This window comes from Bidens hawaiensis, unplaced genomic scaffold, assembly GCF_021521415.1.
Source record: "Bidens hawaiensis isolate Kalapana, Puna unplaced genomic scaffold, B.hawaiensis_p1.1 tig00008249_1, whole genome shotgun sequence".
NCBI lineage: Eukaryota > Viridiplantae > Streptophyta > Magnoliopsida > Asterales > Asteraceae > Bidens > Bidens hawaiensis.
In genome coordinates, this window is record NW_027491586.1 from 2,427 (window position 1) to 74,515 (window position 72,089).

General features: G+C 38.1%; 2 protein-coding genes across 5 annotated transcripts; both read right to left on the bottom strand.

Moving 5' to 3' along the window:
* Positions 1–680: 680 nt before the first annotated feature.
* Positions 681–3,010, bottom strand: LOC143637360 (putative protein phosphatase 2C 76). The gene is made up of 7 exons (XM_077104765.1): positions 2,946–3,010; positions 2,699–2,896; positions 2,302–2,429; positions 1,437–1,535; positions 1,197–1,355; positions 1,022–1,108; positions 681–921 (listed from the first exon to the last, which is right to left on the bottom strand). The coding sequence occupies exons 1-7, from the start codon at positions 3,008–3,010 to the stop codon at positions 797–799; spliced, it is 861 nt and encodes a 286-aa protein (XP_076960880.1). The 3' UTR covers positions 681–796.
* A 22,517-nt stretch (positions 3,011–25,527) lies between these two features.
* On the bottom strand, positions 25,528–29,463 carry LOC143637357 (spermine synthase-like). Of its 4 annotated transcripts, none has more exons than XM_077104761.1 (11): positions 29,432–29,463; positions 28,489–28,697; positions 28,280–28,324; positions 27,380–27,456; positions 27,173–27,295; positions 26,983–27,087; positions 26,823–26,895; positions 26,665–26,736; positions 25,949–26,144; positions 25,737–25,866; positions 25,528–25,656 (listed from the first exon to the last, which is right to left on the bottom strand). In XM_077104761.1, the coding sequence occupies exons 2-11, from the start codon at positions 28,664–28,666 to the stop codon at positions 25,597–25,599; spliced, it is 1,059 nt and encodes a 352-aa protein (XP_076960876.1). In that variant the 5' UTR covers positions 28,667–28,697; positions 29,432–29,463; the 3' UTR covers positions 25,528–25,596. The 4 variants fall into 4 exon arrangements, with proteins under 4 accessions (XP_076960876.1, XP_076960878.1, XP_076960877.1 ...); XM_077104763.1 differs by lacking the exon at positions 29,432–29,463 and adding an exon at positions 28,829–28,867; XM_077104762.1 differs by lacking the exon at positions 29,432–29,463 and adding an exon at positions 28,824–28,850.
* Between the last annotated feature and the right edge of the window lie 42,626 nt (positions 29,464–72,089).

Consider the following 72,089-nt stretch of genomic DNA (forward strand, 5'->3'; position numbering starts at 1 on the left):
TCCATATATATATATATATGAGTGTTATATATCCATATCTGACTATTAATTTACGAGTGTAAATATACATATCTGTAATCTATTTCTCTCCCTTAATGTTACTTTTATATTGCTCTCCCTTTATGCTACTTTTATCTAATGATAACCCATCAAATAACGGTGATTGGGAAATAAATAACTTTTAACATGGAAACTTTCTTCAAAAGTGAACTGTGAACATTACAATATAAACTGACATCATCATCGTACTCAGTAAATCCCACCAATAGCAAAGCTATGGTAGGGTCTGAGGAGGGTAAGATGTAGGCAGCCTTACCTCTACCCCATAGGGATAGAGAGGCTGCTTCCGGTGAGACCCCCGGCTCGATAGTAGTTTTGCATCAAGCCTTAGACATAAGGCACATAGCACTCAATCATCGGGACACCGGCTGATCGGTGCATGTAACCTTATCTTTCAGCTATCAACGCCACTACATGATGCCTGATTAACCGTCCGTCACTTTTAACGTTATTTTCACGAGATTAGTAAAATAACGTCAAAATTAGTGCAATTTCACTTTTGCCCACCCGAGGGTTCACACATATATACATCATATGTGCGCACCGCAAGCAGGGCTAAGGGTACATGCACCGATCAGCCGGTGTCCCAGGGCTAAGGGTTCACACATATTTACAATTTAAACTGTATTATTCCCAAAAAGCACAACATAAATTATGATCCAAGTGAACACAAGTAAAATACATATTTAACTGAAATCAACAATTTTGTCACAATTTACATTCATGTCAAACTATATCAATAAAAAGGAATAAAAGCTTTGATGATTACCTGAATTTCCGGTTCTGCCACAACAAATTGCTTCAGCATACGGTTTCCAAAAGCACGTGACATTGCTAAAACACCTCCAACTCTCCAAGTACCTAAAAAGAACAGAAAAAAGCACGTTAGATAGGCACAAATTAACGATAAAACACTAATCAGTGTTCATTACAAATAAAATTAACAGCATTGTCATCTCACCTGCCCACATCACAACTCCACCAGCATTTTCAATTCTTTTCCTCTCATCACTTCTATTTGGTTTGTGATCCTCAGAGAGAGGGATAGCTGTCAGTTGAACAATATTGATATTCTTAAATAACATAAGTGGAATATCGAGCTCATTAAAAACATACAACAATAACCTAGAAACTACCTTTTCCTGACTTTGATATGACAGTCCTAGAATCTCCAACATTAGCAACATACAAATGATTACCAACTAAAACTGCTGTTGAAGCAGTAGAACCGTCATCACGGAATGTATCCTTTCCGACCTCCAAAAAATCTGAGTCGGTTTGTTGATAAGTCTCACCTGTGAATTCATTCATTTTTTGGGTCAGTACTATTTACATTAAAAAGAATTAGTAAGTTGTGATAACCGACAAGAACTCACTTATGGCCAATCTGGTGTTTGTTAAAAGTTCAGGATGATTCATGAGATTCTTAAAAAGATTTTCCTTCAAATACTCAGCTGCACGTGAACCACCATGACCTACGCAAAAGTAACCATCTTCTAGTAAGAAATAAAGAAATTAACAACGCATTATTTAATATTTGAGGATAAACAAGATAAATCCTTTACTATATTAAGTACCTAAATATACCAATATTTATTTCATATCTGCAAAAAATATACTACTTTGCATGCAAGTATGTTAGTGATTGTTTTCCATTTTCGTCTCCCAAGTTTTTTTTTTCAGTTTAGGTATAGCTAATTACCTCATATCATGTGTGAACAAATAATTGATGCATGATCATAATTTAGTTTCTATTTTGAGAACAGAAACCTTTTCAAAAGTAGATAACTGATGTCGCATAAGCACAAATTTGGTCCCTGTCATGTTAAGTCATGTGAATTTGTTGTGTAGACCATTATTACCTAACCCTTGGTGGTTTTTTGTTTACATGATTCTAACTATTGATGCATGTGAATGAAAAACTTTGTATAATTATGATGAAAAATCACTTTGTCAAGATTGATGGTCCTAAAAGCGCATGTTCTTGAACATGAAAACCAGCTAGATAATTAATGATTCGTGTACACGTGTCAAGTAGATAACTCGAATGGTGGTTTCATGGTGTTCGTGTATAGCATTTCTTCAGCCTTTTATAAAATTTCCGAAGAAATGAAACCAACACAATAAAGAAAACAAAAATGGGCCATTCAATTAACATGCACATTTCCAAGAATTAGCCACCTCTTCCTCATAAAATAAAGGGCATATTGTATTGTAAAGATTGGTGGGAAGGAATGTAACCATCAAATATCCCAAATAAGCAGACGGTCTGCCCATTTATCTTGCAAGCCTTGACGTCATAGAAATCCTCCATGCTAGCTCTTTTACCTCTGAAACTTGAATAACCGCAACTCAATTTTCCACCTTCACTGTCATTAAGGAAACACGTGTAAGCAAGCAATTGCAATCACAAGCAAACGAAACACACAAACATGTCACGGATATACAGAAGCATTAAAGGCATGCTTTTCATTTATGAAGATAGCAGTTTCTTGTTTGAACGCTGAAACAATCTAAGCAATCAGACAACACTTGTAAAAACACTAGAAAGGATATGTGCATAGAATCACTTTGAAGTTCAACAATGGACAAATAGAAAGAAAAAAGAATATATTGTTGGTGATAAAAGGAAAATCACCTCTTCCAAGCGCCAGTTGCATAGGCGCCATCATCAGCCTTCTCTGGCGAAGTGTCGGTAGGCATAGCACGGTTTGCAGCTGCAGCTGTATCCACCATCATTTTCGGAACAGATGGAAAGATTCGACTTAGTGCGGAAATAGGCTTTGGAGTTGTTGTTAAGGTTGCAAAGTGGGCCAGGCCTTTGTGAATAGAGGGTCTTGAGATAAGTGGTGCGTACCATTTAAGAGTCCAGAAACCCTAATTACTGAAAGAAGAAGTTGTATGCAAGACAAGAATCAACAACAGAATAAGTCAATGTGAAGTCAATCATGAATCAGCTGTGGCTAATAATATGAATGGTTCAAAACCTGGATCCTAGAAATGATAATGTGAGGGTCTAAAGTCAATTCAATGAGGATGAAATTCTTTCTAGTCTAGTCTAGAGATAGATAATAAATAATGAATCTGCAGTAATCGAAATCTAAATAAAGTGAATGTTAGTTACGGTTTAGAGTGATGTGGTTGAAAGCAGCAGTAGATCTAGCAGCATCATATTCATATCATTGATTGATTATGAAGAAGATGAAGAAGAAAGCAGGATCCGATCGGAATCTCAGATGCAGAAAGAGAATCTCAAACCCTAGAAAACAATAATTCTTGGCTTTGGCTTGGGTTGGGTGTTTTAATCACTGATCTTCGGTTGTTTATGAAGATTCAACATCCACATCAAATACACAATGACACTAACAACAACACACTACTATGACAGTCGCAGTTATTTAGAAAATCCTTTGAAACCTTCCTATACAACCAAAGATTTAACGTCCAGAGCCAAAATTGATATTTTTTTTTAAATGACCCGAATTTATTTCACATATAAATGTTTTAACGCCAACCAAAACCAAATCCAAATTTTTTTAAAAACGATTTGAACTCATTATGCTTATTACATGTTTTAACCATAACCAAAATTGACAGTTTTTTTAAATGATCTGAACTCGTTTTAGTTGTTACCCACTTTGACCTAACAAAATGTTAAACTTTTTTTTATAATGATCTAAAGTCATTTGGCTTACATCTTGTTATAACTCGAACACGTTTTGGCCTTTCAAAGTCCTCGATCGTCGACTCGAAAAAATAAAAATATTTTAAAAAAATGATCAAAATTCATTTTGCTGAGCACTCTGACCTGAACCAAAATTGATAATTTTTTTTAAATGTCACGAAATCATTTTGCTTATAATATTCACATCGAAATTTAGTAAATTATACATCGAGACGTCAACAATAACAAACACGTCGTGATTGTATGTTTGAAATTTATTAAAACTTATATTCAAGGATATAAAAGAAAAACAAAGAAAAAAGAAAAAAAAATTGAATATATGGGTAAACTTAAGAGGATGAAAGAGTAAATATTAATTAAATTTACAAAAGTTGAGCACAGTTAAAGGGTTAAGTTTGTAATTATATTTTAGGTTCATAATTGCATATTTGAGTTGTACTCTTATGCTTAATTGACTTATACATTGTAATAAACACCTCAAAATAAAATAAAATTTACATTGAAACGTCAACAAAAATAAGCACTTTGCAATGGTAAGTCCGGTTTTTTTTTAAACATAATACATAAAAAGATATAGAATAAATAAAAATTTTAAATGAATTTGTCAAATAAATGGGTAAAGATTACGGGTTTATGTGTAACTACTTCATAAATTTAACAAAGTTTTGTTGAAGTTGAAGGATTATATTTGTAACTATTTTCTAACACAAATATTCTTAACCGTTAACATGTCCAAAATATTATACTACCCCTAAAATTTTAAATTTGTATGCATTAGTAATTGTTTATTATGCAATAGTGATTGTACCTCTTAAAATTTAAAAGGTCTTTCACTCATGCATTATATATAGTAGAGATTATTATTATTATTATTATTATTATTATTATTATTATTATTATTATTATTATTATTATTGTTTTATTGGGTTTTAAATATATGGATTATTATTATTATTGTTAAGTTAAATAAACAAATCAAACCTAACAATACCAAACCAATAATTAATTTTTTTTTTTTTTTACTCATGAAGTTTTATATAATTTATAAAACTTATATAAAGATTTTAATAAAGATTACTTTATAATTAATTAATAAAGATTTTAATGAGTTTATTTAAGGTTACTTTTTAAGATTTATTTTAAACTATGTTATCTTCTTTAGATGAGGTTGTATGAGAGTAGGATTGTTAAGTTGACAAAGTAGACTTAGAATTGGAAATTGTTGTGGAAATTCGTACAAGTTTTATTTGCAAGAACTCTGAGATATTGCGTTCCAAAAAAAAAGAACTCTGAGATAGAGCGAACGATGTAGATCACGATCAAGAAGAGAAAGAAGGTAGATTTCAGAAAAACGAAGAAGGAAATCAACTTAATTGAGCTATCATGTCACCCCATTAGTAAATAATAGTATTTGGTGAGTAAATTTGACCTAACTTCAACTTTTTTCCTTCAAGTAGGTGTAATGGTATTAATCTATAATTTGTGATTCATTCAATGCCTACCTGAGTGCGTAACGTAGTTATAAACCATAAAGCCATTCTCAAACAAGATATGTGTGGGTACCGTGTGTATGTTTGAGTTTTTATATAAACAAGCATCCGTACCTGCGCATTGCGTTGGGCCGAGTTTTGACCCCCGTGTTGTGTAGCCGTGAAAAAACTTAATGATGAGTTCATTTTGAATATAGCAAAAAACAAATTTATTGTTAATCAAAACCAAAAAAAAAAAAAATGAATGTAACACGTTTCTGTAGTTACTTTGTAAGTCACAGTTCCTTTCTTATTAATAAATTGACAGTTACAATATTTCAATTGCTCTCATATTTCTTCACATCTTCTTGTAATCTTTTAGGAATTCTGAGCATGAGCCATTCAAATCATAGAAACCTCACGGATATATCAACCTCCATTTTCACTCTATTCACACTGCACATAATAATATAAATAGTATGGAAGTTCAGTTGGCAGCCTTAATTACCGATCAACCTATTTGATAATATTAAATAAATAGGATTCCTACCAGTCAACCTATTTTTCATACTATTAGATAAATAGTTTAAACAGGTGGAGTTCGTTTTATGTGATTCTTACATTGTTTAAAAGTAAGTATGTTGCTTTTCATATAAATTGATCCCACACTCGCCATCAACGCAAAGCGTGTCATCAAGAGTTATGCACATGGTAATTGTTTCATCAAGAGATATAACATCATCTTACCTCAACTTCATCAAACATTGCTCAATTAAAACTTGGCGCCATAGTGGCAACAGCCTTCACCATGTCGTTTCTTTCTAAAGCACACCAATAAATGAAAACAATAAAATTGTATCCCTTTAAACTATAAGGCCCGGGTCCCAGTGTTCTACATTGGACGTTTGATTTACTCATAAACACAGTTCTAAATATCATAGTTAAATAAAACTTTTCGCGGAATAGATAAATGTCAATCATTCATTACATAAGTCTTAAAATTTAAACCAATAATAACATGTCTTTTAGTTTAACCATCCTAAATAAAATCTTCAGATGTCAGCTTCTTTATTCTTCTGCCATGTGATCCTCCTCAAGCCAGCTGTCTCATCCTACTCACATGCGTGCATACTAAAAGTCTGCTACGATGAGTGAGTTTTAGTTAATCAGGCAACATACAATACATTCACATACTTACTTATACGTATCCGAAGACACATATTACTTACTTAACATGTTCATCTTTCTTTCGTACATACATAAGTAAATACATTCATTCTTACTTTCATTCTTTCTTTCTTTCGTATTTTAACCTTACTTACATACATGCTTATACGTTTTAAAAAGCTTTTCGCCCTATAACAAAAATACCCTTCATAGATGATGAGGTTACCTTCCATGAAAGCATCCAAAGATGTTGGCCGGAGAAGAAGGATGAAGGCGGTGGTGTTGGCCAGAGGTGGAGGCTTGTGTGATTGCTAAGTAGTGGTTTGGTGACCAAGACTGACACAAAAGATAAGATATAGCAGGACACCGTATGTGACTTCTCTGAAAGTATTTGCAGGAAACCCCAATTGCAACGTGTATTTAAAAGTAGCTACTACATCTTTTATAAGTTGTAATTTTAAATTTTTATTTATATGACTTCTATTATTTATGTAAATTTATTTACTAGAGCTTATTTTATTTTTAAATAATATGAAATAAAAAATAAGATACTTAAATACAAGTATTTTAGTTATAGAAAGAAAATATAAAAGTAGGTGATTATGTGGAATATAGAGGTGTTTAGAAGTGGATGTAGTGTTGGAGGAAAAATAAGAGTTTTTGGTGTTTGAAAGTGAATGAATGAAAATCTGATGTGGCAGCTGATGTGGTGTGTTCAATTTGTTTTTCCTCATCCACCATTGTGAATGCTCTAAATTCATGTTAAAAAATTATTTTAATGGGTAAAATTTGATTTGATTGGATGTTTTGACCTAAATAGTTTTCTTTTTCTTTTTCTTTCGTTTTTCGCGGGGGGGGGGGGGGGTGACCGAAGGGGAAAGTTTTAGAAATATTACTAATATAATGTTTGTATCTAGAATTTGTGTTAATAAACAAAAACGCAGAGTGTTGATGAAAACCATTGAACCTCATTCGCTTGACTTATTTGAAAACATTGAATTTGTGAACAACAGGATTGACGACAACTATAAGTTATTGGGATGAGAATCATATGAGTTGAATAATCTTGATAGGAAAATTATGGTTAGATTAATGGAAGACAAATTCTTGGTAAAATGAGTTATAAACAGGTCAAAAGAGGGAGGGATAACTATCCGAATCAACCACCAACACTTATTCTGGATATCGTGATCGTAGATCCAAGTCTAGGTACTTTTTTCTAATTCAGATTCTCTTGGGTACAATACCGAAGCTAAGTATAAGTAGATGAAAACAACTAGACCAAGAGCTGCTAGAGAGAATTATTCTTGGGAGTTAATCCAACATTGTTGTTCAAATGCTAGTAATTGGTTATAACATCTTGTATATATATGTCTAAGGATGGACATGAATGCAATAAGTTAATTTGAACAATGGCATCGTATATTTCATAATTTTTTTGGCAACAAATTCCGATCGTCGCCATGTTACACTGCACCAAACACAAATTTGAAACCACCATCATCCTTTGATTCTTTTCTATCTTATTCTTCACCATTTCTCATAAATCCCCAAATCTGTAAAGGCTTCTATGTGGATAGATTTATTCTTCTTCTTCTGTAATCTCTTGATTACGTATCGGGTTTGGTCTAGGTTGATTTATAAACTTGGCTTTGTCGAAGAGAGACACAAATTTGTTTTAAAGAAGAGGCACATCAACGCATTCTTAGATATTATTGCAAGATAAAGGAGAAAGTGCATTGACATATTTGTATTCGATAAGTGATAGTGGTCACAAAAGGGAAATCTCAAATGAAATATAGGATCCGGTTCTTCTTAAACCTTATTCATTTACATGATAAATAATTAACAATTTTAATCAGAAACAGAGACTATTTATTTTTGCACAAAATTTGTCGTCTAACTCCAATGAAATATTCTCTAACTTTTGTGTGAAATATTGTACATTAGTTAGGTAATGGTTCGTTAACGTGAAGATGGGTGATGGTTGGAATTCACTCTCGGAGTTACCGTTGTGGTGTGAGTAGATATGAAACATTTCGATTTAAATTTGACCCGGCTCGGGTTGAAGGAAATTTGGAGGGGACACCTAATTTGGAGTTTGGACGGGCCATTCTCGGAATTTGACAAAATGAGATATCATTCTTGGAATGGGTCACTCTCGGAATTTTCCCTTAATTGATTTGCATGATGATCTCATGTTATTTCTTTCTTTTCATTGTTGCATGCGGTGTGTCAAGTGAACAGGTGACAAATATGTTGGTTATTTAGTGTTATTGGATTAACTTGTCGAGGGAGGAAATAACATTAAAGATTAAACGAGTTAGGTGATGTGGGAGTGCGGGCTTGTTTAATAATAATGTTATTTGGGCTTTGTATATTTGGGCTTAAGTGTAATGTTAAGTGGGCTTTTAACTAATTTATTTGAGGCTCATAGGGGAATTGGATTTGGATTATATAATAATATGTGTTTTTTAATTCTATACAAAATTTTTGCTGACTCAATCGAATATATTGAATAGAGAAGACGGATACTTCTTCTCTGGTTCTTCAATTACAGACACAATCAAAATTCAATTCCATGTACAGAAAATCTCTGTCTTATCCGATAAATCATTGCGTGTAACCCGCAAATAGGTTTATCTGAAAGTGATTCACAATTCAGAGATTAATCCAGGCAATTGTTCAAGAAACTAAGATTGAAATCATGATTACAGGTTTGCATCATTGATCGAATTCATCCTCTAGGTACGCAATTTATACAACAAAGACAAACCTAATAAAGGGTTCCATATGAGATTCACGAATATTTTCATGTTCCGTGGTATGTGAATTAACCCTATTTCACATGTGGTAATTATTAATAATAAATAATTACATTATAAGTTTAAGAAATCGAATAACAAACACAGTGGATAGTGAATGAATTATTAGTAAATAACTTATGGAGGCGTTAGTTTAGAGTGGATAGGGAATTATTCTTCAAAAGCATCCACAATTAATATCAATTCGAAGTACGAAAAACTTTTGTTGCTTATGGAATTCAGGTCTGAAAATATTATCTATTGGGTTTGATTTGAATTTTAATCATCAATTCATGATTTCAAAATATTAACAACGGGTTAAATTTATCTTCATGTATTGAAGAGTGTGTCAAATTTTAATATGATAAATTAGTTCTTGATTTAAATAACATGCAATGTGAAGAAACACTAAGTGAACCCTGGACAGATTATAGATAATCTGGACAGATTATAGATAATCTGGGGGGTTAAATGATGTTTCCCACGGATGAGATCTAACTGAGAAGGCTGTTCTTCAGGAGACCTGCAAAACAAACACCGTAAGCTCGTCACTGAGAAGGGGGGGGTTCCTCCTTGTGACCACCCTCCGGCGTGAGAATCAGACTAGATTGCTCTGAATATAAGTGTATATTAAGAGATTGCTAGATAACTGGATAGCAGATGATCTTACCATTTCAAGATGTTGGAGTATTTATAGCCGAAGGTAGGTTAGAAGGTATAGCCGGCTGAATAGTATTCCTGTTCTACCAACAGTGGACTATGCACAGGCCATACTGGTTGGTGGATAGGTTACGGCCAACAGTAACTATGTCGGCTGCACTATTCCTCCAACTGTAGATTATGCACGTCCTACCTACTGTGGATTATACGCAGGCCATGCTGGTTGGTGAATAGGTTACGGCCAACAGTAACACTATTTCACCAACTGTAGGCTGCGCATGCCCTGCAGTAAGGGTTGGTGAGTAGGCAGCGGCTAATAGTGACAAACAGTACTAGAGGGTGCTCCTCCTCGTACTGTTGTCGGTGAGCTGTCACCCTGTGATTGGCTCATGGGCTGTTCTGGTCAGATTGTCTGTCCTATCCATACCTTGGTAGGTATAGTACAGAAGATCTTTCAGAATCATACGGACTGGCTCATTTTGGCGGGATCGTTCCCGTCTTGCTCATTCCTTCGTGTGACTACTGAAGTATCTATTGTCTTGTGCATGTAGCCCTGCTGTCTGCGGGTAGCCTTCCCTGATGGCTTGTATCCGCAACTGCGGGAACAGGCGGGGTACTTCACCATTGGGAGGCTTTCCCTGCGTGTACAGCTTGCGTACTGCGCGTAAGGTTCTCTGAGCATGGTGGGTCCTGCGGAAGCAGATGGCCTTTGCGCAGACGTCCCTGTTCAAGGTGAGTCTTGCGGGACCAACTGGGCTCTGCTGGGACCTACCTCTTCAAGTCCCCCCAGTCCAATGTTCTTCTCATGAATGTTTAATAAAGTGAGGTGAACTTTTGGACTTTGAGCAAGGGGTTTTGAAAAGGCTTTTTAGTTTTAAGGTTCTCCGTGGGGATTCTTCCCGCGGGTTTCCTAGTGTCACTTTGCAAAAATTCCCGATTTTTTTGCTTGATCTTTGGGTATGATGCGGGTAGGTATGTAACCTTCTCGCAAGGCAGGAGCGTTGAGTCTCACTTGTATATAGTCTCCATGAGGTTCTGGTGGTTTTCAACATAGTGATCAATTATGCTAAGACCACCAATTCCATTACGGAGTTTCAAACAATATAATTCTCGACGTTCCCGTTATGCGGGGATGTTATTCCTCTATCCGCAAGCATTGCCTAGAAGATCCTTCTTGGTTTCAATTCTCTGCGGGTGCTAGGTATGTGAAGGGTTTTGCCTTAACACTGTACCCGCACCTGTCTTATAGTTACATGGTTGCCAAGGTATTCTTGGCTTCAATTCCCTGCGGGTGCTAGGTATGTGAAGGGTTTTGCCTTAACAATGTACCCGCACCTGTCTTATGGTTACTTGGTTGCCAAGGTATTCTTGGCTTCAATTCCCTGCGGGTGCTAGGTATGTGAAGGGTTTTGCCTTAACACTGTACCCGCACCTGTCTTATGGTTACTTGTTTGCCAAGGTAAGGGGTGTTTTCCCGCTTACTTTTGAATCTTTTTTGAATTTTGAATTTCAAAATTCGAAGAGTTGGTAGAAAGATAGGAACAGTCCAAACGTCTGAAACGTCGTGCGACGGTTTCTTCTGACTGTGTCAGGACGTGCAGGAAGTTATGGTGACGTGACATTATATGGTCATTCCAGTCTTTTTTTCAGGCGCGTGGGCGCGATTTTTCGGGCGCGTGGCCGAGAAATTACTGGCACACGTCCTGTCAACAGCTGTTGCCAGCCTGCTTTATGCCACGTGTCATAGTTTCATTGCACCTTCGGTTTCTCTCTCCTCCGCATTAAATTCATCGCATTAATTGCGATTAGTATATAAAGGGGGAGAGGGCTGTTTGCAATCCACACTTTTACCCTTCTCTTCTTCTTCTTTAGCGATTTCCGGCAAATACTCCCCTTTTCAGGCTAGCATTTTCCCGAAATCGCTTTCTTTTTTCTGCACAATGTCTTCTCGTGATCTTGAGTCTTCGGCCGATGACAAGAGTACTGCTGGTGAGTGCCAGTGTGCTCTGCCCGGCGATCAGTACCGGTATGTTGTTAGGAAGTTCATGCTCGATCCTCTCGAGCCTGAGTTTCCTGAACCCCATCAGACCGTGTACGATGCCCCCAGTGGCAAGATCGGGGTATATGCTGCATTCTTTGTTTATGGGAACCTTAGGTTCCCATTGACAAAGTTTGTTTACCGTGTCCTCGAAAGGCACGGTGTTCATCTGACCGAGCTGCACCCAATGGCGATCGCGAAGATTCGCCACTTCGAGTGGGTGTGCCGGATATTGGGTGTTGAGCCCTACGTGGACCGCCTGATGACCTTCTATACTTGGAGGTGCATCCAGGGGTGGTACACCCTGACAACCCGAATCAAGGGTTTGAAGATTTGCGCGACAGAGCGCAGTCTCCGATCGTGGAAGCGGGAGTTCTTCTACATTTCTGCTCGCGCCGTCCCCATTGCCATGAAGTTTAAAAATGGCCAAGCCATTCCGAGCCACCACGCCACAAACTACCAGGAGGCGGAATGGTTTGCAAAGATATCCCGGGTCCAATCTCCGGTTTTCCGGTTTCCGGAGTCCGGGATGGTGATGTTGGGGATGAGCCGAGTGTGGAAAGAGGCTGACGCGCAAAAGGTTCCAATCGTCCTCGAATACGGTTCGAACTCTATCCCTTACGGTATGCTCCGTTTCTCTTTGCTTATACGAGTTTATCTTCTAACTGTTTATTTTCTTTCAGAGGGGAACAACTTGGAGTCGCTCCTGTACCCGCGGGAAGCTGACGGTCCCGCGCGGATGGGTACTCGTGCTCTAGACGAGAACGAGTTGCCCATCCTGGAACAAATGGCGGATCGGTTTGTGGAGGTCTATCCGCCGGGCCAAGAGATCCTGAGCCACCGGCGGCCAGGTAAGGCGATATTCTATCCTCAACCCCTCAATGCTGTACCCGCTGCTGGAATTCCTTACATCCTGTCTTCTTCTGAGGAATCCACAGATGGTCCTCCGCTAGTGCGGAAGAAGAAGGCTGCCGGCGGGAAAGGGAAGGAGAAGGTGGCCTCCACAGCTGATCCGGTGCTTCTATCTGACACCGAGTCAGATAATGAAGAGGTGGCGGGGAACCCCGGTGGTGAGAAGACCACTGCTCCGGAGGCTACGACTGTTACCTCCGGAGAACCGACGACGACGGTGACCGGCATCAAGAGACCGGCTCCATCGGGTTCATCCCCGCCCGTCCGTACGTTCAGGCTCAAGAAGACCCGTAAGTATAAACATTCTTCTTTTTGTAGATTTATCATACTTCATAAATTTATTAACACTTGTCTTCTTTCTGCAGGCGTGGATGTTGACGCATTCCAGGGTGGAGCGCAGGGGAGTACCTCTCCGCCAATGACGGTAGGCTCGGTCAGCCTACCTGAGGCGTCGACCCAGGCACCTTCGCCTGCTTCCGCTGGTCCAGTTGCTCAATCCTTTGAGCCAACTGTTCCAGCCGAGATGACGTCACCGCCGGCGGTGAGTGCAATTTTTACAGCATCGTTCACCGAGCCGGCGGTTACTGTTGCTGCTGACTCCTCGGCGGCGTCCGCGGCGGACACCATGCCTCCGCCATCGACTGCGGCGGAAACCATGCCGCCTCCGCCATCGGCCTCGACGGCTGGACCTTCAGGTACGCGCAGGGCTTCTCGCCGATCTTTGTTACCTTCCCATCTGCCTGACCTTTTGGATGGATTTACCTTAGGTTCAGGTGATGGGTTCGGTGGCTATCGGCCTGTGATCGACCCTACAGGTGCGTAGGGTTCTCTTGTCCTTTATGCAATTTTTATCATCTTTTCCTAACTGCTTTGTTTCTTTTGCAGTGTCGGATTCCAATGAAGTGTATGTTCCAAGATGGAACATTCGCCGAGGAACAACCCTTCGCACACCTGTGGAGTGCGTGGACTGGGCTCGCCACGCTGCTCCCCATGGTGCGTTGGGGGAAGCCATGGTTAGTTACCAGGAGGGTAGGCTAACCAACGAGCTTCGGGTTCTCCTGGCCCGGATGCAGCCACGCGTCGAGCTGCTTTGTCGTGAAAACGACAAGTTGAAAGCAGCTCGCGTTAAAGAAGTATCTCAGGCGCGTGCTCTCCGGGAGGAGAACCAAAAACTAACCGCAGCATCTGCGGAGAAGGAGAAGGCCTTCAAGGCCCTCGAGTTTGAGGTTCAAGCGCGACTCGAGGCCCGCTCCAAGGCTGCCCAAGCTGTTAACGAACAGCTTCGGCTAGCTAAGGAGACTGCGAGGAACGCGACCGAGAGGGCCACCAAGGCTGAAGCTGTTGCTGAGCCTCTCCGCCTGGAGAATGAAGAACTTAAAGCTAAGTTAGAGGCTCTTCAACAGGCTCATGATGCCTTGGCTATGGAGGATGCGAAGAAGCTTCAAGAGATCCTGGACCAGAGGAGTGTGCTTGCGCACACCGAGCGGAAGCTTAAGGGCGTTGAAGAGGCCGCTGCAAAGGATGTGCTTCTCGCCAATCTTAATAAGAACGAAGCTGAACGCGCCTGCACACAAGCTCTGGTTGTCAAGGAATGGCTTCTTCGAGAAGCGTTGCCTCAGGTATTTTAGATTTATGTCGTCACGCTTTCCTTTGTAGGATAGAAGTTCTTATACTTGTACATTTTTTGTAGGTTGTGCATCGGGTCTTTTCAGAGACATCTTACGACGATGCTATGAGCGCAGCCCTCAACGCTTCTCATGAGGATGGGGAACGGACCGGCTTCCTGCTTGGTCTAGGGCTTGCTGAGAAAGGCGTCCCGCCTTCCAACTTCCCTTTGTATAATGCGGATACCGAAACTATTTATGACCAAGCAGTGAACCAGTATGCTGCCTTCCCGCATCCGGTGGTGGAGAAGGTGAATGAAATTGCTGCTGCTGATGATGGGCTTGCTGTCCTTAGAGCTTTCCTTGAACCGTCACACTCTGCCGATGGTGCGGGTCCAAGTGGGAGTGGTCCTGAAGCATGATCCAAAAGATCCCTTTCCACCACTAGGGTAGATATTTGCTCTTGTACTTCTTTTGTATGCGGGTATATACCCAGCAATGTTTGTAATATTCAAGTTGATGAAATAAAGAATGTGTTTGTCCTTTGTTTATTTTACGCATGTTTACACTTAGCAATTTCTTTAGTACTTAGATAAGTTAACTTTTTGACGTGGTAAATTATAAGTTTATTTTTGCTTCCTCTTTCATGATTGTGCGGGTAGGACCGTCACTTGCACTTAGTAGGATGGCTAAACTTACATTTATCCTGCGTGGAAGTTTTCCTCATCTTTTCCTTGAAATTTTCTAAGTGTTCAGAATAAGTTAACCTTTGAACGTGGTAGATGATAGGTTGAAGTTTTGCTTCCTTGCTTGTGATTGTGCGGGTAAGACCGTCACTTGCACTTACAAGGATGGCTAAACTTTACTTACCACTGACCTGCGTGTAGGTTTTCCTTAGAACTTTTAAACATTTTTAGCGTTGTGTTTATGCGGGTTTTGCCGCCTTCCACACGCAACTACTTACTTCTTCACGCATTGGTGCGGTGAATACCGGCACATGGGAAGTTCATAAGTTAAAGGTAAGACTATCAACACATTGTGTAAGGAGAATCATTTCCATTAGAAGTGGCTCTAGGCCTTTTCTTTACAAGTTTGGAATTGATCTACATATAACATTTGCGTAATTGGGCTCCATTCCATGTTCTTGGGATAGGAGTGCCATCGAGCCTTTCAAGCCGGTATGCGCCTTTTCCCAGGACTTCTTTGATAATGTATGGCCCCTCCCAGACCGGGGCCAGCTTTCCTGGGCGCTCTTGGTTTGAAGCCTCGTTGTTACGCAGTATGTAGTCTCCTTCATTGAAGTTGCAGAGTTTTACCCGCGTGTTGTAGTACTTTTGCATTTGTCGTTTGTAATTTTCTTCATGCACTGTGGCTAAGTCTCTGCGTTCCTCGGTTAGCATAAGGTCTAACCGTCTTTCCGCATCATTGTCTTCTGGCTGGATCAAGACCCTTGGTGAGGGTAAACCAATTTCGACTGGGACCATGGCTTCAGTTCCATAAGTGAGACTGAATGGGGTTTCCCCCGTACTGGCCTTTTTCAGCGTTCTGTTTGCCCAAAGGACGTGCGGGAGCTCGTCCACCCAGCCGGATCTGTGTTTCAAGAGTCTTTTCTTTATGCCATCGACGATGCTCTTGTTTGCTCTTTCCACCTCACCATTACCTTGCGGGTGTGCCACTGAGGTAAAGGTGTGGGTGATTTGAAGTTCTTTCAGCCACTGCTGTAGCTTCTTGTCAGCAAAGTTGGTGCCGTTATCGCTCACCAGATTCTGTGGAAGTCCAAAACGACAAATAATAAATTCCCAAATAAATTTTTTGATATGTTTTGCGGTTGTTTGGGCTAAAAGTTTTGCTTCTATCCACTTGGTGAAGTAATCGATGGCTACCACTAGGAACTGAACATTTCCTGCTGCTGTGGGAAATGGGCCTGTCACATCGATGGCCCACTTCTGAAATGGCCACGAAGAAGTGACTGGAACAAGTTCGTTCTTCGGGCGATGCGTGTTGGGTGCGTAAAGCTGGCAAGACCTGCATTTTCTAGTGTATGCCAGTGCATCCATATGCATCCCCGGCCAAAAGTATCCCGCATTGTTCAGCTTTGCCACAACAGCGCGGGGACCTGCGTGAACTCCACAGATGCCCTCGTGTACTTCCCTTAAGAGGTAGTCAGCATCTTGGTTGTCCACGCATCTTAAAAGTGGGCCAAGAAAGTTACGTCTGTAAATGTTGTCATTGATGAGTTGATAATTTAGTGCTTTACAGCGTAGTTTTCTTGCCTGTGTTTTTGATTCTGGTAGTGTTCCTGCTGCAAGGTAATTTATTATTGGTGTCATCCACGTTTCTGTACCGGTTTGGATGACACAAATTTCCTTGTGCGGGACTGATGGTGCTTCGAGGAGTTCAATGCGGATGTCCTTTCCCAAGTGGGTGAAGGCTAGTGATGCAAGCTTGCTTAACGCATCCGCAGATTTGTTTTCGCTGCGCTTAACGTGTATGATTTTACAATCATTAAAATCACGCATAAGGGTTTTTGCCTGGGCGAGGTACAGGGCCATTGTGTCGTTCACAGCCGTGTACATCCCATTTATTTGGTTGGCCACCAGCATGGAATCCACGTGGGCTTCCAAGTTTTTCACTCCCATTTTACGCGCAATTCTCAATCCGGCCAAGAATGCTTCGTATTCGGCTTCGTTATTCGTACTTGGGAAATCCAACCGAATAGCGTAAGTATATTCTTGGCCCGCTGGGTTGGTTAATTTTAACCCTGCGCCTTAACCCTCGTTGTTGGCTGCTCCATCAGTATAGAGTCGCCAGATATCGTTGATGTCCTGTGCTGGGGAGGGTTGAGCCTCCTCCTGGCACTCTTTCTCCCGCGTAGCGGGGACTTCTGCAATAAAATCGGCCAGGACCTGGCCTTTTATGGCTGGTCTTGGCTTGTACTTAATTGCGTATTCTCCCAATTCAATTGCCCATTTGGCTAGACGTCCCGATAATTCGGGTTTGCCTAGAACGTTTGAGAGTTTGAAGTTGGTGAGAATGGTGATTGGATGGCCCTGGAAATATCGTCTTAACCTGCGTGAAGCGTGTATAAGTGCTAAGACTAATTTTTCGAGGGTAGAGTACCGGGTTTCTACGTCTGTTAGTACACGGCTAACATAATAGATTGGCATCTGGATGCCTTTTCGTTCTGTTAGCAGTACTGCCCCGGTTGCTCTATCTGTTGCGGAAAGGTATAGGATTAACTCCTCTCCCGCTTGTGGTGCTGTAAGTGTTGGGAGTTCGATCAGGCGTGACCAAATCTCCTGAAAAGCTGCTTCCGCTTCTGGTGTCCAGCGGAAGTGCGTTTTCTTTAAGCAGTTTCTTAATGTTGACACGAAAGGAAACGACTTATCTGCATGGTTTGCCAAAAAGCGATTAAGTGCGACTAGTCGTCCGTTCAGTGTCTGAGCCTGTTTGATGGTGGTAGGTGATTCCATTTTAACAATGGCTTCGACCTTTTCAGGGTTCGCTCTGAAGCCATCTTTAGTAACAATGACTCCCAAGAACTTCCCTTCTTCCATCCCAAATGAACACTTGCACGGGTTGAGCTTCATGTTTATCTTTCTGAGCGTGTTGAAAGTTTCTTCAATGTCTTTCAACATCGCTTCTGGCTCGGGGCTTTTGATGACCAAATCATCCATATAGACTTCCAAGTTTCTCCCGATTTGGGCATGAAACTCTTTGTCCATCAGGCGTTGGTACGTGGACCCTGCATTCTTAAGTCCGAAGGGCATCATTTTATAACAAAATGTACCATCGGGCGTCCGAAACGCGGTTTTGTCCTGGTCATCTACGGCCATGTGGATTTGATGGTACCCCTTATACGCATCCAAGAAGCATTTAAGGCGAAATGGTGCCAACGAATCCACCTTAAGATCAATTTCTGGTAACGGATAACAATCTTTGGGGCATGCTTTGTTCAAATCTTTGAAATCTATGCACATGCGCCATTGTTTGTCATTCTTCGGTACCATTACAGGATTTGCAACCCATGTTTGATATCTACTAACGCGTATGATGCCTGCGTCAAGGAGTTCCTTGACTTGGGTTCTACACGCGTTAGTTTGTTCAGGCCCCATTACTCTGCGCTTTTGTACGACTGGCGTAACAGCCGGATCGCACTTGAGCTTATGCTCCGCCTTACTTCGGGGTACACCAGTCATGTCAGCTGGTGTCCACGCAAAGATGTCAGCGTTTTTCTGCAGTAGGCGTTTGAGTAAGGTGCGGGTGGGATCAACGATTATTGGTCCAATGGTAACGGCCTGGTCGGGGTATTTGCCATTGAAGGCCCATTTTTCCGGTTCGGTGATGGTTGGTTTGGCCATTTTTGGTTTGGGTTTAGATGAGACAGATGCGATGCATACCTGGGGAATGCCAGTGATCATCGCTACACCCTCAGCTGTTGGCCATCCCATCATGCCTTGGACTGAAGATACCACGGCGTTGAATCTTGCCATCCCGTCTCTTCCGAATAGGATGTCGTACGTGTGGTGTGGCTTTCTCATCACGACAAAATCCACGTCCTCTGTGCGTGAATGATTCCCATCGGTAAGAGTAACGGGGAAAGATAGGATACCCAGGGGGGTTTCTGTGCTGCCATCAAACCCTTCCATTGAAGCGTAGACCGTTTCCAAGCGTTCTTTGTCTTCATCATCCAGCTTGTCAAAGAACTGCCTGTACATCACCGTCGACGAAGCGCCGTTGTCAACAAGAGTGCGGGAAGTGATGTAATGCCCCATCTGGCTTTTGATGACGATGGGGCCTTCTTTGCTGGGGCCTCCTGGCACTCGCGGGAAGCGCACCTCAGCTTCCTTCCACGCGCATGGTTCTGTCATTCGTCTTTTTCTTCCTCCGACCTTGCCATGAACCATGTTGATGCTGATATCGACGGGCTTTCGTCCGTTACCTCTGTACCGGTTGTCACTCCTTCCTCCCTTCCTGATTGATGCCACGAGATGTGCAAGTCTTCCATCCTTGACAAATGCTTCAACAATGTCTTTCAAGGATGTGCACTCTTCAGTACCATGACCCTTTGTCCCGTGGAAATCACAGGACTTGCTTTGATCTGCATTAGGTTTCTGCCGGATCAATGGGGCTTTTGGCCATGGCAATTTTTCCGTGGCAAATATCTCCGTGACGCTCTTGGTGAGTGGCGTCCACCGGTTTTTTCGGTTTGAAGGGTGTGTGTTGTCCCTTCCGCCAACAAGAGGGCGAGAGCTGGATGAGGTGTCAAAGTTTACCCTTGACTGCCAAATACCTAGCCGCCTCTTTTTGTTCTGCCGGGCGGTCCTAACGTTGTTCTCCCTTGTCCTCTGCGTGTAGAGGTGTGTACTCTGGGGAAGATCCCTTCCCAGTTGCTTTTCCGTCTCGGCAAAGCGCTTTGCCGCCGTCATGATGGCATCCCAAGTTGATGGCATGCCATCCTTACCCGTCAATGTGCGGATAAGTTCTGGGTATTCGGCGCCTTGGATGAAGGCGGCGCGAACCAGATCCTCACTTATGTTGCCGAGACTTAGCTTTTTGGAGTTGAAGCGGGTGATGAAGTCTAGTAAAGATTCATCCTCCTCTCTCACGCAGTTGAGGATCGTCCACTGCTCTTCAGTGTACTTCCTCTGTTGGCTAAAGTGCTGGCTGAACTTGTTCTGAAAGTCCGCCCAGTCATATATGTGGTGGATCGGTAAACGATCGAACCATGCCCTTGCCGCTCCGACCAGAGTCATCTGGAACATGTAGCACCACGTAGGTTCCGTCCAGTTGCTGACGGTAGCCCCCGCAATGAACCTGTTCAAATGGTCGTCTGGGTCGGATAGACCATCATAAGTGCCAATGTTGGACATCTGTTTGGCACTTCTCGGGGCGATTGCTTCCGCAATGTCCCTTGCGAATTTAGACTTTCCTGCATTTGTAGCAGTTGGTCTAAAGGTTTTGGAGAAGTCACGCGGGTTTCTCTCCGCGATTGGTTTAAAAGCTTCCCCAAAATTCCTTTTTGGTTGGACGTCCGTTTCCTTACGCTTCCCTTTCGCCTTATGGCGAGGGTTCGCGTCGGTATCGGACTCTAACTCGTCTGAGTACTCGCAGTCACTGCTCATATTGAGGTGTTGGCGAGTACTGCCGAATTCGTCAGCCTGTTGAGCTGAACGCAAGCGTTCATCCAATTCGGCTTGGAATTCTCTTTGCCGTGCTTCGGCCCATGCCTTCACTTGATCTAGTGTTTGGCGAGGGGCCCTTGTTCGTTTTTCCAACTGGGTGTCGGTGGACCCCAGTGGAATATTTACTGCACTTGCTCCGGCTTTGGTAGTCGGAGTAGTGTTCGTAAGGATTGTATAACCGCCGGTGTTCCCCCCAGTTGCTGGGGTTGTTACCGGGGTTTCTTGGTCGGTTACTGGCCTTTGGACCGGAGTAACGTTAACCATTTCTTCAGAAATTGTGAAAAAACTAAAATAGTTCTAGCTTTTATGCACGGATGGCGCCAATGAAGAAACACTAAGTGAACCCTGGACAGATTATAGATAATCTGGACAGATTATAGATAATCTGGGGGTTAAATGATGTTTCCCACGGATGAGATCTAACTGAGAAGGCTGTTCTTCAGGAGACCTGCAAAACAAACACCGTAAGCTCGTCACTGAGAAGGGGGGGGGTTCCTCCTTGTGACCACCCTCCGGCGTGAGAATCAGACTAGATTGCTCTGAATATAAGTGTATATTAAGAGATTGCTAGATAACTGGATAGCAGATGATCTTACCATTCCAAGATGTTGGAGTATTTATAGCCGAAGGTAGGTTAGAAGGTATAGCCGGCTGAATAGTATTCCTGTTCTACCAACAGTGGAGTATGCACAGGCCATACTGGTTGGTGGATAGGTTACGGCCAACAGTAACTATGTCGGCTGCACTATTCCTCCAACTGTAGATTATGCACGTCCTACCTACTGTGGATTATAATCAGGCCATGCTGGTTGGTGAATAGGTTACGGCCAACAGTAACACTATTTCACCAACTGTAGGCTGCGCATGCCCTGCAGTAAGGGTTGGTGAGTAGGCAGCGGCTAATAGTGACAAACAGTACTAGAGGGTGCTCCTCCTCGTACTGTTGTCGGTGAGCTGTCACCCTGTGATTGGCTCATGGGCTGTTCTGGTCAGATTGTCTGTCCTATCCATACCTTGGTAGGTATAGTACAGAAGATCTTTCAGAATCATACGGACTGGCTCATTTTGGCGGGATCGTTCCCGTCTTGCTCATTCCTTCGTGTGACTACTGAAGTATCTATTGTCTTGTGCGTGTAGCCCTGCTGTCTGCGGGTAGCCTTCCCTGATGGCTTGTATCCGCAACTGCGGGAACAGGTGGGGTACTTCACCATTGGGAGGCTTTCCCTGCGTGTACAGCTTGCGTACTGCGCGTAAGGTTCTCTGAGCATGGTGGGTCCTGCGGAAGCAGATGTCCTTTGCGCAGACGTCCCTGTTCAAGGTGAGTCTTGCGGGACCAACTGGGCTCTGCTGGGACCTACCTCTTCACAATGGTTTGAGTTATTATTAAATAAGGGGAACTAATTTGCATATATTGATTCCAATAAATATAGTTTAGTGATTTTATTTGAAAATTATATGTATGTACAAAATTGCCATATAATTGCATTAGAATAGAAAATTAATTTTCATTGAATGCATATACATGAAATCTTAGTGTTTTTATTTTTATTGTTGATAATCGTAACCACGTGATCCGAATAAAAAAAATGTATGTCACTTTTGGCATGGTTTTTACGGGGATACATATGTCTATATTCTGACTTTGAAATTCAACATGACAACATCTTTTGGATAAAGAGGATTACACGGATAATCATCGAAAAGAAATGAAACGGTTTTGTTTTAAAGGCTACATTTTATTTCTTGGCAGTCTGGAAACACATGCTTTTATTGAAGGATACTCTTTTGGTGTTCATGGCGGAATCGGAAGGGGAGTCGGTTGCATGGTTTAATTGTTTCAATGATGATGGGTGGACTCGATTCTGTTTGAAATCGCCAGCATGGGGGTTGTTGTCGGTTAATTTTGGTTCGAAGATAACCAGACGAGTCAAGAGAAGAATTGACGTCATGGGCCGGGCGGTCGGCGACAGATGTCAAAACCGCTTAAACATCATGAAAAAGAAACTGATTGTTTCTTGTGAATTTCGATACATGAAAAGCTTATTTGAACGGATTACAAGTAGTACATATAGTAAGTTGGTAGGACATATATTTTGGTTTGATATATGGGACATATCAAGAAAGATTGTCAAATGAAAATTTCGGTTGAAAACAAGTATAATGTTGGTCTAAGTGGGTTCAAAGACAACATCTTCAAAAGGTATGTTTACTAACTATATTTTAAATTTGACAAGTTTTGTAGTTGATTCAATGAATTAGCCGGGAGTTGTTAATCTTTTTCTAAACTAAAAATTGCATTGGATTCAAATAAACCATATGTTCATTTTATAGTCTGAATGAAATAAACTATTATTAATATATTTGTCCAGATGGTACACACATCGGTTGATGGGTCGTGACCCAAGCAACGTTAAGTCCATTGACGGTATACAAGTCGGGAAAACCCGTTGGGTGTGAAATAAACGAAACCCTGGTTTCGGGTTTGTTATTAGACTTAAGAAGATCAATGATTTCTACATATAATTCGGTTAAGGATTATGTGTTTATTTCTGAATCCTTTTAACTACAGGATAACAACATGCTTGCATGGTGTGTAGATCCGGGTGATACAAGTCAAGTATGCAGGGATCTAGAATGGTTTGAAGAATTTGAACCAGTTGAAGATGGATATGTACTTAGGATAAGAAATGTAAAAGTGAGACTTGTATTTATTCCTGGAAAACATTTGTTTTGGATTATGTGTTATATGTTCCCGGGATTAGAAATAATCTAATGTATGGGATCGTTTAATATTAATGTCTCGTTTGATATGTACTTAGGATAAGAAATATAAACAATGATGTTTTAAACAGGTCATTGTGTAATATAATATTCAAGTTTAATATTAATGTCTCGTTTGATATTGGATATGTTTATATTGCATCATCATCTTATAGAAGGGTAGATTATGTTTCTGAATTATAGCAACCAAGTTAAGTGTTGTATGTTTTAAACATGAGATAGAGCTTTATTAAGGTAGTTTTATTAAGAATCTCTTTACTGGTACAGGTTGAGAGTATTATGCTTTGGTGTGTTTCATTCTATATGTATAATGCACTAAACATGGTTCCTTATACACCACAAGCACGATGGTGTGGCTAAAAGGAAAATAGAATATTGAAGGAAATGGTTGAATCCTTATATATCTTACCCGGGTTTGAGTGGCTAATAAGTAATATAAATTATTGTCTTCTAAGTTTGATATGAATGATCTAGGGGAGGTTAATGTTATCCTAGGTATGATCATAAAAGGGAGTAACAATGGTATAACTATGATTCGATCTCATTACATTGAGAAAGTATTGAAGAAATTCAGTTAGTTTGATTGTCCTTCGGTTATAACTTCTATAGATAATAATATCAAGCTTATGTCTAATTAAGGTGATTTTATTTCTCAGCTAAGGTTTTTAAAAGAACATATATTATGCTCTATGTTATTCAGGTTTCCTTCAGTTTTAAAATGGTATTATAATGCAAGTTATATAATTAAGTGGATGTATATTCTTTCTTAAAGGGAGATTTCATTTTTTAGGTAATTAAGAAATGAATTTGCATCACTTGTTAATGGAACACGAGTTTCTAGCAGTTGTAATAACTGATAAAAGTGGTTGAATGGCTAAGAAACTATCACTACAAAATTCCATTGTGGTCAAACCGATATCACCAAAATCTATCAGGTGGGATAGTATTGAGTATGGGTTATAGTCAAATGTATAATGGCAAGTCTAGACAGCTATATATTATACTATGCAAGGTGTGATATCAGTATAGTTTGTAATATTTGAGTATAGTTTGACTGATGATCTAACTAAAAGGTTAGGAAGAGATCTCGTGAACATATCAGTCATGGGGATGGGTTCAAGGTCCATACTTTAATATCCTATGTCAAGACACCCAATTCCCATCTAATACAACGTTAGATGCTGAATTCAATGCGGAAAGCTTGTCATAGAGATATTGGAACACAATATCTTAAACATCCCAAGGTTTGTGTTCGGACCACAAGATAAAGAAGGTTGAAGTATAAGTTCTTAATAGTTCATTGATAAATTGCAGTGCGGGTGCGATAATAATGAACTACCTATAAGAATATGAAGTTTAGCCGCTTCAAGAAGCTTTGGACTTAGGTTTTGATATATTCTTTGAAGGATTAGGACACAGGCTAGTAAAATATCGTGTCGAGTGGAATTTGAATTTATAAACGTATGTGTTCAATCCATAGGACACCCCGATATTCGAATATTTGGATCGTGTAAGATGAAAATTCAATCCGTAGGACATTTTTATTTATGCGTACGTTTGCGTTTCTGTGAAGATGGTTAAGTTAATCATGGATATTACTAAAATAGGGGAGGATTGTTGGTTATTTTAGTGTTATTGGATTAACTTCTCAACCTATTTGCGAGTTACAACAAAATCATTGCATGGGTACCTGGCTTCAACTAGCCAGACAAAACCATCGTCCTACGAGGACCAATCACCTGTAATCCACAAAGTATTAAAACATATAAAAGTCGCCTTGGGTCAAAATGCTACAAGTTTTACCTGAAATGATCCCTAGATATTACAAGCTTGGTACCAGCTTACAACCCAAGAACCTTGGTTAACTTTTAACTATGCTCGAGTCCTAAAGTGAGCACTGACCAGTTCTGAGCCAAACGGACCACAATAATAAAAAAATAACAATGACGGTACTATTATTTAGAACCGTTGGATTAAATACACCACACCGTTTGACCCAATGTTTTGGTCAATCATTCAGCATGACCCACCAATCCTCATTCATTTCTTTTACTATACTTGTCCCTTTGTAAGCATAACTAAATAAACCAGAAACAAAGTTAAAAACAGGCACATGTCCTTACCAACCATAACATAACAACATTCCAGACAATAATAAATAACCAAATCTTGTAAAAAATCCAACATTATTCAAATAACCAATTCCAAACAATATCACACATGAATCGTTCTCAAAGGCATTTCACCTCCTTCCTCACAAATGGTGGCAATGCAAATGCAGCTCTATGCATCTGTCAATATTACAAGTAGTAAATAAAAAATGATTAATGTTCCAAACGTCATTTAAATAACTCTAGTGTGGATACATTACCTCGGAGTTGTAGAACTTGAGTTCTCTGTAATGGTTAACCGCACCCTCTAACTTCTCAATAGGGTTCACAGGGTTCCTAAAATCAACAGGCGGCCCCTCGGTTGAACACAGTATAAATCCAATAACACCACTGAATAATAAACAAACTGTCACCAAACTGAATACCTTAAAAAATACTTGTGCAAAAGATGGGAAAATGAAAGTAATTGCACCTTGGGTATGTGGGGACACTTGTCCATGCATAATGAACAGACCCTTTGAATATTTTCTGGCAAACCGAAACTATATCCTCAATAAGATGTGTGTGCAGCCACATGCTCTCCGCCATGTTACACAGAACGCCACCTGGCCTTAAAGCACGAGCCATCATCTCAAAGAAAGGTCTCTCCACAAGCTCTTGAGCCGGACCTGTACTTGATACAATACACAAATTGGCATTCATGCATAAAATAATAACAAACTGGACAAATGATCGGTGTGCTTTGACCATATTGCAGGATTGTTTGGTCCCCATATTCTAAAAATTGCAAACCTAGTTCAAAAGTGAGTGAGAGGGTTGTGCGCTTGGTCTTTACTTGATCCCAGTTAGTTTTAAACCGAAAAGAGATGTCATATGAGGGTAATTGTGTCTTTTCAAATTCGGAACCCTAATAAAATACTTTTTCAAACTTTAGAAATTCTGACGTCGAATTTATCACCTTCGCACTGAACCTTCGTGAAGGCTCTTTCCGTTAAGGTGATGATGTCGACGTTAAAAACCAACTGGAAATAACAGTATGAACTAAACATGCAACTGTTTCACAAATGTTCTGACTAAAATTGCAAATTTTAAAATCTGGAAGACCAAACTTACAATATGGTCAAGCCACAGGGACCATTGTGAAATTTTCTCAAATAACAATATTGAGATTTGGAAGTAAGAACATACCAACGGGATCTGAAGAATCAACAATAATGGCATCATATTTCCCATCGGGTGTATTCCTTATAAACTCAACAGCTGTTCAAAACAAAAATAAAGATTTAACAAAAATGCAAAAATAGATAATTTTTTGGAGTAAAAAAAGTAAGACACTTGAAATTTACCATCTCCAACATGAAGATGAACACGAGGATCTTCAAAGCCAACAGCTAATTCAGGGAAGAACTTCTTACTGACCTATGAAACAAGAAATTATAGAACAAGCATTAATAATATCAAACCAGAAATGGAAGTTAATAACAGGATACGGTTTTCACCACATACATCTATGACCATTTTATCTATTTCACATATGTCAATTAATTCTACGGAGCTGTGACGGGAAATTTCCCTCAGAACGCCGCCATCACCGCCACCAAGCACCAGAACCTATGAATAAACAATATACAGTCAGTTCTTAAGTATAATAAATGTTATAACAGCAAAAAATAACAATAAGGGTAAAGATACTTGCTTTTTTGGGTGATTTGATTGAACAAAGAGGAAGATGGGCTATCATCTCCTGATAGGCACATTCATCTTTCTCAGTAAGTTGAAGAATGCCATCAAGAACAAGCACCTTTCCATATGCTGCAGACTGCGTATCAAATAAATGATCAAATATGTATGTATGCATTATGCATGTGTGCATGTATGTGTGTGTGAGAGAGAAATGACATACCTGGAAAACCAGGACCTCTTGATAGTCTGATTTCTCCTTGAACAAAATCCTTTCTACAGCCAAAGAATGTGCTTCTCCTGCACACACAAAGACACTAAATAAGCCATAAGCTACTCATTTACAATAAAATAGTGGTATTGATTTGGGTGCAATTATTCCACCATTTCTATGTCATCAAAAAGTATTTAAGGCATTTAATAAATTATCGCAACGCATTCCTTAACGTGTATGCCATGTCATAATGTTCAAATCTTCATGCAGCCGATAAAGTAATAGCTTTTTAAAAGGTTGAACAACATTTTAAACACTAGCACTGCAACAATTGATTATATATACATATTGAAAAAATTATATTGTTAAAAGTCAATTGTATACGACACCCTTTAATAATGAAAGAATGCAAGCATGCGTTTCAAACAACGATCTGGTTTTCAAGAGAAGTAGATCTTCTGGATCAAACACATTTAGTACTAAGTACTAACGGTGGGAAAAATAGCTGAAACACCTAACATTGAAAGTCTTGAAAACAATAGCATTGCAAGTTTTATAGGACAAAACGTGTAAAGTTTTTCAAGAATATATAACAAAGAAAGAACATGCAGATTTTGTCAGAAAAGCGCATACTTGTTTCAGAACAATATAAATCCTTATTTGTAGTTGATCGTTCAACAAGTACTAACAGTGATATGACTAGGTACTGCTTTTCAGTGAGTGTTTTAATTCATTTAAACCTTTCAGAAAAATTAAGTCTCTTCTAGGATCAACAAGATTAATTTTAAACAACTAAAGAACAATGCAAATAACTTCGAGCCATCAATGCAACAATTAATTCAAACTATAAAGCTCGAGTTGCAGTAGCCATACTGCATAATCACTCAATGTGATTCCATGTCTACATACCTGGCCACATGGGGTTGTTAAAGTAAACACGTTTGGCCCCATCATCTGCAGTTAGTAGCATAACAATGAAAAGGGGTCAATAATCAGATTCAGAAGCAATCCATAAAGTAAGCCATTTTTTTTATGTTTTCCTCGTATAAAACAATCACTTTAACATGAAAAGCAACTGAAAATGTATGCAAATACATGTAAAAAAGAAAGAAAATGACCAGAAGACCCAGTTTCAGAGAACCATCCAGAAACAACTGTTGCATGACAGTTGGCTTCAAGCTCGGGGTCAGGAGCACAAGCCCGGGCCTTGAGACAACAAGAAGGGATATGACCCTCATTCACCTTCCCATCCATAGTCTTCTGGCATCCCGAATCTCTTCCTGCGTCTCCCTCCATGTATTCTCCTTTTATTCTCCAGCTCCAGTCTCTAACCACAGTAAACATGAACGAATCACAAAAATAATACCTTTAACCAGTAATATAATATAAATCAGAAACAAATGAACCAATATAGACATCAATGAAACAAGGTCGAAGATTGCAAAAATCCAACTGTACTCCTTGTCTCCTTCAATTCAACAAATAAGCTACATATTTTACTTTCATTTGAAAGAGAAAACCGCCCCTAAAGTTATAAAGAATCCCAAGTAAGATTAGGGTTTAAGGCCCACTTTGAATTGAACACAGAATAGACAAATCATGTCATCATCTTTAAAAAACCTGCAGCACTTTGCCCTACAAGCATAAGAAGACAACTCCCCTATAATATTATAAACTATATTATTATTATTATTATTATTATTATGATTAAAAACTTAAAATATCAATGTTTGTTTGTGACATTCTGTCACTAAAGGCCCCTGCTTTTACACATGAATTATACAAGTGATGATAGCAAAATAAAAGTACAATTAGACTAAATAACCGGAAAATAATGATTAAAGCAAAATCAGACTGGCAAATTCAAAGAAAAGAATGCATCAGTATAAAGCACATGCCATTCATTAAACCAAACGACACTACTGGAAAGGAATAAACAAACAATTTAATTTGTAAGATTGAGCGGGAAATCAAGTAAAAGTCACAACTATCATAAATCGGTCAAAGAAGGTATCTGAAACCGTAACATTCAGTCAAAATAAAAGGAAAGGAAAGGCGTACCTGTGATAATAAGAGCTCTGATTATCCAAATGCTTATGAATATGTGCTACTATTAGTATTATTAGGGATCGAATAATAAATGAATCGAAAAGCGCACTGTTGGAGTTTGGGGACGAAGAAGAAGAAGAAGAAGAAGAACACGAACACGATGCACGCATGACTCAGTATTATTATTATTATTATTATTAATGGAAACGGAATGATTACCAAATTACTCATAGGTCCTTCCTTGAACCTGTCACGTGGAACATTTTGCTTTGATCAAATATTATTATTATTAGTCAAATGTATTTTTAAAGGTAAGCCGTCACGTCGTCTTGAAATTCTATTATTTAAAACCTTTCGGAAACGGAAGGTTTCTGTTGATTTAAGAAAGTTGCTATATTTAACTGATTTTTTTATAAATGGTGAAAGTTTCCATCAATCAAAATGTAATCATATTGAGCGTAGATTTACTCCTTTTATGGATTAATAAATAGAGATTACAATTGTCCTCGTTCGACACGGTTTTCGTTGGATGGTGCTTATTGGTCAAGGGTCCCCATTAGACACAATATATGTCCGCATAAATAATTTCTTTTTATCAAGGGGTGACGCTTGTAACTTGTGTGTTGTAGAGGTGTGCATGTGTCAAAACCATAACCCATATGCTAGTTAATAGATAATCATAACCATAACCCATCCGTTATGGCGGTTTCAGTTTATCGGTCTTGAATGTTATACCGAGTCGGTTATGGATCGGTTAACCGTGACCAAAACAATGGAATTCGATCTAAAAACTTGGAACCAAATATTACAAAAACAAAAAGAAAAAAACGATAGGAATGCGTTGATCTTGTAGTGTTGATAAACAATTCTGATTATGGAATACATCAAATTGATTCATTGATTAAGAAGAATGAAGATTAGTATGGTAAGTTAGTAACCGATCGTAGCTCCTCGATGTCGGGTTTATGGAATATATCAAAATAATATATGGATTATGGATTATGAAGATCAATATGGTAATCAATAATCCAATATCTAGTTCCTAACTTGTGTTGTAGGGATAGGTTATGAAGCGTCAAGCTGAAGCCAAAGAACTAAAATTACTCTTGCCTAGGGGCGTGTGGTTCGGTGCGGTTTTGGGCTAAAACCGAATCAAAAACCAAAACTTCGTTTTTGGAAATTTTAAAACCATTTGGTTTCGGTTTTTCCAGTTTTGATTTTTTCGATTTTTTCCATTTGAGTCTTGAAAATTTTAGGCCGAAAAGAAAGTTTGTCAAAAATAATGAATCTATGTAGAAATAATTTTGTTAAATTTTCACTAATAGACTATTATACATTTGGCCAAAAGTATTTGAGTTACATATATATCAAATCCTTATAAAATACTTAAAAGAAACACTAAAAAATAAATAAAAATCTAGAATTTCGGTTCAATTCAGTTTTTTCGGTTTTTGTTACATGCAAAACCAAAACCGAACCGTTAGTTCATCTTTACAAAAACATAAAACCAAACCGTCGGTTTTTGTTTCTGTTTGAGTTTTTCGGTTTTGGATTGGTTTTTTCGATTTTTTGCACACCCATATTCTTGCCTATTCACTAATACCAATTTCCAAACCCCTTCACTTCACGGTTGGGCGGTTCGGTTATGGGGGGTTTGGATATATACTTAACAAAAATTGACCCACATTTGGTGGTTTTTAAAAAAATTATCAAACAGATCAATCGGTAATGTCGGTTATCGGTTAAAATCGGTTAATTATGTTGGTTATGGTTTGATTAACGGTTAACGTGTTCACCCTTAGTGTGTACCGTGTGATGATTACTTTACATAGAATCTATTGAAAACAATTTAAGCTTATGGGTACCAATTTTGAGCATAAAGGGGATGGGTGGAGTGTGGGAGCCAAGTCAGCCAAAAATGCTGAGAACAGTGTGCCACCTAAGTCAGTTTTGGTGCGGCATGGGTAGGATTGATAAGACCATATGGAGTATACATCAATATGGAGGAGTTGGGCCATGCATCAATTTGATGACGAAAGAATTAGTTATTTGTTTGTTCAATTGGGATGACTAATAGATGAAGAGGATTACTTCCAAGTCCAGTATGTGATCGATAGTGAGGAAGCGGAATATGAAATTGATGAAAAGAAATCAATTTTAATTGATTTGAACCAAAATTACGCAGTTTTGTAGGTTTTGCATCTAAGCTTAGATGCCTAACAATCCCATATTCACTTTCCCCTTATTTAAATAATATTTAACTAAATATAAAGCAATTATAAATGTGTACATATATAACTATAATGTCACACCCCCTTTTAAGACCTAGGAGTATGACCAACAGTTGGTACCACAATTGTAAATAAATCAGAGTTACGTGTTTAAGCGGAAGTCTTTTAAAACTTGTGGATTTAATTTATAATATTTACTTAACCGAAGACGGGATTATAAAATACCCGTTTAGGTTATAACAAAAGTATTACTTGTTATTTACAAACCACCATTTTAATATTTATAAGTTTAAACAAAAGATCCGAGCCATCGGATATCTTGAGCTTGTTCGTTCATCAAGCGCTAACTTTGTTCACCTGCAAAATGTAAATAAAATACCTCAGCAACGAATGCTGGTGAATATGATGACGCTAAAAATATTTTCTTTTACTTTATTACCCCTCGAGACTACGCCTGCCTCGGCCCATCGTGGCTTAGGAATAACAAAGCTAAAACAGCACAATTATAAATTCGAGTCTCTACACTAAATACCTCAGCAAACACCGCAACGTTCGACTTAGTTAAGTACCTGTACGTATACACATGGTCGTGCTCCCCGCATGAAAGCGTCCTACGACCAGGTGTGGTGCGGCGTGCCCACAGCGTACTACCACATATATAAGGATCCAGACAAACGTATACTACAGCCTGAGGGCTAGGCTTATACTCTTATTTATAACGGTTTTAGGAACACATAGTCCTTTGTAAATCATTTTCATATAACACGTTTGACTCGTTTGTAAAACAGTTTGTAAAGTTTGGGAGCGTATTCACCTTTTCAATTTGGGATCGGCTTCAAACACCCTCCGAGGGTCTTTCCCTTGCTATCTCGCACATATAGTACGAGTATAACCATTTGTTAGTCGGATATACAATCCGGCTTAAGACCTTTAGTCTTATATTATAATCTTTACCTCGATGAACCTTTAGTTCAAAATTTCTTTTACTTTAAAACCTTTAGTTTAAAAGTAATTTATAAACCTTTAGTTTATTTATAAAACCCTACGTTTCTTCTTCTCTAAGAAACATATTATTTTCTTTTCTTTATTATTTAAGAATAGTTATTTATCCATTAAATAATATTTATAACAAAGAAGATATATATACTTACACAAATATATAATTATTCATAATTTCTCTTTTATTCTTTCTTTGTTATATTTTCTTTTCTTTTATCAAGGTATCGAGTATAACCTCGACTTAAGGTTTAAGCCTTTTATAATATTTATTATTTTCATCAGCGTTACGCCTACCTTTATTGTCTTATGGAAACCCTAATCACTTGAGGAGCGCTCCAACGTCGCTTCACATTCTTTTCCTTTTCGATCAACCCTTCTTCTCGTTACTCGTTCCTTGGCACGCCAAAAGACAAACACCAATCCTTCACCATTTATTGGCACGCCTTACGAAACTAATCGCCATGGTGTCTGGGAAAACAAACTTCTTCTTAGTGGGTACGTCAGTGGAAGGTGGCATGAACTTCGAGGAAACGAACACGGAAATCGAGGAATCGGGACACGCTTTTCGAGGTAGATCAAGGAAATGGTTATGAACTTCTAGTGAGATGTTAGAGAGAGAGAGTGTAATACTGAATTTGTGTGTGGAAAATGAAGATCTTGGACCTGCTATTTATAGACAAAATTTGGAGACCCATCGCGATACGCGATAGCTTCCTGGTCACCGTCGCGTATCACGACGTAGGCCATGCCAGTCACCATATAGGTTTGCCACGTGTCGCCACATGGCAGACGGTGTGTCACGTGTAGACACGTGGCGGACAATGTGCCACGTGTGGCCACGTGTCGGGACACGCGACAGACGGTGTGCCACGTGTGGACGCGTGGCAGAACTTGTGCCAGAGGTGTCAGGCCACGTCATCGCGATGCGCGATGACGTAGGCTTCCACGGCGATTGCGTATCACCGTTGACCCTCTTCTAGAAGGTTTGACTAAGCCCTTCTCGAAACGCGATAGGCTTGTCCTTTGTCACGTCGCGTATCGCGATGGGATAGAAAATCAGAATTTTTATCTTAAGCCCCAAGGTTTGGAACTTTGACATATTTGGTCCCTAGACTTTGAAAAGTTGACATTTTGAACTCGAAACTTTCACGATGTTATATATAACTTGTAATATATTAATTAATTTAAGAGAAACGTTAAATTATATATTCATCACATTATATATATCTTGAATTATTAACGAAAATCAAATTTTATAAATAAATTAATACATTTAAAATACAATTGTTATAATTTTTAAATAATGATACATATATATAATATATATTTTTATATAAAAAACTAATATAAACAAATTTATAAAGATGTTCAACGATGAGAATCACCAATATTGGTCTCAGGTTTTAATAAAGTACCGATAAATTATCATTATTAAAAGGAATATTGGATTTTAATAATCCCTATTGAATGGTATTGGCCGATAATAATCCCTATTCATTTTATCGCCACTGTCGGTCCCAAATTCAAAAAAGTTGGCCCCCAATGGTCCCCCGTTAAAAAGGATTTAACGTCGTTATACTTTTTTCCGAATTTCAAACTAACGTTTTAGGGCTATTAATCGGAAGGAAGATACGAGTCGAATGATATAAAACTTAGCTCCAAACAATGATCTAAACGACTTGATATTGGTTAATTGTAAGTTCAAACACCCGAATTGAAGCATTACTTCGTCATTTTGAAGGACTGTTTCGAACTAAGTTTTACACCAATTGACTTGTATTCTCCTAACGATCAAAAGCCCTAAAACATTGGTTTGAAATTCAGAAAAAAATATAACGCCGTTAAGTCATATTTAACGGGGGGACCATTGAGGGCCAACTATTTTGAATTTGGGACCGTCAGTGGCGATAAAATGAATAAGGATTATTATCGGCCAATACTATTCAATAGGGATTATTAAAATCCAATATTCCCTTATTAAAAATATACTAATAATACATATGATACACACACACACACACACACACACACACACAGAAGTGATTTTATAACGAGAAGTGTGAGAAGTGATCTCAACTATTAGATTATTAATCAATGGTTGAAACATTATTGCATTTATTGTAATTAATAAAACTTGAAAGACATTAAAATATATAAGAAAATGGTAGTATTGGTAGAAAAAATAATACATTATTTAAGTTATCTCATCTATCCCCAAATAAAAGCTTAAAAATTTATGATTTGTAAGTTACAATTTATTTATTTTATTTTATTATATGTTAGTGTAAGATTTAAATTTGTTGTTTTTTCACCAATAAAAAGTTTTTAATTTATAAAATTTAAGCAAAATAGTATCTTCATCATCGATTGCTATTTTGAAAAAAAAAATTTGAATATGTGTAAGGGGGTGTTTGGGATTGCTTATTTTCACTAACTTATAATTTAAAAACTTTTTGAAAAGTAATAATGTGTTTGGGATTGCTTATATTGTGAGAGGAAAAGTTCTATAAGTTACACTTTTGTAACTTATTAACTTAATGAAAAATTATAAGGAGGTAAAATAAGGAATCCCGAACACCCCATAAGATGGAAAAAAATGTGTACAAAGAAACTGAAATGTGTAAGAAAAGAAATAAGATGTGTATGAGAAGAAAAAAAGATGTGTAGGAAAAACATAAGATGTGTATGAGAAAAAAAAGATGTGTAGGAAAAAAAAATGAAGATGTGTAGAAAGAAACTAAATATGCATAGGAAAAACTGAAGATATTTAGGACCAAAAAAAAAGTGTACTGCGAAATTATAGACGTGTAGGAAAAAAAGATATGTTGTGTATAAGAAAATTAAAGATGTGTAGGAAAAAATATAGGATGTGTATGAGTAAATTAAATATGTGTAGAAAGAAACTATATATGAGTACGAAAGATTTAAAGATGTGTAGGACAAAAAACATGCGTATGAAGAAATTGAAAACGCGTAGGAAACAAATTTAGACGAGTAAACAAAATTAAAGATATGTAGAAAAATTTTGCAGAGGTATAGAAAAAAATTATAGTTGTGTAGGGCGAATTCAAGAAATAGGGTAAACAAATGTAAAGATTAATTTATTGTTTTATGAATTTATTGATTTTTAAATCATTTTAATTATTGTGATTAGATTAATAATATTAGTTAGAAGTGTAACTTGCATTGGTTTAATTATATATATTAATGGGAGAGAGAATACATTTATATTACTTTAATACTCTTTTCATATATTTTTAATGATTCAAGATTGAAAATAAAATGAGTGGTCCGGATTAATTCTCCCACTTCTCGCTGTAACTTTTACTTCTCGCATTAACCATTACCTATATATATATATATATATATATATATATATATATATATATATGTACGGAAGCTTTTAGCTAGATTTGACAAGAAACATGACTCCAAGATGTCGGTTTTAATAAAATAGTGTTTATCTAATAATTAATATAATTTATCATTTACTAAAATTAATTATAATAATTAATCAAAAACAAACAAAAAGAAAATAACCTAAAAACATCGGGTGGCCAAGTTCGAACCCGCGACCACCCAGTTCTAACACACCAATCAAACCAACTGGGCTAAGTGCTTGATTAATTAATAAACGAAAACTGTTTATTATATACAGTAAGGTACAAAACCCCCAGATCTTATAAACCCTAATTTCCAAATCTTTCAATCCTCTTAACGATAGTTTAATTAATGTTAGGGTTTTTCTTTATGGCTTAAGGGCGAACAAGATTCATATAACATGTGACAATCATCATTTTTCTGCAACCCCAAAACCCGACCCATTTTAAAATTTCGACACATTTCCTATATTTATATATTAATAAAATGGTGAATAATTTTTGTATTTATGTTCATGATGTTGTTCATGTTTTTTATGTTATTTTGTTATTATGATGTTACAAATTTCATCCTAAGTATTATATCATTTTTTTCATAAATTGAGTCAAAGACATTTAATTGGTCGTAAAAGACATTCAACTAGTCAAAAGCATGTTTCAAGCCTTATGACTAGCCATCAAATTAACTCACTTTGACCTTGTTATTAACAATTTTGGCCTATATAAAGCTCACTCATTCCCTAGAATTTCTTGGCACAACCAATTTACACTCAATATCATCCAAACTTTTCAATTTCTCTCAAGTCAAAAGTTTAAACTTCAAAAGACAACTTCTTAAGAAGTATTATTTTCTTCTTCTTTTGTGATACAGTCCCTGGACAATGTTTATTTCTTTTCATTACAAATAAAGATTGTTTCCCTGATGACAACCCAAACGACTTTCATGAAGACATATCATCATTCGTAATCGGCTCGCTTATGTTCGGATTATGATATTTATGTTTAAAAGTCAACTTTTATTTTTACAAACTAATAATCAAGATCTAACATTTTTTTAACTTACTACTTCATCCTTTTCAAATTTTGTTACTCACAAACCCGACTCAATAACCGGGTTCGTGTCTGACCAAAAAACAAACCACTCGTTAAACTAGTTTTGTTAATTAATTGTTCGGTTGGAACAAACCGGACTCATCTAAATTAATTAATATTTATTATAACCCATTTGTTTTTCTAAGACAAAAATAAATTAACTTAACAAATCAAATAACCAAAAGCCTTTTTTTTAATAAACACACAATATATATATATATATATATATATATATATATATATATATATATATATATATATATATATATATATATATATATATATATATATATTCTTTATAAATTGTTTTTTCATAAACCGAACGTCCTCACCAAATTACTTTCTTTTCGCAAATTCTTTTTAAGCCTAGCTATTTATTTATCTAGGGTCGTTCGTTGAACCGAACTTTGTCGGTTCACTTGCTTAAAGGCATTTTTTGCTCTCAACTCGGTTACTTAACACGTGAGTTTTCATAACCCCTTTTTAACTCTTTTAATATTTTTGGGGTGTAGCATGTCACAAGTTTTTATTTCGTTAGTTATGCGCTTATTTACAAAACGATTCACATTTATCGTACATGTTAATATTATTCTTACATATTGTTTATGATTATACATGAATTTGCTTGCAACGTGTTTATTTTTTTATGGTGGAAGTTACGAAAACACATACACATGGTGAGAGGGTCCGACGGGACGTACATGCGCCGTCTAACGTTACGACTTCGGCTGTTTACGTAAGGTTGTTCTCATTTCCCCGACTTCTGCGGCTTCGGCTAAATAAACAGGAGTACAACACTATTTGATTTCATTTACATTATGTTTGAATGTTTATTTCATGACGATCGTTGAATCACACATTATATATATATGTGTATATAATATATATAAATATATATATATATATATATATATATATATATTTATATACGCAAAAAGTTATGAAAACTCACCAACATGTGTTGTTGACAAAATATATTATTTTAAACGTGCTGCAGGTCGATACGATGAAGTGTCAGGACAGAAAATTAGTTATACGTTAGGATTATTTCAATAAATAATATTTGTTTCATTTAGATGTAATGTTGTTTGTCTCACTACCAAACTATTTGTGTACTTGTGAAATTATGAAATAAAATAAATATATTGTCACTATTAATAGTGTTACGAGCTTATGAGTGATCTGTACGTTGCACCCGGGCGTATTCCGCTTAAAGCCGGGGTGTTACAGATTGGTATCAGAGCCGTGACTATACGATAGGTGGTTAGACGTAACGACCTAGAATAGTTATAGTTTAGTTTTAGGGCCCCAATTGCATGTATACTCTTTGTGTTATGTGCCCGCATCTTTTAAGATTGTTCATATGATTCAGTTATATTTATAATATTTGATAACGTCGCATGTACACTTACTCACAAACAAACTCTAAGGCTTATGCCTAAGCAATTTTGTAATCTTTTATAGTTTTCAACAAATTTTTGATGTTTAATGTAATAATTCGTGTTTTGATATTTTGATTTTTCGTTGTCATTAAAGATGGTTTTACGTGATGGGTATGTAGTAACTGGAAGAAGGACACACTTGTTTTTCGAACCCTTGACACCGAAATATTAAACCTAAGGATAAACAACACGTATAAATCACAATCAACCGCGAGACCTGGTTGCTTACGGAAAGGGTGCTGAAACTTATTAGGCCAAAACATACCATACCAACCGTCATATGAACTACTACTTTAAGTTATCAAACGTGATTTTTTTTTCCTTTGTGAATAAAAAGTGGTTTCATCTTACTCTTAAAAATTGCATACACATCATGGTGGTATATGCAATGTATGATTCCAAAGACTCAATTGTTTATATAATGGTTTTAATTGAAAATTCGAAAAGTCATGCTGATACATGAATAATCGAGTTTTCAATTCGTTTTCTTTAGTTATATATTCATTTATTATTATGGTTTTAATTGAAAATTCGAAAAATCATGGTGATACATGAATAGTCAAGTTTAAATTCGTTTTCTTTATTTATATATTAATTTATTATTATGGTTTTAACTGAAAATTCAAAAAGTTATGGTGATACATGAATAGTCGAGTTTTCAATTCGTTTCTTTTAGTTATGTATTCATTTATTATTATGGTTTTAATTAGAAATACGAAAAGACATGGTGATACATGAATAGTCGAATTTTAATTTGTTTTCTTTATTCAGATATCCAGTTATTATTTTGGTTTAACTAAATATTCGAAAAGTCATGGTGATACATGAACACTCGATTTTCAATTCGATTTTACTGTTTATATAAGTTTGTATTGGGATACGAAAATCCATCGTGGTTCATGAATATCCTGATTTTAAATTTGATATAGTTTTAATCTTATTATTTATGAAATTCTTAATGAATTGCGAATACTCTTGTTGGGTCATGGACATTTCAAACTCAAATTCAAATATTGCTTCATATAACTTTATTTATAATTTTTTTATGATTTATATAGAGTAATTAAGATTTCTGAATCTTTCATGTAGTGTTTCTTTTGGTTGGTAATTCGAATTTGATATTTACGTCCCGTGTCACGTGAATCATTTCCGCTTCGCAGCATGTCTTCTCATTTTCCTCGATTTCGCCCTCGAAACTCAACCCGTAAAGTGACAACCCAAATTTTCAAACAATAGGCAGTCGTTATCCCGACCATGATGACCCATATGCATCAAAACTCATCAACACCAAACACAACAACAAACACAAACACCAAATTTGTTAGTGCACGGTTTTGCGTCTTGAGTCTTTGTATTTATCGTAAACGTTTTTGTTTATTATTTAATGTAATAAATAGTTTTGTTTATTAAATGGTTCGTTAAGGTATAATCTAGTTCGCTAGGGGATGTTAGCGAACTAGATATTTAATGTATTCCCTCCTGATTCGTTAGGGGATGTTAACGAATCAGGGGATGTTTCGCTAAGCTTATGTATGTAACGAAGGGAAGCTGGTTCGCTAGGGGATGTTTGCGAACTAGATCACCTTCTATATATAGTGAACTCCTGTTCACAGATTAATTTAAAAGAGTTTTTGAGAGTTAATTAACGAAGTTCTGTCCAAACTCTCTCTTAAGCTTCACCTAATATTATACAAATACTTCTGATAACATATTGATAATAGATATACATATATAACACTGAATCAATGTTAATTATGAGCTAGATTCTTAATCGTATTAATAGTATAAATACAGATCTGAGATCTGTTAGTAGTTATTGTTATTGATACGAATCACGGGATCCAACAAGTGGTATCAGAGCTGTTGGTGCTCATACACTTGATTTGGTGTTGATTTTGTTATCGTTTTTATTGAATTTTATGTTTAAGAAGTTTTGAATCGATTTTGGATTGAATTGATTGAATTATGGTTGATTTGGACTGGTTTTGAGGTGTGTAAGGTATTGGAGAGGTTTGGTTAAGTGGAATTGAGGTTTGGATTGGATTTGTGGTGATTAAGTGTGATTTCGGTTTAAGTCCGAAACAGGGGTTTTGTTTTGATCAAAATTGGTTAGGTATTTAGCGTTAATAGGTTACGAGATGATGTGTATTGGATTCGGAATTTGATTACGAGAATATTGATAGGTTACTTGTGCGATTTGGTTGAGAAACAAAGTAGTATTACAAATTTAGTAAATCTGGGTTTAATCTTCAAACTTTCTGGAAAACTTGTTTGAAGATTTGAAGATGAACTTGATTCGTTATCTTCCTCATGGTGATTCGTTAGATGTTTCATTGTGATTCGTTATCTGAATTTGTCAATTCGTTACCCATTTAGAGTAGTTCGCTAGTCAGTTCGTTATAGTAGCTGATTCGCCTGATCTAATTCGTGGTTTAATTCGTGTGACACGCTTCCAACTTGGGATTTGTATCTTAACAACCTTTGCCACGTGGCATAAGGTGTCAGAGTTTGTTACAAACAGTTGTAACAACCTGATTCGTTATAGTTGATTCGCTATCAACTGTAGCTGATTCGTTATCTTATTTCGCTAAGCATTCCTTAGTGATTCGTTACTGATTATCATCTGATTCTCTAAACTAATCCTTTGTGATTCGCTAAACTAATCCTTTGTGATTCGTTTGGTCAATTCGTTAAGTTGACTTGTGATTCGCTAAACCTTCATCTCATTCGTTATCTGTTTCGCCATTTGGTCAATCTTAACCTTGTTAAGAGTTGATTCGTTAAACACTATTCACAGTTCGCTATAACTGTTCACAGATTGTTAAATTTTATTTGTTACACTCTTTAAATTTTTGAAACTTTTCAAAGATGGCCGGTATGTATGCATTAGCGTCTCAAAACATGTTAATGCAACAGATGTTGCAACTTGATACCGAGATAGGTTCGCATTCTAAATGTCCAAGATTGATGAAGTTCAGTGACTTTGCCAAGTGGGAACCTCGGTTTCGTGCACATTTGGGATCTGTTCATCCTGATTGTTCTTACTGTCTTGATGAAGTTTATGTGGCACCAATGATTGGTGATGATACTATTGGGTATACTCCTAAAGATGTTTCTCAATACTCACAAGAAGAGAAGAAAGCTTTTAAAATCGAGATAAAAGCCTATTCTACTCTGACTATGGCATTACCAGAAAATATCTTTCATCAAGTTGGTAGTATCAAGAGATGTGCGTCTTTATTTCAACATCTGCGTATGAGAAGCATGGGAAACACAGCTGAGAGTAAGAAAGTGATGCCCAAGTTTCAGTTTCAAAACTTTAATCTATTGAAGGGAGAAACAGTTGAAGAGATGACTACAAGATTTAGTCATTTAATTGCTGAAATAGACAAGATGAAAATGGAAATTTCTGAAAGGGATAAAATTGACACTATTAAAAGTGTGCTTCCAAGTTCTTACTCAACATTTCTAATGGTTTTGAAAGAGAATGACTATTTTGTGAATGAAGACTTGACGGCACTTGAATTTCTACAAAAGATCGAAGCTAGAGAATACGATCTTAAGTGTCAAAAATCCTCCAAAGAAAATCAAGTGTTGGTACATGATGTCAGTAGTTCAGTGTCTAGTGTCTGTAATTGAGTTAGTTGGATTTGTATTTGGATGTAAGCGAAGTTCTCACAAGTTCGCTGATATAGGCGAACTTGTGGAACAAGCGAAGTTAGGGACAACTTCGCCTAAACATGCTAGGCGAAGTTGTCGTATTATATAAACTGCTAGGTTACGGCTAGATCAGGAGACGAGTTAGAGTTTTAGTTTACGAGTTATTCAGTTTTGTGTAATCGGTGATCAGTGAATCACGTGTTTCCAGTTGCAATACAACGTGTCTTTGTTTATTGTAACGTGTGTTTGTTCGTGTTAACGTGTATCGTCTTCTACGCTCGTAACGTCTTACGTAGGGATTCCGCACCTACGTAGAACGAGATATTCCGTGTAGATCCGGCTGGGAACCTACAATTGGTATCAGAGCTTTTGCTCGTGATTGTGTGGTTCGGGATTATCACGCGGGTGTAGAAATCGTTCCGTTCGACTATTCGCGGGACGAGTTTACCGAGTTTTTGTGTCCTACTCACCTCCCACCATCAAAAACAACCCATTACACCTTCGCATACCTCGCAAAACCCAGAAATCAAACCTGCAAAATCATCGTATTCATCAGGCGAAGTTGCCGCTACTGTTTGTAGGGTTTAGGTGAAGATATAAGGTTAAGCGAAGTTATCCACAACTTCGCCTACCTCACAAGTTCGCTTGTCTCAAGCGAAGTTATCCACAACTTCGCCTACCTCACAACTTCGCCAAATCAGGCGAATTTAAAAAGGAGAGCGAAGTTAAGAATTCAAGCGAAGTTAAGACTTAAATGAAGTTATCAACAACTTCGCCTACAGTACTGTTAAGGATAAAATTTTTATTTTTCGGGTTTCTTTGTGTTTTCGTTTCGTAAAAGATGACTTCAATAAATATTACGGAACTGGTGAAGATGGAAGTGGAAGCGGGTTCAGCTACTAAGGCACCGAAGATGCTAAAGGGTACCGATTTCGTGGCTTGGAAGGATCGGTTTGAGCAGTATGTTAAATACCAAGATGCTAAGATGTGGGTGTGCATTCAAGATGGATACATTCCACCAACTGCTCTGTATGAGGGTCGTGAACAGATTAAGAAATACAACAAGATGGAAGAGGAAGAAAAGAAAATGTATGAGGTTGAAAGTAAAGCTCATGCAGCGATAACAATGGCTCTTCCACAAGAGATTCTTCACACCTTCAGGAAGTATAAAACCGCCAGAGAGCTTTGGGAAGCACTTGAAAATCGATTTGAAGGTAATGTGGGGATTCATGCATCCAAGATTAAACTACTCAAAACCCAATTCTCGGTGTTCAAGTATTTGAAGAATGAATCACTTGATGATATCATCACAAGATATTATCACCTGATGACCGAACTCAGCAATTATTCCATCGCTTACAAAGAAGAGGCGATCGTGGAAAAACTTCTTGATGCTCTCCCACCAAAATGGGAGATGTACACTGTCTTGATGAGAGAAGATAAAGAGTTTGCCGACTATGACTTGGAAACAGCAGTCAACAAACTACGAACTTTTGAACTTAACATGGTTCGAAAAGAGACACCAACTGATCAGGTTCAGGATCCGGGAATGTATGGTGCAAAGGTTAACTCAAGTTAAGTTCGAAGTCTGAATCATCTGCTTACTACTCAAAGGGAGACTCAGGCGCTAACTCAACACATGAAGGTCATGTATCTCTCAACATGGATGGTGATGTGTGTTTTGTAGCTGGTGGTACAAATGCTTCTAAACCTCAAGCAACCAAGGGTAGTTTCTCTTCAAGTGTTCCGAACAACAACTACTCTCAGATGCCCATGAGTGTTAAATCTGCTGAACAGCAGTTTGCTCTCTATGCATCTTTCATTGCTTCGTATGAAAATTACATTAAAGGCAAGATTGTTGATCCTGCAACTTTAGACGAAGACTATGATCAGATCGATGCTGATGATCTGGAAGAGATGGATCTGCAGTGGCAGATGGCGATGATTGTGAGAAGGGTTAAAAGGTTTATGAAGAAGACTGGTAGAAAGTTTGTTGGTGAAAGACCAGGTTTTGATATGTCAAAGGTTCGGTGTTACAACTGTCAACAGAATGGCCACTTTGCTAGAGAATGCACAAATGACATAGTTGAACGTAGTCAGAACAGGTCTACACAACAGAGTGGTGGAAGTAGTGAGAATAGGGCGATGATATCCAGACAGAACGGGGAATACAATTGGAATCTGCATGTTGAGGAAGTGTTCGAACAGGCCAATTTGGCGAACATCGAAACTGCAGGAAGTGAGAAACTAACTGGAGAAAATCAAGCTTACATGGCAGAAGTGACAGATCAGCTCTCCGAGGTAAGTACTAAACTCCCTTGTACGAAATGTGAAAATCTGTCTGAACAATTGAAAACAATAACTGATCAGTTTGTTAGTTTAGATGGTCAATTTAAAACATTAAAAGAAGATCATCATTACACTAAAGCTAGAGAAAATAGTTACAAGGTAAAAATAAAAGCTAGTGAGAAAGATATCAGAAGTCTTAAAGCCAGTCTAGCTGAAAAAATACAAGTAATTGATCTTAGCTATGAAGTGTTAGAAGAGAAAACCAAACTAATAGCTGAAAGGGATAAACAGATAGCTGATCACCAGGTGAAAGTGGTGGAACTAAACAGAAAACTTGAGCAATTCAGAAATTCCTCTGCTATACTTGATCACCTTGTAAGTGATCAACGTTCCCCAGTTAAAAGGGGAGGAATTGGATATAATGAAGTTCCACCACCTTATAATCATAACTATACTTATGATCCTAGTAATCAGAAATCCGTTGATGTTGAAATTGGCCAGACAGTTCCGGTTAAGGTTACGATTAAAGATCCAGAAGTTAGTAAAGGCGAAACGAGTAAGCCTGTTTCTAATGTTAAGATTTCTGTTCCTAGTCCTGTCTCATCAAATTCGGAGAAGTCATCCGAGTCGAGTGAGACAAAAGATGAGGCAGTGTTACCAAAACGTGGAGAGGAACATAAACCAACTGAAAAGAATTCTCCACTAAACCCGTATGTCCCACCATATGTTAGACAAACGGGCAGTAATGCAGCCTCAACATCTAAAACAACTATTGAGACGAAAGTTGAACACAGGAGTTGTTTCAGATGCAATAAAATAGGACACCTGATTGCTGATTTCCCTCTGAAGCAGAGATTCAGAGGTATGAGGCCTTCGAAAACTGAGAACATAGCTAACAGTAATCACTATAATGGTAAAAATGAAAACTCATCAAAGTTCAGACATTGGACTAATCCAGGTTTTCAAAGAAATCGATCTCAGTTTTTCCCTTTTAACAACCAAACCATTAGTAATAATTTATTTAATTCACGAAGGTTTGGATGGCCTCATAGTCAATCTACAAGAAGGTATCCTTTTAGGACTTATAGAAATCATACTAATACTAACTTTGGACAGCCAAAGTACGGGATGTATCGACCCAAGACCACTAGGTCTTGGGTCCCCAGATTTTAATCCTCTGCTTTAATCGTGCAGGAACAGTTGAACAGGGCTGCAAACAATCTATGGGTTGTGGATAGCGGCTGTTCCCGGCACATGACGGGTAACAAGAATTTGTTACACGAATGGAAACCTGTCCAGGGAGGAAGAGTGAGTTTTGTTGGAGAGAGTGGTGGAAGGATTACTGGAATTGGGACGGTGACTAATGGTAAAATGACGTTAGAGAAAGTGAATTTCGTTGAAGAACTGAAGCATAATCTGCTGAGTGTATCGCAGATCTGTGACAAAGATTACACTGTGCACTTTACCAAGAATGAAGCGATCGTACTGTATCCTGGTTTCAAGATACCAGAGGATTGGATAGTAATGAAGGCTCCAAGGGAAAAGAATATGTATGTTATGGACATGAGGTCGACTGAGATGGCAACAGAAGAATCGTGTCTTCTGTCAAAAGCAACTGAATCGGAGTCCGAGTTATGGCATCGAAGAATGGGGCATATTCATCTTCGGAAAATGAACTACATTGTCAAGAATGGGCTGGTGCTGGGTGTTCCCTTGAAAAATTTCAACTTTGAAGACCAATGCTTATCGTGTAAAAAGGGAAAGCAACACAAGAAATCCCATCACACCAAGAAGGTTAATTCAATAGTCAGTACCCTAGACCTACTTCATATGGATCTCTTCGGTCCCGTGAATGTAAAAAGCCTAGGTGGAACATCATACTGTTTGGTGATCACTGATGATTTCTCTCGATATTCTTGGGTATATTTCCTGAAGACAAAGGATGAAACGGTGCAGATGGTAATAAATTTGATTACCAAGGTTGAGAATATTATGGGGAAAAAGGTTAAATACATCAGGAGTGACAATGGGTCAGAGTTCAAAAACTATCAGATGGAGATCTTCTACTTACAGAAAGGGATAGACCACCAGTACAGTGCCCCGTATACTCCACAACAAAATGGGGTGGCTGAGAGGAAGAACAGAACGTTAATTGAAGGAGCCAGAACCATGCTGGCTGATTCCAAACTTCCTGTAGTGTTCTAGGCTGAAGCTGTTGCAACAGCCTGTTATATCCTTAATAGAGTGTTAACTGTTAAAAGATTGAATAAAACATGTTATGAACTTATGCATGGGAGAAAGCCTAACTTGAGTGGTCTCGAACCATTCGGGTCCCCGTGTTCGATATTAAAGACGAACTCAAAATTTGGTGAAATAGCCGACGAAGGTATTTTAGTCGGATATGTTGTTGGGACTCCCAACACACGAGTCTTTAATACATCGACCAGCAAGGTTGAGGTGGTGTGTAACATTGATATCACAAGTTACAAATCACCAAAACCAAGCACGGGACCCGCTGGGGCTTTCGACTATGATAGGCTTTTTAAATCTTTTAACATGCCTTACTTGGATTGTGCAGAAGTTGATGAGAGAATAGCTACGAAGATGCTTTATGATGAGGAAGACAATTATGTGCAACGACCGCAGTACGATGAATGTCAGCCTTCCTCGTCAAATGCTGTTGATACCCCTGCTGCCTCTACAGAAGATGAATTCTTCAATCCGTTTCACTCTCAACAACAATCACCCATTGATGAGCTACCTTCGAACCTGGAAGACAATCTGCAAGTCAGTTCGGTTCCGACTATGAGAGTTCACAAAAATCACCCTTTGGAGAACGTGATAGGTGATCTGTCCGACGGTGTACAAACAAGACGAAGCTTGAATGAGCACACTTGTGTTTACACAAGCATTAAAGATACAGGCATCATTAACGAATGCTTGTACACCTGCTTCATAAGCCAGATTGAACCAAAGAACTATCAAATGGCTCTCAAGGACAGCTCGTGGGTTGAAGCCATGCAAGAAGAGTTAGCCCAGTTCAAGAAGATGGAGGTATGGAATTTGGTTGCAAAACCGAAAAATGTGCATGCGATTGGCACAAAATGGGTTTTCAAATGCAAGAGAGATGAAAAAGGGATAATTATCAGGAACAAGGCGAGGCTGGTTGTAAAGGGTTTTAATCAGCAAGAGGGGATCGACTACAATGAAGTGTTTGCTCCTGTGGAGAGATTAGAAGCGATTCGATTGTTTTTGGCATTTGCTGCACACAAGGAGATGAAGGTGTTCCAGTTAGACGTGAAGAGTGCATTTCTTAACGGTAAAGTCGATGAGGTAGTGGACGTTGAGCAACCTCCGGGTTTTACTGACACAGACTTTCATGATCACGTGTACAAGCTAAGTAAAGCGCTATATGGGCTACATCAGGCCCCTCGTGCCTGGTACTCAACTTTATCCGATTACTTACTTGAGAATGAATTTGAAAGGGGAAGGATAGATAGTACACTGTTCGTTAAGAGAAATGGAAGAGACTTTCTTCTGGTTCAAGTCTACATGGACGACATCATCTTTGCTGCATCAAAAGTCACCATGTGTCAGGAATTTGAAGCCGTCCTGAAAAAGAGGTTTGAAATGAGTGCTATGGGTGAACTAACTTTCTTTTTAGGACTGCAGGTTGATCAGAAGAAAGATGGGATGTTCATTCATCAGACTAAGTATGTCCATGACGTTCTCAAACGCTTCAAGATGGAGGACAGCACTCCATTTGATACTCCAGTTTGCGTCAACTATAAACTGGGTGCTGATTCAGAGAGCGATGCAGACGTGGACCCCACCCAATATCGGGCAATCATAGGTTCTTTAATGTACTTAACTGCATCTAGACCTGATATTATGTTTGCAGTTTGTCTTTGTGCTCGCTTTCAGGCAAACCCAAAGGAATCTCACATGAAGGGTGTGAAGAGGATATTGCGATATCTCAAAGGCAAGCCTAAGCTAGGGTTGTGGTACACGAAAGGAGGAGAGTTGGAGTTAGTCGCCTACACAGATTCTGATTATGGAGGATGCAATCAGAATCGGAAGTCAACAACAGGTGGATGTCAGTTTCTTGGAGGCAGATTAGTGTCATGGCAGTGCAAGAAGCAGACCTCAGTCGCCATTTCTACCTGTGAAGCAGAATACATGGCAGCATCGAACTGCTGCTCCCAGGTTCTTTGGATACAACAGCAATTGCGCGATTATGGTCTGAATTTCACTCATACTCCTATTTGCATAGATAACACTGCTGCTATCTCAGTAACTAACAATCCCGTAAAGCATAGCAAAACTAAACACATTGACATCCGTCATCATTTTATACGGGATTGTGCTGAGAAGAAATTGATTGTGCTCGAAAAGGTTGATACGTTAGATAATTTCGCTGACTTGTTTACTAAAGCGTTTGACAAAACTCGTTTTCAAAACCTTGTTGAGCTGAATGAGATGATCAATCCCGAGTAACCGTGTTTTTTTGTCTTTGTTTAAAAAAAAAAAAAAACGTCACTATCGCTTAGAATTATGTCGGTTGCCTCAGTTTAAAGGACATATCTTCGGATATGTTTGGTCCTCATTTCTACTTGTAGAATATAAGGATAGCCATTAACCAGATGACTGAAAGTGATCGGGGCGGTTTATGATGTGTTTTTTATTCTTTCGCTGAAAATTAGTCGTTCATACTTAGTTAGAAGGACACATACTTGTATGTGGTCGGTCCAGTTGATCCATTGGATCTTCAGGATAGCCGTTTACCTGAAGACTTCGACTTGATCGGGGCGATAGAAGTTAAATTTTTTTTTTTGGGAGATGAAATTATTTTTCAAGTCTACTACTTCGTAAGAAGTTCTTTTACTATGTTTAACAGAAAATTGATCCAACCTTGGAAAGTGATTGATATACTGATTCTGTGTGCTTAACTAGTGAAGTTATTAGGCCTAAAAGGCTTTAGAACAGTCATTGTATGTCATGGTAGCTTTTTATGGTGCATAAAAGTAGAAGTGATACTAACTAAATCTACTCGATTTTACGTGGAAACTCCTTAAGAGTTGTGCATGTCTCCATATATATCTTTCCGAATGATAGGCAGAAAAGCGATTACCCAGTCATACACGAGCCCGTAAGTTTTCCGATTCCCGTGAAGATAGCGTGTCAAGAAACTGCAGTGATCCAGATTCGGGACTTGCAGTAGTTTACTCTGAAGTTGTGTAAATACTTAAAAGAGTGTGTGTTATTGAGACATTCTAGAGTTCATAATGTTAATACTTCTCAATCAAGATGTAAGAAAGAGAACGGGAAGAAGAGTCTAAAGATCGAAGAGTACTTACTATTTAATCAGACACTACGGGTCGAGGTCAACTCGGGGTGACTTGGGGAAAGCCAAATACGCTTTGAGAATAGATAGGAGACATCACAATCTCTGAGGTGTTGCCCATTTAAGTTTTGAGCTTAATTGAACCTAACTCGTATCGCAGAAGCGATGAAAACCATTTTAAGTTATTTACCTGCTTACAACCTGTTTCTTTATGTCATAATACAGCTGAACATGGATCTGTGTGACAGTCACTTAATTAGTATGATTCCTGTTCGGATCTTTTCTAAAACATGGTAGTCCCTGTCGAGACTGAAATTTGATCCCGTGGACTTTATTTTTAAATTTTTTTCTACTTATGTAGTTGTATGATTTAATACCTGGTTACTTGGTCTTGATCGTATCATTTAACGCTTTAAAGGATGTTTTAAAACTTAATTGTAAATTGTTCAAATTATAGGGGTTTGTTTTGTAAAGTTTAATACCGGCGAACTTATCCATAACTTCGCCTGCAATAGGCGAAGTTATCCATAACTTCGCCTGTATAACTTTGACCCTATATAAAGGAAATTTTAGTGCAGCTGGCGGTTCGGGTGATGATGTGGTGGTCGTGGATGCTGAAGAGGTGTTAGATGATATTGTAGGTGATGAGGATGTGTTACCGATGGAGGAGATAGAGAAGATTGGGGCAGAGATTGTTATTGATAATGAGATTGAAGAGGGAGAGATTGTGGAGGAGAACATTGAGCATGAGATTCCGGAATTTGATAAGGCAGATATGAGTCAACATATGGGAAGTGATGAGACAGAATGGGAAGAGCAGCCAAGATGGAAAGAAGGCTACGCTCAGTGGTTCGTAAAATCGAAGAAACCGGCGGTCCCTACTATGTTCAAGAAAAGTTATAATATCAGGGGTTATGCTGAATCGAAAAAGGGGATTATATGCTGGTTATATGATGAGCAGTTGAGGCTCTTTGTGATTAAAAGGTATGATGGGGTTCAGTACTTCAAGAGACTGTTGAGATCGTTGAATACGTTGCCTGAGTGTGAAGTGAAGGACTTAGCCAGGTTGGGGTTGATAAACAGGAGTGATGATAACATGGCTAGGGTCATTGGAAAGATTGTTTGGAAGGAAAGTATAAAGGAGAAAAAGTTCGAGCTGTTGGAACCACAGAAAGGAAAACTTATTGAAGACAAAGATAGAGGGATGAGAGCAGATGGCAAGCCTTGGATGATCATGAAGTATAAGCCGATCCGGTGTTTAAAAGAAGTGCCGATGAAACAAATGCCCAAGGATGTGCTCAAAGATCTGAAGTGGTGGTATGTTGATTGTGAAACAGCTGAAGCAGTAATGGAGAATGAAGATGAACAAGAGCTGCTGAGAGTGTATGATCCAATGCACTTAGTGAATTTGTCTCAAGCTGATCTGCAGGTGCTGAACGAGAAGAAAATATTTTATATTCCTGCTTGGAAAGAAGAAGCGAAGAAATATCAAAGAGTTGTTTCGGTTTGTGTACGAGAAGGAGTTCATACTTGAAGATGAAAGATACAAGATTGTTGAAGATTACAAGACACGTGCTTGAAGATAGAGATATGAAGCTACTGCCAAGGGGGAGTCTGTTGGTACATGATGTCAGTAGTTCAGTGTCTAGTGTCTGTAATCGAGTTAGTTGGATTTGTATTTGGATGTAAGCGAAGTTCTCACAAGTTCGCTGATATAGGCGAACTTGTGGAACAAGCGAAGTTAGGGACAACTTCGCCTAAACATGCTAGGCGAAGTTGTCGTGTTATATAAACTGCTAGGTTACGGCTAGATCAGGAGACGAGTTAGAGTTTTAGTTTACGAGTTATTCAGTTTTGTGTAATCGGTGATCAGTGAATCACGTGTTTCCAGTTGCAATACAACGTGTCTTTGTATATTGTAACGTGTGTTTGTTCGTGTTAACGTGTATCGTCTTCTACGCTCGTAACGTCTTACGTAGGGATTCCGCACCTACGTAGAACGAGATATTCCGTGTAGATCCGGCTGGGAACCTACATCAAGATCCAGCTTTCTATGGTGGAAGTATGCCTCTTAGTTCAACGATCTCTCCAATCACTGCTTTTCTTACTCATGCTGCAAGTGAACAAGAATTAACTATGTTTAATGATCCAAAAGTTTGTTTCTACTCTGCTGGTAATTCGGGTGGTTCTGGAAGTTCAACTAATACAAATCCATTTGCTACACCACCTAGTGTTAATATGAAGGAAGCTGAGCAAAACTTTGCTTTTCTGACAGCTTTTATGTCTTCATATGAAAACTTAGTGAGTAGTAAGATTGCCACAAGTGATTTAACAGATGAGGACTATGATCAGATAGATCCAGATGATCTAGAAATCATGGATTTAAAATGGAACATGGCTATGATCGTCGTAAAGTTAAAAGATTCATGCAGAGAACTGGAAAAGATCTTCCAGCTTTAAACAAGAAGTTGGGTTTTGACAAATTAAAAGTAAAGTGTTATAATTGTCAAGAATTTGGGCATTTCGCGAAGGAATGTGACAAACCAAGGAAAGAATACACTGGTCCTCGTGGTCAAAGTCAAAATGCTTCTACACCACGAGGAAGTGATGCTGAAAAGAAACCATCTTCTTCTACAACACAAGCAATGTTAGCAGATGGAACCGACTGGTCACAACGGTTACTATGCAATGATGTTCAAGCAAATTTGGCTATGTTTGGGTTACATAAAGATTGTCAAGATGCAACTGGTAGTGAGATGTCTTCCGATAATGATTCTGGATCTGATTCTGACGACTATTGCGACAAGCCTTCCGAATCAATGTTTGCTTGCATGACCAAGATTAATGAGGTTAGTAATTCTATTTCTGCTACTTCATCTGTTGAAGCATCATGTGTTGACTGTGAATCTAACAAGTCTAAGTTAGAAGCTTTGAAAAACCAAAATGATAGTCTTACACAAGAAATTGCTTCTCTGAAAGATACTTATTGACAATCTCTTGAATCTCAAATGAGATCTCGAGAAAAGATTGAAGTATTGTCGACAAGTAACCATGATCTCAAAGCCGAATTATCTGTGAAAATGACCATTAATGACCCAAAGTTTCAAGAAATATTGAAACATCGTTCTAAGATAACTGAGCTTGAGAATGAGGTTCTTGAGTTGAAGAACAAGTTGGGTAAATTTCGAAATTCTTCGTTTTTGTTGAATGAAATTATCGAAGTTTCTGGAAAACAAAAGGACTCTAAGAAAGGTATAGGTTTTGTAGAAATTCCTCCACCATTTCACAATGATTATAAAATAAATCCTTTTGCCAAAAAGGAAGAAGAGGTAATTTTGAAAGAACCTGTGATTTCGGAAAATGTTAAATTTGTTAAATCTGAAAATGTTAAAACCCAAGTTGCTCCTCAAAAATCTCATGTTCAAAGCAAAAAGGTGTTTGTTGAACAAGATGACAAGGTCATTATTGAGGATGTGTTTGAACCCGAGATTATACACAAGAATTAGAACATTTCTAGTTCTAATCACATTCTGTGCGAGCCTCACGAATTTGAGGAAGCAGTGTATGGTTCACACAAACCTCAAGTGAAAAAGGAAAATCCGATGAAAGTGAACTCTGTGAAGGCAAAGAAGTCAGAAAAACCAAAAATTTCTGATGAGGATTTAATGCGTTTCATTAATCCTTCTAGTTCTAAGCCATCTGCTGCTAGAGTTTTTAAGTTAAAGGGAATGGATATGATGTTCACTGAAAAAGATATTCCAATAAGTATTATCAAACCTGAACTTATTGAGAGTGTTTTTGTCAATGAAACTTCAAAAATTCAAGAACTTGAACGTGTGTATGCTCAAGCAAAAACATCAGTTCAATCTGACCCCTTGACTAAGGCAAAACAACTTTTAAAACAAGCTAAGAAAATTAACTTTGTGAAGTCAACTGGGACAGATACACTAAAAAGTTTTTCGAACTGTTCTAATTTAGATTTTTACTTAAAGAAGAAATCTGAATTATCTGATGAGTTTGCTAAGAGCATGACTAAAAATGTGAGTCATCATCAAACTTCTGGGTCATTCATTCCAAATACCTCGCAACAACATCGTGTAGACATGCGAAGTTGTTTCTTGTGCGGTCAACTTGGTCATGTTGTGAGGGATTGTAGTCAGAAGTATCAGCAGAATCTTCATCCTTTTATCAAGGACCATTCCAAACCGATTCCTGTGGTAAAGGAGATTTTGAAACGACCTGTGTCGTATGCTAATGATACTCATATTATGTTCTCTAATGTGAATCCTCGTAAGGTGGTTCATGTTAATGAGACTCATGGTCAAGTTAAATCCAAGTTTGTTCCAACTGCTCCTTTGTGTAAGAATGAAAATTCAAATGTGGTTCAGGCAGCGTATCGAAGAAGAAAGTCAAAGAAACCTGCAACTTATTCACAAGCTACTGAACAACAAATGAATGCAAGTAAAGTTAATTTTTCCCAAGAAAACCAAGAGGTGCCCAAGACTAAGGCCTGGGCTGCCTTTTTGAACTAATCATTTTCTTTTGTGTGTAGGGTTCATCCAAGACCATTTCTGGTGAAAACTGGATTATGGACAGCGGATGTTCTCGCCATATTACTGGAAATCTCAACCTCTTATCAAATGTGAGAAATATTCAAGGGGGTTATGTGGCGTTTGCTGGGAATTCTGGGTATGATAACACAAGAAGGTGAAGTGTTGAATGGGAAGATTACATTTGAGAAAGTAAATTATTGTGATAAAGTTGATCATAACTTATTGAGTGTGTCACAGATTTGTGATAAGAAGTACACTACGATATTTACTGACAAAGAATGTCTTATCTTGAAACCGGGTTACGTGATTCCCGAGGACATGGTTGTCATGAGATCACCACGATCAAATGATATTTATGTCTTGAATATGAATTCTAAGGTATCCACATCGATCGAAACATGTTTTGTCTCGAAAGAAACCGAGAAAGACTCGATTCTATGGCATCGTAGAATGGGTCACATACATGTCAGAAAGATGAATTATTTAATGGCAAATGACTTAGTTGAGGGTGTCTCGTTAAAGAATTTTAAGTTATCCGATCACTGCGTTGCATGCAAAAAGGGCAAGCAGAAGAAGACACATCCCTCTAAGTTATTGAATTCCATTGATACTCCTCTTGAACGACTTCATATGGATTTGTTTGGTCCTGTGAATCGTGCGAGTATTTCTGGGGATTGGTATTGTCTTGTAGTGACTGATGATTATTCAAGATACTCTTGGGTGTTATTTATGAGTTCGAAGGATCAAACACCGGTTTTGGTACAAAACCTTATTACTAAGATACTGTATAAACAAAAGGCGAGGAGAATCCGAAGTGATAATGGTACTGAATTCAAAAACACTATATTGGATTTCTTTTGTATTCAAAAGAAAATTCACCGAGAATATAGTGCACCTTATGTACCTCAACAAAACGGTGTTGCTGAACGGATAAATAGAACTCTGATTGAAGCTGCACGCACAATGCTCGCTGATTCTAAGCTTCCTGTCCACTTCTGGAATGAGGCAGTGAATACAGCTTGTTATACGCTTAATCGAGTTCAAACTGTGAAACGACTCAAGAAGACAAGCTACGAGCTCTTAAATAATATAAAACCTAATTTAAAGTACCTGGAACCATTTGGGTGTCCGTGTACAATGTTGAAGAAGGATTCGGGTAAACTTGAAGAAAAAGCTATCGAAGGGTATTTCTTGGGATATGCATCTCCAAAGAAAAGGGTTTTTAATTTTACATCTGGTTGTGTTGAAGAATGGTACCATGTGGACTGTCAAAAGTATACAACTCCTTCTCAATGGAAAGGTCTAGACTGGATGTTTGACTACAATAGTTTATTTAATTCATTTACTCCTTCGACTGAACACATCGACGAAGATCTGGTTCGAGCATACTTTGAAGATCATTTGACCATTCCAAGATTTTCAAGTTCTAATGATGTTGAAGCTCAACCAGATGCTCCAACTGAAGAACCTCAAGTTGTCTCTCCAGTTGTTATTGATAATATTTCTACTTCTTCTGATGATGATCAAGCTGAAGATCAAGTTATTGACCTTGACAGTGATAATGTTTCATCTCCCGAGTTAGGTGAACATTACACTAACTTATTTGATAATGTTGTTGTTCCTGAGAATCTTACTCTTCGGATTCATGGATATCATCCACAGGAAAACATCATTGGAGAACTTGATGTGGGCGTTCGTACACGTCATCAAGTTGCTTCGTCAAGTGATAATAACATATTGTGTGCTTACACTAACTTACATTCTTCGGGAATTATAAATCTTGCTAAATTCTCTTGCTTTCTATCTCAAGTTGAGCCAACGACAGCTCGTAAGGCACTTGAAGATCCTTCTTTGGTAGAAGCTATGCAAGAAGAATTACAACAATTTGCACGTTTGGGTGTTTGGGACTTAATAGACAAACCTGCTAGAGTCAAGAAAGCCATTCCGACTAAGTGGGTATTTAAGTGTAAGAAAGACGATCGAGGGGTGATTGTCAGAAACAAAGCACGTCTAGTGGTGCAAGGTTTTCATCAGCAAGAGGGTATTGATTACACAGAGGTATATGCTCCAGTTGCAAGATTAGAGTCGATTCGAATCTTCTTGGCATATGCAGCTTATAAGAATATCAAGGTCTATCAAATGGATGTTAAAAGTGCTTTTCTCGATGGTGAATTACACGAGGAAGTGTTTGTTTTACAGCCTCCTGGTTTTGAAGATCCTGATTATCCGGACCGTGTTTACCGATTAAACAAGGCCCTGTATGGTCTACATGAAGCCCCGAGAGCTTGGTATGACACGCTCGCCGACCATCTGACTGATAATGGCTTCAAACGAGGGACTGTCGACTGCACTTTATTTCATAAAACTGTTGGTGACGATCTTCTCCTAGTCCAGATTTATGTCGACGATATTATTTTTGGGTCTACAAACGAAACATTGTGTAAGGAGTTCGAAAAGTCCATGCAAACAAAGTTTGAGATGAGCTCGATGGGAGAGATGAATTTCTTTTTAGGGTTGCAGGTTCACCAGTTTGCTCACGGAATTTTTATTCACCAGACTAAGTATGTGAACGACGTCTTGAGCCGATTCAAGATTTCTGCCAGAAAAATCCCTTCTACTCCTCTTCCAGTAGGGCACAATTTATCACCGGATGAATTGGAGGTTTACGTTGATCCTACCCTCTATCGTGCCATGATCGGTTCTTTAATGTATTTAACCGCTTCTCGCCCTGATATTATGTTTGCTGTTTGTCTTTGTGCTAGGTATCAAGCAAGTCCACGAGTGACTCACCTAGCTGCAGTCAAGAGAATTCTTCAGTATTTGAGGGGAAATCCAGACATCGGGTTGTGGTACCTCAAGGATGATACTTTTGATCTTACTGCCTATTCAGAATATGGAGGTTGCAAGATCAACTTCAAATCAACGACTGCATGATGTCAATTTTTAGGAAACCGGCTTGTTTCCTGGCAGTGTAAGAAGCAGACAACGGTCTCCACTTCAACCGTCGAAGCTAAGTATGTTGCAGCCTCGAGTTGCTGTTCCCAGGTTTTGTGATACAACAACATCTTCGCGACTACAGTTTGAAGTTTCTTACTACTCCTATCCTGATTGATAATTCTGCTGCAATTTCAATCACAAAGAATCCCGTACAACATTCGAAAACAAAACATATCGAAATTCGATATCACTTTATACGGGATTGCTTTGAGAAGAAGTTGATTGACCTTGAGAAAGTACAAACTGACTTTCAGAAAGCCGATCTGTTTACTAAAGCTTTTGACAAAACGCGTTTTAAATTTTTGCTTGATTTAAAAGGATTGAAGACCCTCGCTGATATCCTTAAACAATGATGACTATCTTTATTTTCTGTCATATTTTTCTTTTAAAATTTATTTTAGTTTTAGGGGGAGAAAATCTAGAAAATACAAAAAGAGTGTGTTTTTCGTTTGTATAGATAAAATCCAAAAACATTAACAATTTCAAAATTCAAAAATATTGTGATTTCTGTTCTTTAATGTTTTTCTTTTAAATATTTAGAAAAACCAAAAACATTTTAAAATTTTGAAAAACCAAAAAGAATGTGATTTATGTTTGTACAGAAAAATCCAAAAATCCAAAAAGAATGTGAAGTTTATTTTGTTTATAAGAAAATTGAAAAAGATAAAAATATTGTGTTTTTAAAGTTTGTATAGAGAAAAACCAAAAAGATTTTTGCAGGCGTTTTTAGATTATTTTTTCGCTGAAAATTATGTCGGTTATTTAAGTTGTGAAGCATGCTTGCATGTCTTGGTCCTATTATTCACTTGTGAATTGATGGTTAGCCATTTATTTATAAACTTAAGTTAACTGGGGCGATTAAATTTATCTTTTCTTTATTTTATGCTCCTCAAAATTTTGAGTTTTTGAAGCAAAAAGAGAACATGATAGTACATTGATTATCTTCACCCCAAATCCAGCAAAAAGTAAGTTTAAAAGACTGTGTGCTTAATTGCATTGGTTCATTGGTAGGTCTTAAAACAACCCAGTAGAGTAAATTATGTGATATAAACATAAAGGAACGCCAAATTGAAAGGGGTGTTAGTCTCTAGCAAAAGTCTCGGTGAGGATGGCAGAAATGTAATAACCAGTCATACTCAAGCCTTATACTTGTTGATCACCCAAAAATATAATAAAGCAAATAACAAGCGTTAGGATTCTGGACACTGTGAGTCTTTATGCGGCTTAATCATCTAGGTATTCATAAGCATGAATATTTCACTCACTTTCAAGAAGCAAACCCAAAGTCATTAAACTTGATCACCGCTGTACTTCGTACAATCTAAATTACTGACTTGAACAAAATCCGCTGTTAGTCATACAACTGTTCCTCCCTTGCGTGCGTCTTAATACCAATAAGAAACGGACCCCAGGGGATACAACGTATGTAAGCCGACAGATGGACTCGTGCATACTCACTCACAGTAAAAGAAACTTGATGCATTGCTCAAAAGTTCTTAATTGGTATCAAAAATTTTGATCAACATTATAATGGTTTAAGTCAAGTTGGGGTGATTTGGCAAAAATCAAATTAAGCTTGAACCGAGATTAGGGGCTGATAGTTTTTGATATTCTGTGCGCTAATTGAACCATAAATCATATCACAAAAATGCTCGAAGGTTTGTTATAAGATTTAAGTGGACAACAATATCAATGACCGACTTAACGCCAATCATAATATCGCTGAAAGATAAAACTGTGATGAAAGGGCATTTTGGTTAATATGATTCTCTGCTAAAACTCAACAAAAAAAATACAAAAATATGTTCTGTTTTTGAAAAATTAATGAACACACAAAAAGATTGTCTATTTTTAATTGTTCGGATATTCTTTTGTAAATACATTCTTTATTTTTTCAAAATACCGAAAATATTTTCGTTTTTCTTTGTACATATTAATTTAAGTTATGTTTCGTAAGAAATGAAACGATTTTTAAGGTATTTTGTTATCGGGATAAAATGATTCTCGATAATTCTATTATTTAATTCATTTATTTATTTAATTTAAAATTAAATAAAAGACTTTATTTCGTTAAAATCCAATTCGTTATTTATGGATAACGAACTAGGTGATTCTTTAGCGAACTAGCTTCTGGTTCGCTCACCTAATTCGCTTCCGCACTCTGTAACGAATCATCCCATTCGTTATGCATATTTAACGAATCAAGCAACGAATCATGTCTTGATTCGCTATCCTAAGAACGACTCATGGAACATCAGAAGCGATTGATGAGTTACGTTTCATTTTGTCAGAAGGAGACGAAATCGTCGCGTGCGATTGTTGAGTCTCAGGGGGTGAAATTAAAGGAACAAGAAGAGTTGATTTTACAATTAACTTGTAAAGAAGATGCCCTCAAGAAACTCAAGAATGACGACGATGATCCTGATGAATCTGGTGCAGGTGGTGAGCCTAAACAATCGCATGGTTTATCCTCTGATGTTGGTGTTAGTGGCGATGATGATTCGAGCAAGAAGATAGTTGTTTATCATGATTCTACTACCGTCAAGCCAATTGAAATGATTGCAGCTAACACAGTGATATTTGTTGATGGATCAGAGGTGGTTAAGAGTGTGGTGAATAGAGATGAGTTAGAGGTTGGGGAGTTTGTAGAAAGATCGTTGACACGGACGCAGATTTCGATATCGCTTGGGCTGAATGACGATCAGTTGACTGCTTTAGAGACTGAGCCCGATGTCGAAGTGATAACTGAGGAGGGTTTGGAAGTTGATCCGTCGATTCAGATGAATACGGATTTTGTTTATGAGGATGAGGATGTAGAGATGGAGGATGTGACTGCTGAGGAGTACCCGGACTTGTATCAACATACAAACGTTGATCAAGGTGCTCCGGTATTTCATGAAGAGGTAATTAAAGAAGCTGAGGACTGTCTTGAAGAGAAGTCCAAAGGAAAAGGTTTTTATACTGTTGAGCCTTATGATTCGACTGTTGATGAGATTATGAGCTGATTCAGGTTTAAAGCTGTGGGTAAGATTATTAAGGCACATCGCATTGTTGACCAAGAACGCAATGACTCAGCTGCAGCTTGGGTTAAAGCTAATCAAGTGACCACCTTCAAGACCGTTTCTAAGGTACATGGTGATATTGTCTCCTGGCTCTATGATTCTGACCTTAAAGTATGTATAGTCAAGTGGGAAAAGGGTGTCCAGTATTACGAGAAGATAATGGATGTTCTTACATTGACGCGGTGGAATGTTCGTACCCTCGCGAGACGTCCATTTATCAATCGTGGGGGTTACCGAGCAGCTGAGTGGTACCAACACTTACTGTTTGAGATCAATCATGGCTTCAAATTCTTCAAGCCCTAGGTCCCAAGACGTAAGCGCATTGACGAGATTGATCCGAGGACGGGCTGGAGGAAACTGGTCTTGAAGGTGAAGCCTCCAAAGACAATGAAGAAGGTTCCTGTGAAGACAATGCCACAAGATATTTATCTGTCTTTCAACCGTTGGTACTATGACAATCGTACTGGCGAGGCGGTTATTGTTCGTGGTCGAGGACTGCAGAACGAGCTCATTAAGATAATCGACCCGATGTGGTTGGTTAATTTATCAGAGACCGACAATGACGTGCTCTTCAGGAAGCAGATTTTGTTCGATCGCTGTGAAGATTACGAACTGGCTATGCAATTCCAACGAGTTGTTCGTGTGTGTCAAGAACATGAAATTCATAGTTGTAGAGACTGACAGTCCAAGCGCTTCAAATAAGTTAAAGACAAAGAGCTCAAGACGAGGGGGTGTCTGTTAGTGCACGGTTTTGCGTCTTGAGTCTTTGTATTTATCGTAAACGTTTTTGTTTATTATTTAATGTAATAAATAGTTTTGTTTATTAACTGGTTCGTTAAGGTATAATCTAGTTCGCTAGGGGATGTTAGCGAACTAGATATTTAATGTATTCCCTCCTGATTCGTTAGGAGATGTTAACGAATCAGGGGATGTTTCGCTAAGCTTATGTATGTAACGAAGGGGAAACTGGTTCGCTAGGGGATGTTAGCGAACTAGATCACCTTCTATATATAGTGAACTCCTTTTCACAGATTAATTTAAAAGAGTTTTTGAGAGTTAATTAACGAATGGCTGTCCAATCTCTCTCTCAAACTTCACACTAATCTTATACAAACACCAATACTAATATATTGATAATAGATACACATATATAACACTGAATCAATGTTAATTATGAGCTAGATCTTTAATCGTATTAATAGTATAAACACAGATCTGGGATCTGTTAGTAGTTATTGTTATTTATACGAGTCATCGGGTTCCAACAAAATCTATGCCCTAACCAATCTAAAACCCAACACAAACCCAATATACCCAAAGCCTACCCAACCAAAAAAAAAGCCCTGCACGGAACACACAGCCTTGGTATAGCTCGTTTATACGTCACCACTCAATCGCCTCACAATATCGAAATGCTTCCCACGACCCATTACTCAACCATTTACCACACCTTATGTTTTACCATATGCTCATGTTTTAAGCCTATTACATTATATTTACCCAAACATACCAACAATGCTCAGGAATGCCTAGCTTGTGTTTTTCCATGCAATACCCTAAACCGTATTCCCTGGCCACTTGAAGTTCACTCTTAGCCTTGAGCCAATACTTAGTCCCTTGCTACTCATCAAATATACCAATTTTTTTTAAACCACACATGTTTCTCCGTATTCATTTTTTTTATGAACACATTACACTTATAATTTCAAATCCTCGACTATTTTAAAATAGTTAATTCACAAGTATTTAATTAAGTTGATTTTCTACAAAAAAGGACTTTAAGTCAAATCAAATGGTTTATTATTATTATTATTATAATTATTATTATTTTTATCATTATCATTATATCATTACTATTATTAATGTTATTATTATTATCATCACTACTATTATTACTATTACCATTATTATTATTTTTATATATAATATTTTTCCAAGGTTAAATGATCTTTAAATAAAATCTTTTTTTTTCAAACAAGTTTTAAGCTCATGAGGCTATTATATTATCACTGTAACATTTCTATCAAAACGAGTCATTTTATTTGGCGATTCTCTCTAAAGTTTTCATAGAACACCGCCAAAAGGGAAACCTTTATTTTGCATAAAAAATTTCATAAAGTTCGCAAGCCTTAGTACTAATTAAGGACTTTCATTTATCATAAAGAAATTATAACTTTGAATTGTAAAAACATCACGTTTTGCAACCGATTTTCATGAATTAAAATGAATGTTAAAAATCATTTTTCTTCCCCCATTCCTCAACGCCAACGAGTTTCAGTTAACAAATCATGGTACCGCCCTCACCCTAGCCTTCATACATCAAACCCACCTACCTTCAAGAAGGCAAGATTGCAAACTTCATTTTGTTTTTCTTTAAGTTCTTCTTCATGCATAGTTTTTATATATAATTCTATCTGGATATAATCGAAATAATATTATGTATCTAATTTCTTCAAAGGTTGTTATGAAATTTGTATTTGATTTTGGTTATTTCTTGATTGTTGACATATTTTCGTTCATGTTTACTCTCAAGCACGAAACACACAAGTACATGCATCATTTATAATACATATAGTCGCTTTGTCAAATTGGTTTACTTTTGTTACCACAATCTCACGGTCTATGACTGATTTCCCATGAACGTTATCATTTAGTAGAAGTTGGGACTATGAACATGGTTGTGTACATAGTTATCTAATAGAAATCGTATTTCTACCTTTGGCTATCCATTACCAGTTACCTCTAAACGGATTTGTTTGTTTATAACCAGGACTATGATTATAGCTATCTAGTAGAAGTCACATGTTCACATTATATTTACTTTACATGAATTGTTTTGGTTATTTGTTTGGTTGTTTTTCCGCTCAATGTTTTATCTAACCATCTTGTTATTCTTGATCTTAATGTTTCATCAATTTGAGTCCAATGTTTTACTTTTTTATTCTCAATCTCGAAGTTTCAACTGTTCACTTTGTTATTCATAATCTCAATGTTGCATTTATTCATGTTAATACTTTAATTTATATGAAAGTTTCACTTGTTTAGCGTGTAATTATTGACCCCAAAAACTTAATCTATTTTGTATTTTGACAACAAAAGTGTCGTTTATATTTGAAATCAACGCTTTATCAATTTACTTGGTTATATGTTTGTTGGTACATGATGTCAGTAGTTCAGTGTCTAGTGTCTGTAATCGAGTTAGTTGGATTTGTATTTTGTATTAAGCGAAGTTAGCTCACAAGTTCGCTGATATAGGCGAACTTGTGGAATAAGCGAAGTTAGGGACAACTTCGCCTAAACATGTTAGGCGAAGTTGTCGACTGTTAAATAGCCTAGGTTACGGCAGAGTTTTAAGTTTTAAGTTTTTACGAGTTATTCAGTTTGTGTAATCGGTGATCAGTGAATCACGTGTTTCCAGTTGCAATACAACGTGTCTTTGTTTATTGTAACGTGTGTTTGATCGTGTTAACGTGTATCGTCTTCTACGCTCGTAACGTCTTACGTAGGGATTCCGCACCTACGTAGAACGAGATATTCCGTGTAGATCCGGCTGGGAACCTACAATTGGTATCAGAGCTTTTGCTCGTGATTGTGTGGTTCGGGATTATCACGCGGGTGTAGAAATCGTTCCGTTCGACTATTCGCGGGACGAGTTTACCGAGTTTTTGTGTCCTACTCACCTCCCACCATCAAAAACAACCCATTACACCTTCGCATATCTCGCAAAACGTCAAAATCAAACCTGCAAAATCATCGTGTTCATCAGGCGAAGTTACCGCTACTGTTTGTAGGGTTTAGGCGAAGATATAAGGTTAAGCGAAGTTATCCACAACTTCGCCTACCTCACAAGTTCGCTTATCTCAAGCGAAGTTATCCACAACTTCGCCTACCTCACAACTTCGCCAAATCAGGCGAATTTAAAAAGGAGAGCAAAGTTAAGAATTCAAGCGAAGTTAAGACTTAAGCGAAGTTATCCACAACTTCGCCTACAGTACTGTTAAGGGTAAAATTTTTATTTTTCGGGTTTCTTTGTGTTTTTGTTTCGTAAGAGATGACTTCGATAAATATTATGGAACTGGTGAAGATGGAAGTGGAAGCAGGTTCAGCTACTAAGGCACCGAAAATGCTTAAGGGTACCGATTTTGTAGCTTGGAAAGATTGGTTTGAGCAGTATGTTAAATACCAAGACGCTAAGATGTGGGTGTGCATTCAAGACGGATACATTCCACCAACTGCTTTGTATGAGGGTCGTGAACAGATTAAGAAATACAACAAGATGGAAGAGGAAGAAAAGAAGATGTATGAGGCTGAAAGCAAAGCTCATGCTGCGATTACAATGGCTCTTCCACAAGAGATTCTTCACACCTTCAGGAAGTATAAAACCGCTAGAGAGCTATGGGAAGCACTTGAAAACCGATTTGAAGGTAATGTGGGGATTCGTGCATCCAAGATTAAACTACTCAAAACCCAATTCTCGGTGTTCAAGTATTTGAAGAATGAATCACTTGATGATATCATCACGAGATATTATCACCTGATGACCGAACTCAGCAATTATTCCATTGCTTACAAAAAAGAGGAGATCGTGGAAAAACTCCTTGATGCTCTCCCACCGAAATGGGAGATGTACACTGTCCTGATGAGAGAAGACAAAGAGTTTGCCGACTATGACTTGGAAACAGCAGTCAACAAACTACGAACTTTTGAACTTAACATGGTTCGAAAAGAGACACCAACTGATCAGGTTCAGGATCCGGGAATGTATGGTGCGAAAGTTAATTCAAGTTCAAGTTCGAAGTCAGAATCATCTGCGTAATACTCTAAGGGAGACTCGGGCGCTAACTCAACACATGAAGGTCATGTATCTCTCAACATGGATGGTGATGTGTGTTTTGTAGCTGGTGGTACAAATGCTTCTAAACCTCAAGCAACCAAGGGTAGTTTCTCTTCAAGTGTTTCCGAACAACAACTACCCTCAGATGCCCATGAGTGTTAAATCTGCTGAACAGCAGTTTGCTCTCTATACATCTTTCATTGCTTCGTATGAAAATTACATTAAAGGCAAGATTGTTGATCCTGCAAATTTAGACGAAGAATATGATCATATCGATGCTGATGATCTGGAAGAGACGGATCTGCAGTGGCAGATGGCGATGATTGTAAGAAGGGTTAAAAGGTTTATGAAGAAGACTGGTAGAAAGTTTGTTGGTGAAAGACCAGGTTTTGATAAGTCAAAGGTTCGGTGTTACAACTGTCAACAGAATGGCCACTTTGCTAAAGAATGCACCAATGACAGAGTTGAACGTAGTCAGAACAGGTCTACACAACAGAGTGGTGGAAGTAGTGAGAATAGGGCGATGATATCCAGACAGAACGGGGAATACAATTGGAATCTGCATGTTGAGGAAGTGTTCGAACAGGCCAATTTGGCGAACATCGAAACTGCAGGAAGTGAGAAACTAACTGGAGAAAATCAAGCTTACATGGCAGAAGTGACAGATCAGCTCTCCGAGGTAAGTACTAAACTCCCTTGTACGAAATGTGAAAATCTGTCTGAACAATTGAAAACAATAACTGATCAGTTTGTTAGTTTAGATGCTCAATTTAAAACATTAAAAGAAGATCATCATTACACTAAAACTAGAGAAAATAGTTACAAGGTAAAAATAAAAGCTAGTGAGAAAGATATCAGAAGTCTTAAAGCCAGTCTAGCTGAAAAAATACAAGTAATTGATCTTAGCTATGAAGTGTTAGAAGAGAAAACCAAACTAATAGCTGAAAGGGATAAACAGATAGCTGATCACCAGGTGAAAGTGGTGGAACTTAACAGAAAGCTTGATCAATTTAGAAATTCCTCTGCTATACTTGATCACCTTGTAAGTGATCAACGTTCCCCAGTTAAAAAGGGAGAAATTGGATATAATGAAGTTCCACCACCTTATAATCGTAACTACACTTATGATCCTAGTAATCAGAAATCCGTTGATGTTGAAATTGGCCAGACAGTTCCGGTTAAGGTTACGATTAAAGATCCAGAAGTTAGTAAAGGCGAAACGAGTAAGCCTGTTTCTAATGTTAAGATTTCTGTTCCTAGTCCTGTCTGATTAAATTCGGACAAGTCATCCGAGTCGAGTGAGACAAAAGAAGAGGCAGTGTTACCAAAACGTGGAGAGGAACATAAACCAACTGAAAAGAGTTCTCCACTAAACCCGTATGTCCCACCATATGTTAGACAAATGGGCAGTAATGCAGCCTCAACATCTAAAACAACTATTGATACGAAAGTTGAACACAGGAGTTGTTTCAGATGCAATCAATTAGGACACCTGATTGCTGATTGCCCTCTGAAGCAGAGATTCAGAGGTATGAGGCCTTCAAAAACTGAGAATAGAACTAACGGTAATTACTATAATTGTAAAAATGAAAATTCATCAAGGTTCAGATATTGGACTAATTCAGGTTTTCAAAGAAATCGATCTCAGTTTTTCCCTGTTAACAACCAAACCATTAGTAATAATTCATTTAATTCACGAAGGTTTGGATGGCCTCATAGTCAATCTACAAGAAGGTATCCTTTTAGGACTTACAGAAATCATACTAATACTAACTTTGGACAGCCAAAGTACGGGATGTATCGACCCAAGACCAATAGGTCTTGGGTCCCCAGATTTTAATCCTCTGCTTTAATCGTGCAGGAACAGTTGAACAGGGCTGCAAACAATCTATGGGTTGTGGATAGCGGCTGTTCCCGGCACATGACGGGTAACAAGAATTTGTTACACGAATGGAAACCTGTTCAGGGAGGAAGAGTGAGTTTTGCTGGAGAGAGTGGTGGAAGGATTACTGGAATTGGGACGGTGACTAATGGTAAAATGACGTTAGAGAAAGTGAATTTCGTTGAAGAACTGAAGCATAATCTGCTGAGTGTATCGCAGATCTGTGACAAAGATTACACTGTGCACTTTACCAAGAATGAAGCGATCGTACTGTATCCTGGTTTCAAGATACCAGAGGATTGGATAGTAATGAAGGCTCCAAGGGAAAAGAATACGTATGTTATGGACATGAGGTCGACTGAGATGGCAACAGAAGAATCGTGTCTTCTGTCAAAAGCAACTGAATCGGAGTCCGAGTTATGGCATCGAAGAATGGGGCATATTCATCTTCGGAAAATGAACTACATTGTCAAGAATGGGCTGGTGCTGGGTGTTCCCTGGAAAAATTTCAACTTTGAAGACCAATGCTTATCGTGCAAAAAAGGAAAGAAACACAAGAAATCCCATCACACCAAGAAGGTTAATTCAATAGTCAGTACCCTAGACCTACTTCACATGGATCTCTTCGGTCCCGTGAATGTAAAAAGCCTAGGTGGAACATCATACCGTTTGGTGATCATTGATGATTTCTCACGATATTCTTGGGTATATTTCCTGAAGACAAAGGATGAAATGGTTCAGATGGTAATAAATTTGATTACCAAGGTTGAGAATATTATGGGGAAAAAGGTTAAATACATCAGGAGTGACAATGGGACAGAGTTCAAAAACTATCAGATGGAGATCTTCTGCTTACAGAAAGGGATAGACCACCAGTACAGCGCCCCGTATACTCCGCAACAAAATGGGGTGGCTGAGAGGAAGAACAGAACGTTAATTGAAGGAGCCAGAACCATTCTGGCTGATTCGAAACTTCCTGTGGTGTTCTGGGCTGAAGCTGTTGCAACAGCCTATTATATCCTTAATAGAGTGTTAACTGTTAAAAGATTGAATAAAACATGTTATGAACTTATGCATGGGAGAAAGCCTAACTTGAGTGGTCTCGAACCATTCGGGTCCCCGTGTTCGATATTAAAGACGAACTCAAAATTTGGTGAAATAGCCGACGAATGTATTTTAGTCGGATATGTTGTTGGGACTCCCAACAGACGAGTCTTTAATCTATCGACCAGCAAGGTTGGGGTGGTGTGTAACACTGACATCACAAGTTACAAATCACCAATACCAAGCACGGGACCCGCTGGGGCTTTCGACTATGATAGGCTTTTTAAATCTTTTAACATGCCTTACTTGGATTGTGCAGAAGTTGATGAGAAAATAGCTACGAAGATGCTTTACGATGAGGAAGGCAATTTTGTGCAAAGACCGCTGTACGATGAATGTCAACCTTCCTCGTCAAATGCTGTCGATACCCCTGCTGCCTCTACTGAAGAGGAATTCTTCAATCCGTTTCACTTCAACAACAATCACCAATTGATGAGCTCTCTTCGAACCTGGAAGACAATCTGCAAGTCAGTTCGGTTCCGACTACTGGAGTTCACAAAAATCACCCTTTGGAGAACGTGATAGGTGATCTGTCCGACGGTGTACAAACATGACAAAGCTTGAATGAGCACACCTGTGTTTACACAAGCATTAAAGATACAGGCATCATTAACGAATGCTTGTACACCTGCTTCATCAGCCAGATTGAACCAAAGAACTATCAAATGGCTCTCAAGGACAGCTCGTGGGTTGAAGCCATGCAAGAAGAGTTAGCCCAGTTCAAGAAGATGGAGGTATGGAATTTGGTTGCCAAACCGAAAAATGTGCATGCGATTGGCACAAAATGGGTTTACAAATGCAAGAGAGATGAAAAAGGGATAATTATCAGGAACAAGGCGAGGCTGGTTGTAAATGGTTTTAATCAGCAAGAGGGGATCGACTACAATGAAGTGTTTGCTCCTGTGGCGAGATTGGAAGCGATTCGACTGTTTTTGGCATTTGCTGCACACAAGGAGATGAAGGTGTTCCAGTTAGACGTGAAGAGTGCGTTTCTTAACGGTAAAGTCGATGAGGTTGTGTACGTTGAGCAACCTCCGGGTTTTCCTGACCCAGATTTTCCTGACCACGTGTACAAGCTAAGTAAAGCGCTTTATGGGCTACATCAGGCCCCTCGTGCTTGGTACGCAACTCTATCCGATTACTTGCTTGAGAATGAATTTGAAAGGGGAAAGATCGATAGCACACTGTTCTTTAAGAGAAAAGGAAGCGACTTTCTTCTGGTGCAAATCTACGTGGACGACATCATCTTTGCTGCATCAAAAGTCGCCATGTGTCAGGAATTTGATGCCGTCATGAAAAAGAGGTTTGAAATGAGTGCTATGGGTGAACTAACTTTCATTTTAGGACTGCAGGTTGATCAGAAGAAAGATGGGATGTTCATTCATCAGACTAAGTATGTCCATGACGTTCTCAAACGCTTCAAGATGGAGGACAGCACTCCATTTGATACTCCAGTTTGCGTCAACCATAAACTGGGTGCTGATTCAGAGAGCGATGCAGACGTGGACCCCACCCAATATCGGGCAATCATAGGTTCTTTAATGTACTTAACTGCATCTAGACCTGATATTATGTTTGCAGTTTGTCTTTGTGCTCGCTTTCAGGCAAACCCAAAGGAATCTCACATGAAGGGTGTGAAGAGGATATTGCGATATCTCAAAGGCAAGCCTAAGCTAGGGTTGTGGTACACGAAAGGAGGAGAGTTGGAGTTAGTCGCCTACACAAATTCTGATTATGGAGGATGCAATCAGAATCGGAAGTCAACAACAGGTGGATGTCAGTTTCTTGGAGGCAGATTAGTGTCATGGCAGTGCAAGAAGTAGACCTCAGTCGCCATTTCTACCTGTGAAGCAGAATACATGGCAGCATCGAACTGCTGCTCCCAGGTTCTTTGGATACAACAGCAATTGGGCGATTATGGTCTGAATTTCACTCATACTCCTATTTGCATAGATAACACTGCTGCTATCTCAGTAACTAACAATCCCGTAAAGCATAGCAAAACTAAACACATTGACATCCGTCATCATTTTATACGGGATTGTGCTGAGAAGAAATTGATTGTGCTCGAAAAGGTTGATACGTTAGATAATTTCGCTGACTTGTTTACTAAAGCGTTTGACAAAACTCGTTTTCAAAACCTTGTTGAGCTGAATGAGATGATCAATCCCGAGTAACCGTGTTTTTTTGTCTTTGTTTAAAAAAAAAAAAACGTCACTATCGCTTAGAATTATGTCGGTTGCCTCAGTTTAAAGGACATATCTTTGGATATGTTTGGTCCTCATTTCTACTTGTAGAATATAAGGATAGCCATTAACCAGATGACTGAAAGTGACCGGGGCGGTTTATGATGTGTTTTTTATTCTTTCGCTGAAAATTAGTCGTTCATACTTAGTTAGAAGGACACATACTCGTATGTGGTCGGTCCAGTTGATCCATTGGATCTTCAGGATAGCCGTTTACCTGAAGACTTCGACTTGATTGGGGCGATAGAAGTTAAAATTTTTTTTGGGAGATGAAATTATATTTCAAGTCTACTACATCGTAAGAAGTTCCTTTACTATGTTTAACAGAAAATTGATCCAACCTTGGAAAGTGATAGATATACTGATTCTGTGTGCTTAACTAGTGAAGTTATTAGGCCTAAAAGACTTTAGAACATTCATTGTATGTCATGGTAGTTTTTTATGGTGCGTAAAAGTAGAAGTGATACTAACTAAATCTCCTCGATGTTACGAGGAAACTCCTTACGAGTTGTGCATGTCTCCATATATATCTTTCCGAATGATAGGCAGAAAAGCGATTACCCAGTCATACACGAGCCCGTGAGTGTTCTGATTCCCGTGAAGATAGCGTGTCAAGAAACTGCAGTGATCCAGATTCGGGACTTGCAGTTGTTTACGACTCTGAAACTGTGTAAATACTTAAAAAAAAAAGTGTTACTGAGACATTCTAGAGCTTATAAGGTTAATACTTCTCAATCAAGATGTGAGAAAGAGAACGGGAAGAAGAGTCTAAAGATCGAAGAGTACTTACTATTTAATCAGACACTACGGGTCGAGGTCAACTCGGGGTGACTTGGGGAAAGCCAAATACGCATTGAGAATAGATAGGAGACATCACAATCTCTGAGGTGTTGCCCATTTAAGTTTTGAGCTTAATTGAACCTAACCCGTATCACAGAAGCAATGAAAATCATTCTAAGTTATTTACCTGCTTACAACCTGTTTCTTTATGTCATAATACAGCTGAACATGGATCTGTGTGACAGTCACTTAATTAGTATGATTCCTGTTCGGATCTTTTCTAAAACATGGTAGTCCCTGTCGAGACTGAAATTTGATCCCGTGTACTTTATTTTTAAAATTTTATTCTACTTATGTAGTTGTATGATTTTATACCTGGTTACTTGGTCTTGATCGTATCATTTAACTCTTTAAAGGATGTTTTAAAACTTAATTGCAAATTGTTCAAATTATAGGGGTTTGTTGTGTAAATTTTCATATCAGCGAAGTTATCCATAACTTCGCCTGCAATAGGCGAAGTTATCCATAACTTCGCCTGTATAATCTTGACCCTATATAAAGATATTTTTTTTGGTCAAACGAATTATTATTTTTCAAAACAACCAGCGAACTTATATCCCAGTAACCCTAAGCGAAGATATCTCTTTCAATCTGTGTTTTCATTCTCAGTTTCTAATCCGAGTTATAGGTGTGTAGTGTCGATAGTATCGTATAATCACTGTCATTGACGTTAATCAACGGTCGTTTCGACCCGATTCGCGACCCCGTTTAGTCG

Excerpts from the sequence above, each read along its gene's own strand:
- LOC143637360 (XM_077104765.1), bottom strand. The coding sequence starts at position 3,010 with ATGATTGACTTCACATTGACTTATTCTGTTGTTGATTCTTGTCTTGCA. Across the intron at positions 1,536-2,301 it reads CTTATTTGGGATATTTGATG|GTCATGGTGGTTCACGTGCA; the intron begins GTTACATTCCTT and ends ACTTTTGCGTAG. Across the intron at positions 1,109-1,196 it reads CATATCAAAGTCAGGAAAAG|CTATCCCTCTCTCTGAGGAT; the intron begins GTAGTTTCTAGG and ends TTCAACTGACAG.
- LOC143637357 (XM_077104760.1), bottom strand. The coding sequence starts at position 28,714 with ATGTTTACTGTGGTTAGAGACTGGAGCTGGAGAATAAAAGGAGAATAC. Across the intron at positions 26,896-26,982 it reads TAGATAAAATGGTCATAGAT|GTCAGTAAGAAGTTCTTCCC; the intron begins GTATGTGGTGAA and ends CTTGTTTCATAG. Across the intron at positions 25,657-25,736 it reads TCAAGTTCTACAACTCCGAG|ATGCATAGAGCTGCATTTGC; the intron begins GTAATGTATCCA and ends TAATATTGACAG.